Below are 60,948 nucleotides of genomic sequence, written 5' to 3'. Positions count from 1 at the left end.
TACGCCTATCCCTGCTCCCCTGTCTAGTTGTTATGTAACACACACCTGCTCACTGGTTTCTTTACAACAGGTGCGAGTATTCAGGACGCCTCTCCCTGCTCCCCTGTCTAGTTGTTATGTAAACACACACCTGCTCACTGTCTTCTTTACAACAAGTGCGAGTATTCAGGACGTCTCTCCCTGCTCCCCTGTCTAGTTCTTATGTAACACACACCTGCTCACTGTCTTCTTTACAACAAGTGCGAGTATTCAGGACGTCTCTCCCTGCTCCCCTGTCTAGTTGTTATGTAACACACACCTGCTCACTGTCTTCTTTACAACAGGTGCGAGTATTCAGGACGTCTATCCCTGCTCCCCTGTCTAGTTGTTATGTAACACACACCTGTTCACTGTCTTCTTTACATCAGGTGCGAGTATTCAGTACGCCTATCCCTGCTCCCCTGTCTAGTTGTTATGTAACACACACCTGCTCACTGTTTTCTTTACAACAGGTGCGAGTATTCAGGACGCCTCTCTCTGCTCCCCTGTCTAGTTGTTATGTAACACACACCTGCTCACTGTTTTCTTTACAACAGGTGCGAGTATTCAGGACGCCTCTCTCTGCTCCCCTGTCCAGTTGTTATATAACACACACCTGCTCACTGTCTTTATTACAACAGGTGCGAGTATTCAGGACGCCTCTTCTTGCTCCCCTGTCTAGTTGTTATGTAAACCATACCTGTTCACTGTCTTCTTTACAACAGGTGCGAGTATTCAGGCCGCCTCTCCCTGTTCCTCTGTCTAGTTGTTATGTAACACACACCTGCTCACTGTCTTCTTTACAACAGGTGCGAGTATTCAGGACGCCTCTCCCTGCTCCCCTGTCAAGTTGTTATGTAACACACACCTGCTCACTGTCTTCTTTACAACAGGTGCGAGTATTCAGAACGCCTCTTCCTGCTCCCCTGTCTAGTTGTTATGTAACACACACCTGCTCACTGTCTTCTTTACAACAGGTGCCAGCATTCAGGACGTCTATCCCTGCTCCCCTGTCTAGTTGTTATATAACACACACCTGCTCACTCTCTTCTTCACAACAAGTGCGAGTATTCAGGACGCCTATCCCTGCTCCCCTGTCTATTTGTTATGTAAACACACACCTGCTCACTGTCTTCTTTACAACAGGTGCGAGTATTCAGTACGCCTCTCTCTGCTCCCCTGTCCAGTTGTTATATAACACACACCTGCTCACTGTCTTTATTACAACAGGTGCGAGTATTCAGGACGTCTCTTCTTGCTCCCCTGTCTAGTTGTTATGTAAACCATACCTGTTCACTGTCTTCTTTACAACAGGTGCGAGTATTCAGGACACCTCTCCCTGTTCCTCTGTCTAGTTGTTATGGAACACACACCTGCTCACTGTTTTCTTTACAACAGGTGCGAGTATTCAGGACGCCTCTCCCTGCTCCCCTGTCTTGTTGTTATGTAACACACACCTGCTCAGTGTCTTCTTTACAACAGGTGCGAGGATTCAAGACGTCTCTCCCTGCTTCTCTGTCTACTTGTTATGTAACACACACCTGCTCACTGTCTTCTTTACAACAGGTGCGAGTATTCAGGACGTCTCTCCCTGCTAACCCGTCTAATTGTTATGTAACACACACCTGCTCACTGTCTTCTTTACAACAGGTGCGAGCATTCAGGACGCCTCTTCCTGTTCCTCTGTCTAGTTGTTATGTAACACACACCTGCTCACTGTCTTCTTTACAACAGGTGCGAGCATTCAGGACGCCTCTTCCTGTTCCTCTGTCTACTTGTTATGTAACACACACCTGCTCACTGTCTTCTTTACTTCAGATGCAAGTATTCAGAACGCCTCTTCCTGTTCCTCTGTCTAATTGTTATGTAACACACACCTACTGACTGTCTTCTTTACAACAGGTGCCAGCATTCAAGACGCCTCTCCCTGTTCCCCTGTCTAGTTGTTACGTAACACACACCTGCTCACTGTCTTCTTTACAACAGGTGCGAGTATTCATGACGTCTCTCCCTGCTCCAGTGGTGCGGATATTGTCGTGGAGGCAGCCGCAGATGGAGTCAACAAGTATGTATTTGTGAAGTGTACAATAATCAACATTTTAATAAGTGTGTTTTTTAATGCATGTGGATGTTTCTAATCATGTGAGTGTGTGACTTTAACGGGATTGAGTAAATTATTTTTAACACCAGAAAATGTCATCCATTTCAAGTCAGTCACCACATAATTGTTCTTCAGCAATCATGCTTGTTGTGATAGGCGACAGACAGGATCAGGCCAGCTGACTTGGTTGATGACTGTTAATATATCTCAGTTGCATAGACCGATGCTGACCGAACAAACCAATACCTCATCTAAGACTAAAACAAACAGAGAACGTCTGAGTTATGGTTTCATATCTGGTGAATACATCTTTTTCAGCCCTGTAATGTTTCTGTTGGCCAAGGATGACAATAAAGCGGTGTTTTATCTGACTGTTCGGTGGTCGCCCTATACCGTCATCTACAATACTGCTGGGGCGTCCTCCACATGGGGAGCTGTTGTGAAGTATTTCAACCCCGTGCTTACACCAAAAAGTGACGTCAGTCCTCTCAATCAAGATGACTGAGACCAAGTTTTTGGTAGGTTCTGGCAGGATATGTGAAACTACAAACATGCAAATGAGGTGTGCTGCAGCATCTGTTTAGGAACTTAGTCAATGAGGAGGACTGAATCTAAATCACGGTGGTGAACCTCAGAACCTTTATAATGGCGTGACACATAACCACTGTGTTACTACACCACTGTTGATTGAGTGAGTGAGTTTGTGTGTGTGTGTGTGTGTTTTGGGGTTGGGGTGTGGTGTGGTGTGTGAGTCTTGAAAATATACATTGTTCAATAGCCTTCTGATTATAGTAATTGCGCTGAGTGAGTGAGTTAGTCTGCTTTCACGCCGATTTCAAGCAACAGCTTGGGACATTGGAAGTGGGCTTCACACATTGTACTCGTGTGGGGAAACGAACCTAGGTCTTCAGAGTGAAGAATGAACGCTTTCACCACTGTGCTACCCACCTTCACGCTGAGAAAACAATTAAAGATGTAGATGTGCTCAAGGTATACTCAAGGTATACATTTGTGCTGGTAGTGTCAGTGTGATGAGAAAGTATGGCCTCATTTTACAGCTGACCAGTCACTTTAATGAAATTAAATTGTTTTGTGTCTTTTTCAGATATCCGACGATGACGACAGTCTGTTCGATGTTCCCAGAAGGTTACCTCTGCAAGAGGCAGTCTCCCTTTACATTGACTTCACAGTCAGCAAACGAGTGCAGATAAACTATCAATAAGTGAAAGATCTACAATACAACTATTATTTTGAGTTTGATACATTTGGCCATAACATTAAGCCTTCATGAAGGAAAACATTTTTGTGAAATTTTCTGATACCCTAGAGACTGGTACAGACATCATCAAACAAGTGGAGATCAAATATCCATAATCAGGATACAAAAATAATTAATGTCAAATTTCCTGATACGATAGATATTGACTCCGTCATCATGAATTTCAAATTCTGACATGCTGGTAATTAGTGTTCGAAATCTTACAATTGATAATTGTTTTATTACCAACGAGCAGTTATTAAAAAAGTATGGTTAACTTCAGTTTTCCAATGTGTGTTTAGGTTGTTATTGCAGATAAGTATAACATAGTTCTCTGTTGTCTTTTGCTTTATGTAGAAACTGCGCAAATTGCATTTGCAAATTTAACCAGCAATTAGGAGATAAACGTACTGTGTTTGGAAATTAGATGAATGTTAGACCGAATTGATAGTCTCTAAATTTCATTTGAAGCCGAACGCGTAGCATTCATCTAATTTCCCAATACAATATGTTTATCTCCATTCTATCATAACCGAGTTAACATCAAACTTCCTCGTCCTACGGAAGACACTGCGTAACCCGGCATGGGACGAGAGACGAATTGAACTTGTCTGTGAAGGGAGTGGTAGGTTCCGTTCGTATATTTTTTAACATTGCAACATAAAAACTATTCCGTCCAAAGGAAACAAGCTACTGTTTATTCAATGCAATAATGTAACACGTAAGAGCTTGGTTTTTATAATCATAACTCCACACGACCGAAACCAGCCTATTGTTTTGTGTGCCGTGTTACTGTACCCCCCTGGCCACACTATAATGGAATCGTCTGACCTACTTATTTTCTTGGAAATAGACAGTTACGCAACAGTTTGAAATGGCGGACGAGCCAGTCTTTCCATTTTGCGAAAGGTTGAAATTCGAAGTGACAGTGGTAAATACTTGACTGACTGTCGAACCTGAACCCAGCAGAATCGAATAATAGATCCTTTTCTGATCGATCTATGACCTGTAACTCACCAAAGACTGTTGATTTTTATGACCAGCGAGTGTCGATCATGATTTTACGTGCGTGCCTCCACCCCGGCATACTAGAGATAGACAGTGCTGCTTTATGTACATGCGACTAGCTTGGGATTCCTTGGAACATTGTTCTCATCATTTGGGACTGGATTGTGGCCAAGCTTTTCAAAGTGTACGAACATAGCAGTGACAGCCTTGCGGGGAAGGTGGCAGAGAGCGAAATTCTCATGGTTCAATTTGATATTTTGAACGATGCAACAGGACATGATGGAGTATGAGTGGCAAATTTTGTGTTAATTCGGAAAACCACTGAACACCCATGGAAATCATTTTTGTCAAATTTCTGACATCCTTATAATTGTCCAGAACGACATCAAATATCCTTAATAAAAAAGTTGTGATATTTGATAAATTCACGACAAACATTAAGTTAGCTTAAACATGGAAGTAAACCAAATTCCAAATTGATGGTACAGGTATATTATGAAGGTTATGTTCGGGAATGTTAGCCCTTCGCAAACATCTCCTCACCAGAACAAGAATTGAGTGAGTCTTCACAGATTCATTACTTTGTCATTAACGTCCAATGGATTATGTTTCAGCAAATAATCGACACTGAATTTCATTGTTCTGCATCAGCACTGTTCAAGCTGTACCATGGCGACTTTCTATACGTCCATCTAGCTTTATTTGTACATACAAAATAACATAAGAAGAACACGAGTTTCCAAAGCATGTTTCATTTGTTTCTCCATTGCGCTGTGTTTCCTTTCTCTCTATTACATGAAGTGAACAAGTGTCAGGCGTCCCCGCGTATGGATAGCAAATAGAGTGATAAAAACAGTCAGTGAGATATTTATGTTAAAAAGTCTAGATTCTAAATTTAACAAATAAAATAGTGAAACCAAACACGATAAAAATGAGACATCACAGTATCAGGAAAAACACACCGACGACGGACTGTAATAGTTTGCAAACAGTCAGGAATATATGTTGCAATGGTTGTTAAATTTGGAATAGACAGTAAAAGCGGAAAAACCCTGAGGTTCACCTGAAGAGAATCAGGTGTTAAAGAGAAGATTACGTGTCCTGCCCTACCTGTGGTGGTGCACTGGTCGTCACCTATACACACTCTAGTCAATTGTTCACCTGAAGAGAATCAGGTGTCAAACAGAAGATTACGTGTCCTGCCCTACCTGTTGTGGTGCACTGGTCGTCACACATACAAACTCTAGTCAATTGTTTACCTGAAGAGCACCAGGTGTTAAACAGAAGATTACGTGTCCTGCCCTACCTGTAGTGGTACACTGGTCGTCACACATACAAACTCTAGTCAATTGTTCACCTGAAGAGCACCAGGTGTTAAAGAGAAGATATGTATGTCCTGCCCTACCTGTGGTGGTGCACTGGTCGTCACATATACACACTCTAGTCAATTGTTTACCTGAAGAGCACCAGGTGTTAAACAGAAGATTACGTGTCCTGCCCTACCTGTAGTGGTGCACTGGTCGTCACATATACACACTCTAGTCAATTGTTCACCTGAAGATAATCAGGTGTTAAACAGAAGATTACGTGTCCTGCCCTACCTGTGGTGGTGCACTGGTCGTCACATATACACACTCTAGTCAATTGTTCACCTGAAGAGAATCAGGTGTTAAAGAGAAGATTACGTGTCTTGCCCTACCTGTTGTGGTGCACTGGTCGTCACACATACACACTCTAGTCAATTGTTCACCTGAAGAGAATCAGGTGTTAAAGAGAAGATATGCATGTCCTGCCCTACCTGTGGTGGTGCACTGGTCGTCACATATACAAACTCTAGTCAATTGTTTACCTGAAGAGCACCAGGTGTTAAACAGAAGATTACGTGTCCTGCCCTACCTGTAGTGGTGCACTGGTCGTCACATATACAAACTCTAGTCAATTGTTTACCTGAAGAGCACCAGGTGTTAAAGAGAAGATATGCATGTCCTGCCCTACCTGTAGTGGTGCACTGGTCGTCACACATACACACTCTAGTCAATTGTTTACCTGAAGAGCACCAGGTGTTAAACAGAAAATTACGTGTCCTGCCCTACCTGTGGTGGTGCACTGGTTGTCACACATACAAACTCTAGTCAATTGTTTACCTGAAGAGCACCAGGTGTTAAAGAGAAGATTACGTGTCTTGCCCTACCTGTAGTGGTGCACTGGTCGTCACACATACACACTCTAGTCAATTGTTTACCTGAAGAGCACCAGGTGTTAAACAGAAGATTACGTGTCCTGCCCTACCTGTAGTGGTGCACTGGTCGTCACACATACACACTCTAGTCAATTGTTCACCTGAAGAGCACCAGGTGTTAAACAGAAAATTACGTGTCCTGCCCTACCTGTGGTGGTGCACTGGTCGTCACACATACAAACTCTAGTCAATTGTTCACCTGAAGAGAATCATGAACGTCTATTGAAAATCGAAATTTGGAATTGTATCATAACTATTTGATCATGTCATTAACACACGATCATTATATAGTCCGAGTCGTACAGTCGACTCCTATTTCTTTTACATACTTGTGCATACCCTTCAAAGTGCGTAATACATTTCAAATAGATTGTTTGATGATGAGATTCAAATGACATGAAATCATTGTATTGGTCTACCTATTGAAACTGACGACTGCTATAATCAGGAATACGATGTTAAACCTTCAGGTTATAACGTTTGGGGATAAACATTCTTTCTCTTCTGAATGCCAGTGGAATAGTTCTACAACCATTCCTACAACCATAATAATCTTTATAACGATGGAGGTGGTCTGTGATCACAATGGGGACCAGAATTGGTAATCTAAACATAGAGATTATTACACGTGCAAGTGGAACATAGACTTTTTCGAAACGAGTGTGAAATTTTGTACTGCGAGATCGAGAGCGAGTCGTGTGGCCCACTTGCGCGTGTAACAATTTCTTTATTCCCGATTTTATTCATGTACATTTGTGCAGTAAAACTGTAAGCAGGTGTGACTGCCCTGCTCATTGACGTCAAGTGTTTTATAACGTCACAGACGATGAAATACAGAAACAATGGTTACTTGGCAAAAGTGATATGTGCACATATGATATATATGACACTGGGTATGTTTCACCATATGGATAATAATAAATTATATGCAACAAGCTATAAGGAGTACAGAGACACAAGTGCATTGGCTGCAACATGGATAAAACACTTGACATAAGACACCATGTAGATGGGATTAAGTGGGTGGGACGTATATGTTGAATGTGTATCACTGTATCTCTTTAACCACTCGTTAATTTTACTCGTTAACCATTACTCCATGATTTATCTGGAACTCTGCAGATTGTTGAATAATATAACAAACAAGAAATATTTTTGTCAAAGGATGACATGACTTTTACCAATACTACAGACTTGTGTAATGTACAAAACCGCATTGGTTTCCATCGAGATTTCAAAACGTAGTGCAGGTAGACTCCAGTCTTCCATCAACGTCGTAATATATATGTGTGCCCAACATATAACACATGTACACAGCTTCTCCGCTTGTTTCGTACACAGTTCCCAGTGTACAGACGGGATGGTGAGGCCAGATTCTTGTCAGGCAATGTATGTTGACGTTCCAGTAGTTTACAGCTTGTGAGATTCAAAACCTTGGTGAAATAAAAGTGATCATGAGTCCCTTCCTTCCTCATCAGTAGATGCATCATGTTATAATGGATTGTACTTGTTGTCATGGAGATGAACTTGTGGGGTTCTTTTTTGTCCTTAACTTTTCCTGTTCCTTTAGTCTCAGGACCTGCTTCAAGAGACCAGTGGATTGATTATTCATGAAGACATTTTATGTTTGAAGATATGAAATGTCAACGCCAGAAAATATTCTGTCTGGAACATCTATGGAAATGATTTGGGCGTCTAAGTTAAATGACTGTGAGATATACTGTACTTGTCTCCAAGGCGTCTAGTTCTACAACCATTCCTCCTATAATTATTTCAACATTCAGTGCTCACTTAGCAAAGTTACAGACCCTAAAGAAGTGCCTAATGTAGCCTAGTGACAGATGGCTATTAGACATTTATCCTTGAAATGGATTGATAGTTCTGAATTGCAATTAATGTTAATTCATAATACTCTTTAAGATCTACCTGATTTAAAATGAGAAGTTATATTACGGGTTAAATGGGAGCTTTGACTGAGCAGTTCGTCTGTCAGTACCGTACCTTCTTCAAACGGCAAAATATTTAAAATGGCGGATAAGTGTATAGTTGCCCTCGCTGTACTTGTCAGGGCAAACAGGGGAACTCTCAACACTGACTCTAGGCAGCCTTACGGTGTGAAGATGTGTGAAGAGTTCTGCGCCAGTCTGATGTCTTGCGTGAGACCAGCTTATGTTGAGAGATATTTGCTGTGTGACCTGACATGTGAGACAAGTAAGCAGGTAAGCATCTTGTGTTCCTCTTGAAAGTTTGCTTTATTTAAGTATTGGTCTCCGTCTACAATGGTGTTTGGCTAGTGAGTTGGGAGGGTGTTCCACCGCTTATAGCAATGCCCGAGTCACGCTGAGGTGGTCAACTTCAGAAATGGACTTCACAAACTGTTTCCATATGAGCAATCTATTATGGAGTCAACACTCTGATCGTAAGCTGTCCCACCGTGAAACAAAAATACTCATGGAAACGCATAAGGGAACACATGAAGGTACAAGTGTTCTTGTATTTATTTCAGAATTTCACCCACAGTGCAATGCATACCTTGTGAAGAATCCTGGAAAAGAGTAAGAAACACGTGTAGTTCAATGTGTTCCCTTATTCGTTTCCATGAGTATATACCAGTTTGTGTTTTTGTGCGTCGATTGAATTTTACTATAAATATAAATAGATTACATGAATTGTTTCCAGATGTTGAATCTAACCTGGAATCAACACTCTAAAACCAAGATACCACCTTTCTGCAATCACAACAAATATCAGCTTAAACCACTGTACAACTGTATAAGAAGTATGTGTTTGTGAATCACCGAAAGCTAGTGATTACGAGCGTTCGCAGCATGGTGTGCAACTGTCACACACACTGTCACCTATTCACCTGACACAACACGTGGAGATATGGTACAAGTCAAAACATGACGCGACACGACACCAATACGTCATAATTGGAAATGTCTGCATGTGATGTAGCCCTAATGATGACCTTGACCTTAGCATGTAACAAGATGAAACAATTACGACATCTCCTTACAACGTACAATATTCACGAATAATCACTTTATCAACCAGTTTATATTCTGTCCTTTTCAGATCCAGGGATACTGTAAGCTAGGAGATGAGTCTCTAAACTTGAGTCAGCGTGTAATCATTTCGAGGAGGCACCTCCGAATGCTTGTGACACTTGGATTGAAGAAACAAACCCATCCAACGGGTAATGACAAACTGTTCTTCCAGTTATTGGCAGCAAAATACTTAAAATCGTTCATCGAGTGTATTTCACAATTTTGCAAGTGCAATCAATAAATGCACTTTCTTCGACGATTTCAAATACTGTCATGTTAATTTTTAAACTTGAGGAAACAAAATTACGTAATCAAATACAGTTGTATTGTTCTAAATTTGACGCCTTGGAGACAAGTACAGTATATCTCACAGTCATTTAACTTAGACGCCCAAATCATTTCCATAGATGTTCCAGACAGAATATTTTCTGGCGTTGACATTTCATATCTTCAAACATAAAATGTCTTCATGAATAATCAATCCACTGGTCTCTTGAAGCAGGTCCTGAGACTAAAGGAACAGGAAAAGTTAAGGACAAAGAAGAACCCCACAAGTTCATCTCCATGACAACAAGTACAATCCATTATAACATGATGCATCTACTGATGAGGAAGGAAGGGACTCATGATCACTTTTATTTCACCAAGGTTTTGAATCTCACAAGCTGTAAACTACTGGAACGTCAACATACATTGCCTGACAAGAATCTGGCCTCACCATCCCGTCTGTACACTGGGAACTGTGTACGAAACAAGCGGAGAAGCTGTGTACATGTGTTATATGTTGGGCACACATATATATTACGACGTTGATGGAAGACTGGAGTCTACCTGCACTACGTTTTGAAATCTCGATGGAAACCAATGCGGTTTTGTACATTACACAAGTCTGTAGTATTGGTAAAAGTCATGTCATCCTTTGACAAAAATATTTCTTGTTTGTTATATTATTCAACAATCTGCAGAGTTCCAGATAAATCATGGAGTAATGGTTAACGAGTAAAATTAACGAGTGGTTAAAGAGATACAGTGATACACATTCAACATATACGTCCCACCCACTTAATCCCATCTACATGGTGTCTTATGTCAAGTGTTTTATCCATGTTGCAGCCAATGCACTTGTGTCTCTGTACTCCTTATAGCTTGTTGCATATAATTTATTACTATCCATATGGTGAAACATACCCAGTGTCATATATATCATATGTGCACATATCACTTTTGCCAAGTAACCATTGTTTCTGTATTTCATCGTCTGTGACGTTATAAAACACTTGACGTCAATGAGCAGGGCAGTCACACCTGCTTACAGTTTTACTGCACAAATGTACATGAATAAAATCGGGAATAAAGAAATTGTTACACGCGCAAGTGGGCCACACGACTCGCTCTCGATCTCGCAGTACAAAATTTCACACTCGTTTCGAAAAAGTCTATGTTCCACTTGCACGTGTAATAATCTCTATGTTTAGATTACCAATTCTGGTCCCCATTGTGATCACAGACCACCTCCATCGTTATAAAGATTATTATGTAGTGGAACTTCTTCCTTATTTTTTTCTGAAGGATTATTTTCTCACAGGCTAATGGACATTATAAAACTTTCAGACTCCCTGGATCGCCAGTCTCCTGCTTTCCCTTCAAGGATGATTCAGTCTATTGCTTGACGCACAACTGGATCTACAAACTTAAGATTTTTTAGGCACTTGCTCTTGCTGAGAAAACCTCAATTCAGCTCAATGTTCCCCAGGGGACTCAGGATGTAATTATTGATTCTGATAATTGGAGTCATGTTTTCATGACCACCAACAGCTCAGTCGTAATGAAACCGTTTGGTATGTCTACTGGCAGTGGCGAAAATGTTATCGAAATTCAACTGAAATGCCAGCTTGTTGCCTGGTATAAAGGTTTGATCTGTTTTCACGATTCGAGGCTTCCTTGTCGTGTGGAAAGATGTCCTTTTCCTGTGGTTATCTCTGGGAAATGCAGGGAAACTAACAAGGTGTAAACGTAAGTGCTACCGTCATATATCTTTATCTAGCCACTGTAAACAGTCTGTAATGTACATGTGTTGAATTTTAATCTGACAAAATGAATCTCTGAAAATGGCAGGAGTGAATGTCAAGAGTATTCAGTTGTGGATGGTAGCATATGCGGCTTCAGTTTCAATCTTCGTCATGATATACTCTCATGGATGAGTATATGATGAGAAATGTGGATCAGTATAAATATTTCATGGGCATCTGGAACTGACCATCCGTGTTCTGAGAGACTGAAAAACTTTTACACGTCAAATCAGCCTAGACAAGACGTTCCTGACGTCTCATAACAGTTGTCAGAATTATCAAACTTGTGCTACAGCTTGTGTTTTATGTTGCAAATAATATTGTTGTAGCCCATGTTGTAAATGCTAAATATTTCTGTTGATTTGTAGATGATATTGTAATGCAAGAGGGTTCGAGGATAACATTGTGTGTGTTTGTGTGCGTGTGTCTGCGCGTGCATGCAGAGAGGGTTTTAAACAAAGTTCCCAGTATAGGACTTTGTTTAAAAATAACAAATCTACGTTTCCAACAAAGAATTGGTGGATAAAGTGCATTCATTTGGAATAAGCACAACATCGGGAAACAACAGTGTGGAATCGGTATACACATGGTACTGAGACAAGGCAGGAATGTATGATATTCTTGATGATCTGAAGGTGGTCCAGAGACAACATCTTCACACATTCTGAGCCTAAGCAAGCGGTCTTACTGTTAGAGCAGAATAGTCGAGGAAAGTGATGTACAAAAGAGCACACCCAAAGGCTGTGACGTCTTATTAAATGGCGAAACGGGCAGATTTTACGACGCATCACTTTTAATTTTCACAGACAACACAGATGCTGATATCACTTTCCCGGGGGAATTACAAGGCATGCATGAGTACTGATCATGTCATGTTGATACTTGTGATGATACGGAGTGAATTTGTCTTCGGGAACCAATGCTTTTCTTCACCAACCCATGCTTGTCGTAAGAGGCGACTAAAGGAATGACGTGACCAGGCTCGCTGTCTTGGTTGACACACGTCATCGTATTTCAGTTGTGTAGATCGATTATAATTATGTCGATCACTGGATTCTCTGGTCCAGATGCGATTATTACACAGACCGATGTCATATAGTTGAAATATTGCTGAGTGACAAGACTCACCACATCCCCGTCACATACACAGCATTAGTCAGACGGGACAAGACTCACCACATCCCCTAACATCCCCAACATACACGGCATTAGTCAGACAGGTCAACACTCACCACATCCACGTCACATCCCCAACATACACAACATTAGTCAGATCGGACAAGACTCACCACATCCCCAACATACACAGCATTAGTCAGACGGGACAAGACTCACCACATCCCCCTCACATCCCCAACATACACAGCAGTAGTCAGACGGGACAAGACTCACCACATCCCCGTCACAACCCCAACATACACAGCATTAGTTAGACGGGACAAGACTCACCACATACCCTAACACCCCCAACATACACAACATTAATCCGACGGGACAAGACTCACCACGTCCCCTAACATTCCCAACATACACAGCATTAGTCAGACGGGACAAGACTTACCGCATCCCCTCAGATCCCCAACATACACAGCATTAGTCAGACGGGACAAGACTCAACACATCCCCTAACATCCCCAACATTAGTCAGACGGGACAAGACTCAACACATCCCCTCACATCCCCAATATACACAGCATTAGTCAGACGGGACAAGACTCACCACATCCCCCTCACATTCCCAACATACACATCATTAGTCAGACGGGACAAGACTCACCTGCTCCAACGGATTCTCCTATCTACCGACCACATCAGGCTATGTTTCCATGACAACGTACCATTAGACATAGGACGGTGCGACTGCCTGACAAAAGCCCCGCAGGAATGAAGTCCCACAAACAAAAGCCCCATACATATCAGACAAAAGCCCCATATGATAATATATACGAAAACAATTCAGGTTTAACAAGATTTATTTACATTCTAATATCAAAAATCAACATAGTCCTATCCAATGAGAGCATTTGAACACATATTTTCTTAGCAGCACTAATTGTCACATCAAATCACAAACAATACCCAAACTCAGAGAATTTCCTTAATTCAGCACTTGTCCCATCTTATCCCAATCTTACAGTGTGTCCAACATTCTCAAGAAACTCTGGAACAGTTTTTACATTGAGATTTTAAGTCTATACACAGGTTTTGCAGCCTCTTTGCTTGTTGGTCACGGAGTTTCTTTGATCTTTTGGTGGGTCTGTAACTCCAGGCAAACTGGAGAAGCCGGGCGTCAGAGCCAGAGCCTGGTCTCGTTGAAGTCCTTGTATTGCACGCCACAGGATGATTGTGACCAATCAACTTCTTGAATCCACTCTTCCAGGATTCACAAATGTTATTTGTCTTGCTTCCCCTGTTAATAGGTGTCTGGTGCACATTCCACACTGGTGGTGGAAACAGGGAAGGGGCTCTTCTAATCTTCATGGATGGTGGGGGAGCATCCTGGTTAAGTGCTGGCTGTTGGATCTTCTATAAGTCCCAACGACATATGTACAGCGTGATGACAAAAGTATTCGCGACAATTCAAAATGGCGGAAGTAAACACATGACCGTATGAAAACATTAAACAGCGATATTTCAAAAAAAGAATTATGTCTCACCTCAGTACTTGGTTAAATTCCCCTTGGAGTGTATGCAGGCCATAATCCGTCGTGGAATTGATTCATATAAGTTTCTAACATAGTGTAGAGTGATATTTGTCCAGACATCGTCGATGGCATCATACAGTTCGTCAGTGGTCAGGATAGTTTGTGATCGTCGCTGTAGTGTTCTTTTTCAATAATATTGTAGTGTTCATTTTCAATAATATTGATATCGGGAGACTGTGCAGGCCAGGTCATGCAATTTACAGCATTGTCACGCTTGTATTCCTGAATAATTCGTGCCCGATGCACCGGAGCATTGTAATCTTGAAACCGATATGGTTTGTTGTTGAAGTGCCGAGCTATAACGGGCCAGAGGTTGCCTTCAAGTATTTCACGATACTTGACAGCATTAATATTACCATTAACCCGACACAAGGTGCCAACACCGTACCAAGTTAAAGAACCCCAGATCATAACTGATAACCTGGCCTGTTTCGAGTGAATCATGCATTCGGGACGATAGGCTTCATGCGCACTTCTCCAAACGAAAACTCTTCCATTCTGACCAATAACTACCTGCGATTCATCACTGAATATCACCTGTTTCCACTGATTTTGTACTATCCAAATTCTCCTTTCCAAACACCAGGGAAACTAACAAGGTGTAAACGTAAGTGCTACCGTCATATATCTTTATCTAGCCACTGTAAACAGTCTGTAATGTACATGTGTTGAATTTTAATCTGACAAAATGAATCTCTGAAAATGGCAGGAGTGAATGTCAAGAGTATTCAGTTGTGGATGGTAGCATATGCGGCTTCAGTTTCAATCTTCGTCATGATATACTCTCATGGATGAGTATATGATGAGAAATGTGGATCAGTATAAATATTTCATGGGCATCTGGAACTGACCATCCGTGTTCTGAGAGACTGAAAAACTTTTACACGTCAAATCAGCCTAGACAAGACGTTCCTGACGTCTCATAACAGTTGTCAGAATTATCAAACTTGTGCTACAGCTTGTGTTTTATGTTGCAAATAATATTGTTGTAGCCCATGTTGTAAATGCTAAATATTTCTGTTGATTTGTAGATGATATTGTAATGCAAGAGGGTTCGAGGATAACATTGTGTGTGTTTGTGTGTGCGTGCGTCTGCGCGTGCATGCAGAGAGGGTTTTTTAAACAAAGTTCCCAGTATAGGACTTTGTTTAAAAATAACAAATCTACGTTTCCAACAAAGAATTGGTGGATAAAGTGCATTCATTTGGAATAAGCACAACATCGGGAAACAACAGTGTGGAATCGGTATACACATGGTACTGAGACAAGGCAGGAATGTATGATATTCTTGATGATCTGAAGGTGGTCCAGAGACAACATATTCACACATTCTGAGCCTAAGCAAGCGGTCTTACTGTTAGAGCAGAATAGTCGAGGAAAGTGATGTACAAAAGAGCACACCCAAAGGCTGTGACGTCTTATTAAATGGCGAAACGGGCAGATTTTACGACGCATCACTTTTAATTTTCACAGACAACACAGATGCTGATATCACTTTCCCGGGGGAATTACAAGGCATGCATGAGTACTGATCATGTCATGTTGATACTTGTGATGATACGGAGTGAATTTGTCTTCGGGAACCAATGCTTTTCTTCACCAACCCATGCTTGTCGTAAGAGGCGACTAAAGGAATGACGTGACCAGGCTCGCTGTCTTGGTTGACACACGTCATCGTATTTCAGTTGTGTAGATCGATTATAATTATGTCGATCACTGGATTCTCTGGTCCAGATGCGATTATTACACAGACCGATGTCATATAGTTGAAATATTGCTGAGTGACAAGACTCACCACATCCCCGTCACATACACAGCATTAGTCAGACGGGACAAGACTCACCACATCCCCTAACATCCCCAACATACACGGCATTAGTCAGACAGGTCAACACTCACCACATCCACGTCACATCCCCAACATACACAACATTAGTCAGATCGGACAAGACTCACCACAACCCCAACATACACAGCATTAGTCAGACGGGACAAGACTCACCACATCCCCCTCACATCCCCAACAACCACAGCATTAGTCAGACGGGACAAGACTTACCGCATCCCCTCAGATCCCCAACATACACAGCATTAGTCAGACGGGACAAGACTCAACACATCCCCTAACATCCCCAACATTAGTCAGACGGGACAAGACTCAACACATCCCCTCACATCCCCAATATACACAGCATTAGTCAGACGGGACAAGACTCACCACATCCCCCTCACATTCCCAACATACACATCATTAGTCAGACGGGACAAGACTCACCTGCTCCAACGGATTCTCCTATCTACCGACCACATCAGGCTATGTTTCCATGACAACGTACCATTAGACATAGGACGGTGCGACTGCCTGACAAAAGCCCCGCAGGAATGAAGTCCCACAAACAAAAGCCCCATACATATCAGACAAAAGCCCCATATGATAATATATACGAAAACAATTCAGGTTTAACAAGATTTATTTACATTCTAATATCAAAATCAACATAGTCCTATCCAATGAGAGCATTTGAACACATATTTTCTTAGCAGCACTAATTGTCACATCAAATCACAAACAATACCCAAACTCAGAGAATTTCCTTAATTCAGCACTTGTCCCATCTTATCCCAATCTTACAGTGTGTCCAACATTCTCAAGAAACTCTGGAACAGTTTTACATTGAGATTTTAAGTCTATACACAGGTTTTGCAGCCTCTTTGCTTGTTGGTCACGGAGTTTCTTTGATCTTTTGGTGGGTCTGTAACTCCAGGCAAACTGGAGAAGCCGGGCGTCAGAGCCAGAGCCTGGTCTCGTTGAAGTCCTTGTATTGCACGCCACAGGATGATTGTGACCAATCAACTTCTTGAATCCACTCTTCCAGGATTCACAAATGTTATTTGTCTTGCTTCCCCTGTTAATAGGTGTCTGGTGCACATTCCACACTGGTGGTGGAAACAGGGAAGGGGCTCTTCTAATCTTCATGGATGGTGGGGGAGCATCCTGGTTAAGTGCTGGCTGTTGGATCTTCTATAAGTCCCAACGACATATGTACAGCGTGATGACAAAAGTATTCGCGACAATTCAAAATGGCGGAAGTAAACACATGACCGTATGAAAACATTAAACAGCGATATTTCAAAAAAAGAATTATGTCTCACCTCAGTACTTGGTTAAATTCCTTGGAGTGTATGCAGGCCATAATCCGTCGTGGAATTGATTCATATAAGTTTCTAACATAGTGTAGAGTGATATTTGTCCAGACATCGTCGATGGCATCATACAGTTCGTCAGTGGTCAGGATAGTTTGTGATCGTCGCTGTAGTGTTCTTTTTCAATAATATTGTAGTGTTCATTTTCAATAATATTGATATCGGGAGACTGTGCAGGCCAGGTCATGCAATTTACAGCATTGTCACGCTTGTATTCCTGAATAATTCGTGCCCGATGCACCGGAGCATTGTAATCTTGAAACCGATATGGTTTGTTGTTGAAGTGCCGAGCTATAACGGGCCAGAGGTTGCCTTCAAGTATTTCACGATACTTGACAGCATTAATATTACCATTAACCCGACACAAGGTGCCAACACCGTACCAAGTTAAAGAACCCCAGATCATAACTGATAACCTGGCCTGTTTCGAGTGAATCATGCATTCGGGACGATAGGCTTCATGCGCACTTCTCCAAACGAAAACTCTTCCATTCTGACCAATAACTACCTGCGATTCATCACTGAATATCACCTGTTTCCACTGATTTTGTACTATCCAAATTCTCCTTTCCAAACACCAGGGAAACTAACAAGGTGTAAACGTAAGTGCTACCGTCATATATCTTTATCTAGCCACTGTAAACAGTCTGTAATGTACATGTGTTGAATTTTAATCTGACAAAATGAATCTCTGAAAATGGCAGGAGTGAATGTCAAGAGTATTCAGTTGTGGATGGTAGCATATGCGGCTTCAGTTTCAATCTTCGTCATGATATACTCTCATGGATGAGTATATGATGAGAAATGTGGATCAGTATAAATATTTCATGGGCATCTGGAACTGACCATCCGTGTTCTGAGAGACTGAAAAACTTTTACACGTCAAATCAGCCTAGACAAGACGTTCCTGACGTCTCATAACAGTTGTCAGAATTATCAAACTTGTGCTACAGCTTGTGTTTTATGTTGCAAATAATATTGTTGTAGCCCATGTTGTAAATGCTAAATATTTCTGTTGATTTGTAGATGATATTGTAATGCAAGAGGGTTCGAGGATAACATTGTGTGTGTTTGTGTGTGCGTGCGTCTGCGCGTGCATGCAGAGAGGGTTTTTTAAACAAAGTTCCCAGTATAGGACTTTGTTTAAAAATAACAAATCTACGTTTCCAACAAAGAATTGGTGGATAAAGTGCATTCATTTGGAATAAGCACAACATCGGGAAACAACAGTGTGGAATCGGTATACACATGGTACTGAGACAAGGCAGGAATGTATGATATTCTTGATGATCTGAAGGTGGTCCAGAGACAACATATTCACACATTCTGAGCCTAAGCAAGCGGTCTTACTGTAAGAGCAGAATAGTCGAGGAAAGTGATGTACAAAAGAGCACACCCAAAGGCTGTGACATCTTATTAAATGGCGAAACGGGCAGATTTTACGACGCATCACTTTAAATTTTCACAGACAACACAGATGCTGATATCACTTTCCCGGGGGAATTACAAGGCATGCATGAGTACTGATCATGTCATGTTGATACTTGTGATGATACGGAGTGAAATTTGTCTTCAGGAACCAATGGCTTTACTTAGAGGCGAGAACCAGGACCGGGTGGCTTGTGAGTGAGCGAGATAAGTTAGATCGGCAGTATTTCAGCCAAATCGTCAGGCTCACTGGTTTGGTTGATGCATGTGGTCGTATCCTAATTACATAGATCAATTAACATGATGTCTAGATTGTCTCGTGAATTAGATGGATTCCGTTTGTCTACGCACTGAGAATGAATGGTTCGTGAAGATCCGGGTTAGAAGTGATCTTCAGCAACCCATGCTTGTCGTAAGAGGCGACTAAAGGAATGGCGTGGCCAGACACACGTCATCGTATTTCAGTTGTGTAGATCGATTATAATTATGTCGATCACTGGATTGTCTGGTCCAGATGCGAGTATACACAGACCGATGTCATATAGTTGAAATATTGCTGAGTGCGGCGTTTAACAACAGACAAACACACAACAATTAATTTGGCATGAATAAGCTACTAGATACAAAAGGGTTGCTATACATGGCGAGGAAATGGTTAGTGTAAATAACCATTTCGCAAATTGCTCTCCTACAGGTTTCTTCCTTGAGAACTAAATTCATTTACTAACCCTGAATAAACTAATTATTCTCATTATAGGATATTTATATAACGTACGTATCCACGCAAGCAGTACATGCCCAAGGCGCTGGAGGATGTCTTTTTTTCTGGCAGTCTTTTAACAAGCTCAACTCCCTGGGGAGTATTCAACTCGTGCAGCTTGTTAACACACAGCCTCCCACGTTACACATTTGCAGCTGGGTGAACTGGGACACATAGTCACAGTACTTTGTCCATTGATACTGCACGGTACTATACCTGTAACTATCTGCACATCTGGTCACCTACCATCGGATGGGTGGGTTCTTTTAAGTGCGCAGGGTTGTGTACTGCACACTAGGGGTTGTGACAACACTGAAAGAGCCTGCTAGTAATGTTAGCTCCAAGGTTTTTACACCCGATCACAAGTGGGGATCGGTCAAGGCACCTTTCGCTTACTAGCGCAGCGCCTCAGACAGCTCGCCCACAACGCCCCCGAATCCACCAAATATATCAGGCAAAATTGCATGTTTCACATTTAAATGAGGAAGCAAAATAAGATATTCAATATGATATCTGATACCGCTAATTCAACAAAGTGTCCCATAATAAATAATACAAACACGACAGTGATGATTGTATAAAGGTTCCATCTGTCAAAGTAGCATAAATTATGCTACTTTTAACGAAATACTGAGAGTGTGGTAAAATCCTAACTCTAATATCACATGCAGTACATTTATATCGCAGAATATTACCAGGATAAGCAGATCACGACATGCCTTTCCTTTCACAATGTATATAGCACAATGGGATTTTAACGGCCCTGTAGCCATTTTTATCTGTCACAGTATAAGTCTCTATAAAGATTGTGGGCAACTCAACAATGTTCTAAATATACATGAACTAAAGTAAAAAGGAATTTTATAAGTTAGATAGAATGTACACAAGTTCGTGAGTATCAGTGAGTATCATGCTTGTCGTAAGAGGTGAATACCTGATTGGGGCCTCACGGCTGCTGCCGGCTATCGTGTCAGCTTTGATGATCGATGCTCATGATGTCAATCACATGATTGATTTATCCAAACTTGATTAACTACATTTGTCGTAATAGAGGAAACTGTTGAAGGAGACTAGACAGAGATATAATCGATCAGGGATATTTGAGCTGCAATCGTTTGATGAGGGTGAAGTCCACGTCAATGGCGTCGGCCTGCTGTACTGGAACCCTTATTGGACCAGTGAACAGATTGTTGTCATCAACAGATATCTGAAATGATCATGAACCAATATGTTTATTACACAGGCTGCCGCATCGTAAGACCCATGCGCGCACGCACGCACAAACACACACACACACACACACACACCCTCCCTCCTCCCCTCCTTGGTCTTCAGTCTTCATGTTTGTCGTAAGAGGAAGCTAACGGGGTCGGATGGTTAGGCTCACTGACTTGGTTGACACATGTCATCGTATTCCAACTGCTTAGATTGATGTTGATGATTTTGATCACTGGACTCTCTGGTCCAGACTCAGTTATTGAGAGACCGCCACAATATAGCTTGACCATCCAACCATCCAACCGGTCTAACACCGTTATCAAGCAAGTGATAAACAAAATGACGATTCAGAGGCTTACAACTCACCCTACTTGTATATGTGTCCCTCTGTCGTCATTCTGTTCATCACTTTCTTGATAACGGTTTAGAACCTACGCCGAAACGTCACTCTCACTGTAATAGAGACGGCGTTCATCCCTATATTATTATAACCTACGTACCAGGAACTGGGTGTCTGTGATCTTGATGGAGAGGTTCGAGATGACGTTGGGCGTGAAGACTACATCTGGATGGCTCAGTGCCGTCGACCACACGCCAGATGACCGTGTATTGAAGCCTATGTCCATTGTGTCCCATCGTACAACCAAAGACAGAGCCAGTGTGCTGTCACCATTTACATGAAGGCGCACCCAGTTTCGACTGAAAACAAGGTGTCACCCATTTATAAATACCAGAACTCTCACACTGTCAGTTAGACTTTGTGCAAACCTCTATTTCAAGGTCATCGAATATAACAACGCCAAGTTACGGGCTCAATTCCTCACACAGGTACAATGTATTGAACCTTTTGTCTGATGTGGAATATTGCTGAAAGCGACATGTGACCATACTGACTCATTTACATTGCTCATCTGATTGTATCCCCACACACGCATGTCTACAGTAGTCATCCCATTGTATCATTACACACGCATGTCTACAGTAGTCATCTCATTGTATCCCCACACACGCATGTCTACAGTAGTCATCTCATTGTATCCCCACACACGCATGTCTACAGTAGTCATCTCATTGTATCCCCACACACGCATGTCTACAGTAGTCATCTCATTGTATCCCCACACACGCATGTCTACAGTAGTCATCTCATTGTATCCCAACACACGCATGTCTACAGTAGTCATCTCATTGTATCCCCACACACGCATGTCTACAGTAGTCATCTCATTGTATCCCCACACACGCATGTCTACAGTAGTCATCTCATTGTATCCCAACACGCATGTCTACAGTAGTCATCTCATTGTATCCCCACACACGCATGTCTACAGTAGTCATCTCATTGTATCCCCACACACGCATGTCTACAGTAGTCATCTCATTGTATCCCAACACACGCATGTCTACAGTAGTCATCCCATTGTATCCCAACACACGCATGTCTACAGTAGTCATCTCATTGTATCCCCACACACGCATGTCTACAGTAGTCATCTCATTGTATCCAAATACACGCATGTGTACAGTAGTCATCTCATTGTATCCCCACACACGCATGTCTACAGTAGTCATCTCATTGTATCCCCACACACGCATGTCTACAGTAGTCATCTCATTGTATCCCAACACACGCATGTCTACAGTAGTCATCTTATTGTATCCCCACACAAGCATGTCTACAGTAGTCATCTCATTGTATCCCCACACACGCATGTCTACAGTAGTCATCTCATTGTATCCAAATACACGCATGTGTACAGTAGTCATCTCATTGTATCCCCACACACGCAAGTCTACAGTAGTCATCTCATTGTATCCCCACACACGCATGTCTACAGTAGTCATCTCATTGTATCCCCACAGACATAACATTTACACCATGAACCATTTCCTGTTAACGTCTTGCCTGACCATTACAATTGCTCTGGTCATGTTCACTGACATCAGATCGAAGGCTTGTTCCAATGGTACAGAATGTATTACTTCAATATTTAATTCTCTTTTGTCTTATTTATACACTCTTAAAAAAAAGTAGGGAAACCTTAACTTTCTATTTGAATAGGAAGAACACACTTTTCAAAGTGTGAAACATCTTATGAACGCACAACCATTTCTCTTTATCACCACCCCTAAACACAAAGCATGGAATGCACGTGCACAACGCAGTAACCCCATACACATTCATGGTTGTCATTCTGGATTTTGACTTCGATATTAAGAAGGTCGATAAATCATTGTTGACCATAACTTAATCATTAATTAATCATCTTGCATAACACTGTTGTTAGTGTTTGTTCTAAGCATGCAAACTACACGTCATTCATCAGCCATCTTTCAAGAGCATTTACCTAACAAACAATGGTCATAAGGAAGTGCAAGGAAGTGCACTCTCAAAACATTCATTATAATATCAACATTTACACTAATATGTCTCCCATTGTTTTCAATCGTAAATTAAAAATTGAAGTAGCTCTCTTCATTTTTATAGAGTATACTGAAGCAGTATCCAAAATTATTACAACGACATGTAATACAATATGTTGATTGTTGTAAACTTTACAAACACCTACTTGTTGACTCCATCTGCGGCTGCCTCCACGATAATCTCAGTTCCACTGGACAGAGGAGCAGGGAGAGACGTCCTGAATACTCGCACCTGTTGTAAAGAAGACAGTGAGCAGGTGTGTGTTACATAACAACTAGACAAGGGAGCAGGGAGAGACATCCTGAATACTCGTACCTGTTGTAAAGAAGACAGTGATCAGGTGTGTGTTACATAACAACTAGACAGGGGACGTCAGGTTGTAAAGAGACGTCCTGAATACGTCCTGAATACCTCGCACCTGTTGTAAAGAAGACAGTGAGCAGGTGTGTGTTACATAACAACTAGACAGGGGAGCAGGGAGAGACGTCCTGAATACCCGCACCTGTTGTAAAGAAGACAGTAGCAGGTGTGTGTTACATAACAAGTAGACAGGGGTGCAGGGAGAGACGTCCTGAATACTCGCACCTGTTGTAAAGAAGACAGTGAGCAGGTGTGTGTTACATAACAACAAGACAGGGGAGCAGGGAGAGACGTCCTGAATACTCGCACCTGTTGTAAAGAAGACAGTAGCAGGTGTGTGTTACATAACAACTAGACAGGGGAGCAGGAAGAGGCGTCCTGAATGCTGGCACCTGTTGTAAAGAAGACAGTAGCAGATGTGTGTTACATAACAACTAGACAGGGGAGCAGGAAGAGACGTCCTGAATGCTGGCACCTGTTGTAAAGAAGACAGTAGCAGGTGTGTGTTACATAACAACTAGACAGGGGTGCAGGAAGAGGCGTCCTGAATACTCGCACCTGTTGTAAAGAAGACAGTAGCAGGTGTTGTTACATAACAACTAGACAGGGGAGCAGGGAGAGACGTCCTGAATACTCGCACCTGTTGTAAAGAAGACAGTAGCAGGTGTTGTTACATAACAACTAGACAGGGGAGCAGGGAGAGACGTCCTGAACACTGGTACCTGTTGTAAAGAAGACAGTGAGCAGGTGTGTGTTGAAGTAAAGTAAACTTTTATGTCTCTTGTTTATCAGAATCTCGTTGGTGTTTTAGAAAATGATTCTTTCAAAACTCGCACCTTTTATCTTGGTGAACTAATTTACGCTTTTTCCACCTTTTTCGGTCAAAGAAAACTTTATCATTTCATAAATGAAACAGCAGAAATCTTAAAATCTGGAGCAATGAAAAACAAATCCAAGAGGAATTGCAACGAGTCTCATGTGGCACTGAGACTAACATTTTCTATGCGGCGGTGAGTTTGTAACGTTTCTTGTAGCAGGGAGCTATTAATGTGTCATTGAATGATTTGAGATATGTGTGTCCATTGGCTATTACGCTATAGTCATCAGGAACCCATGCTTGTCGTAATAGGCGACTAACGGGATCGGGTGATCAGGCTCGCTGACTTGGTTGACGCATGCCATCGTACCTTAAATGACTAGATAGATTCCCATGCTGTTGATCACTAGATTGTCTGGTCCAGACTCGATTATTTGGAGTCCGCCGCCCTATAACTGGAATATTGCAGAGTGCGACGTTAAAACAACAAAACAACCAACTACCCCCTGGGTTTTACTGCCCCGTCCCAATACTGGCAACTGTCAGGAGAGTATCGTTGCTGTATGGCTCTCAATGTTGATTAAGATGTTTATCTATTTAAGAGATGTTTCTTCATTCATTGTAATTTAAATGTGTTTTAGGTTTAATTAAAACTATGCCAAAGTCTCCTCCTACCGTTAGTTTGCTTATGAGCGTAACATTATGATCATGAAGTGATGTATGTATTGAAGGACGTGGACATAATTGTTTCAAAATATGTGTCACCCGTACTGGGTCAATCCAGAGGGTCTGCATGCACCGTCCTATGTCTAGGGGTACGTTGTCATGGAAACATTTGCCTGACGTGGTCGGTAGATAGGAGAAGCCGTTGGAGCAGGTGACATCCTCGTGGGTCTGGTTCCTCATCACCGAGAGTGCATTCAGGATCCGGAAGTCGCTGCAGGCAACTAAACACAACACAGATTTCACATCAGTTTCATCATGAACTACTTGTTGACAATTCCGACCTCACAATACAACATACCATGCTGAGACAGTTATTTGTGTAATAAGTTTTGTTTTGCTCCTTTGAGTGAGTGAGTGACAACGCCACTTTCAGACATTTTCCAGCAATATCAATATAGGGACACCATAAAAGGGCTTCACTCATTGTGTGGTAAAGAATCCGTGAGGAGCAAATGCTTTAACCACTTGGCTGTCCTACCTCCCTGCTCCTTTGACATCTGACATAAGGTAACACCGGTTGCCGATTTGGCAAATACGTCATCAACTTTCAATGCTTGTTTTATGGGACGACTTTTGTTCAGGTTTGTTAGATGTTTATCTATGTGTATTCCAGCTATGTGGCAGCGGTCTGGAAATAATCGAGTCTGGACGAGACAACTGATAAACAACTGGGGCGTTGATGTAGGATAAGATGACTTACATCAGCGAGTCTGACTAGCCGATCCTATTTGTCGCCTTTTACAACAAGCATAGGTTGTTGAAGATCAATTCTAGCCTGGATCTTCATGGGTCCTCAGTTCTGAGTGGATGTTTAACTTGGATTAAAACATATGTCATCATGTCAGACTTCCGTAACAGCGAGCACGTGCAATGTACCAGTGAGTGACAATACATCTGATAATATTCCACTATCAAACATCCACAAATCTAACGCGTTATCGACAATCAAAAATAATGTACTGGCGCTGTCTATTGATCGTTGTTTTCTATGCCAGAATGAGAAGAAATCTGGATTCTTGACAATATTCATTTACTGATAAAAACATTGGGTTATTTTCACATACCAAGATCAAGTAGATGACTTTGTTCATGTCATGAATGGTTCTCTGTTTGAGTGAGTTAAAATTACCTTGTCGCATCGTCATTGTTTCAGCCATATAGCACAAGGCCGATTCTGTGCACATAGAGAAGACCAGTCTCAACACAAATTACAAGGGAGTGTCTTAAAATACATATTTCTTCAAATTGTACAGACCAATCTCCTCAATGAGTTTACAATGAGATGCCAGCTCACATGGGAAAACAGATCTTTCAGATTTACTGCGTGATAGTGTGAATTCAATGCATTTGAAAACCCAACAAAGTCAAGCAGAATATGCCTGATGATACATACTCCATCATAAGAGATGCGCTTAGGAGGTCCATCTTCATCTGTTTTAATCACATAGTAATAAGTAAACCGACTGTGGCCAATACGAAATCATCGTAAAACTACCACATCACATCTTGACCTACTGATGTTGATGTCTAGGTTATATGGTACCAACTAGTTTATTTACATACTGGTATTTACTGGGATTAATTTTATTAGATAACACTGACGGGTGTATAAAGAACGTATTTAGTTAAATATCTCATGAATGATATCGTGAAGCATCTTGAAGTACTGTGGGAAATATTTGAAGTTGCACTCATCCATGATACTTTTGATATGGTACAGGGGAAACTGAGCTAATGTCTCGATATGAGATTAGAGAACATTTGCCAACACATAACTTATGAGCAACAAAGAATTTGGGAATTTCATGAATCACCAAATCTGAAGCTGCAAACTCAAAGGTTGTTCATCAATGCATCCATCTTACACTCCGAGGTTCATGTTATTTAATTGTTTTAGCAGAAGAGATCGAAGATGGGTACTTTGTGCTGGTTTTGATGAAATTCAAATTGTGATCCCTGAAGAAACCTGTACCCATTGTAGACAAACTTTATGGATAACAAATTCTTTATTTTGTGAGTGAGACGTTTGATACATGTTCTTGTACCGTTGTTCATGTCTGCGCTTCTCAACTTCTAACAGGCCACTCAAAGACGTAAACCTGGATTGTACTAACAAACAACAATTCAGAATGTGGATTCCCACAAGTCATTCGGAAGCGCAGAAACTGAATGGCCAGGATTAAACAAACAAACACAGATCATGTATTACTATATAACAGAGTACCACCAGAATGACATACGGCATTCGTTACCTGTATAATACTGCCAGCCTGCCTCTTGTTCACCCCCAGTGATGACGGATGAATAATACAACCGGCAACGTTGAGACGCTGGATTGTGCAGTACCATGTTGCACTGCAGATTACGGAAACACCTCCAAAAACATGCTGCTTTGTCAGAAAAGCTTTGTTCAGTGATGAAGGTGTCATTGAACATCTGTCCATCCAAACTTCCATGGTGGCGACATGTCAGAATGCCACATTGTGAAGCTGAGCTGTAAGTCATGGTGATGGTGAGAAAAAGCTGAACAAATCCCCACACAACCATCCTCATGCTGCACGTTTCTGGCAATAGTTCACTATAACTGAAGTATCGATCGCCTAGTGTGACGATTTATGGATAAGATTGGTACGCAAACACTCTACGCTGATTAGTATCTGGTTTTATGTTTCATATTGACATCTTGACAATATTTAAACGGGTAACATATTGATTAATGGATTATCGATGAACAGTCTTTCCGATGAAGCTAATCTATGCGGAACTATTAACATATGTTATTATGTTATACTACATGGACTCATCGCAATCACGGTGGAAAGTTTCGATTATAACTCTTTAAACTGGAATTCTTCCGATCGAATTAAACGTCTCCATAGACACAAAAACAAATAACAAATAGAAGGTCATAACGACCAAAGAAGGCCAAGAAGTTAATGTTTAAACAATAGGAAGCATATTAGAAACAAAGAACAACATCTATGTCATGATTTGCAAATATACTACCGACAAGGTAAGGGAACTGATGACAGTTGTTGGTTGGTTTAATGTTTAATATTATCAGCAGTATTCCAGCTCTATGTCTGCGATCTATAAATAACCGAGTCTGCACTGTACGGTCCAGTGATCAATAGGATGAGCATCGATTTAAGCAGTGTGGATACGATGACATGTGTCAAGTAAGTCAGTGACCCTGACCACAGATAATAATGTTGAAATTGATTCCTAGTGAATTATCAATTCTACTTGACAGCGATTATTTCATCAAAAGTCATACAAAATGGAGGATCCTCATCTTTTGAATAATATTCTTGAGTGTAATTGTCGTGGACAGTATGCCTTCGTCTTGAAATGACCTCTTAAATCTGGACTGACAGAGAAGTAAGTGTGTTGTATGTAATATTTTACACCAAATTTAGGTGTCTTGTTTTGCATTAGATCCCTGATGTAACATCTTATGACAAGCTTATTATTATTATCATTGTGAGGTGTCGGATCTGGTGTCCAACATTTGTTGAGTTGTGTTTTAGTAGAAGAAGCTGTCATTGTGTAACGAGTGATTCCAACATGACCGGGCAACCAACAAAAGACAATGTTATATTGGCCAGTGGCAAGATCATTTGCAATTCGAGAATTTCGGCTTACATTGGATGACTATTGGGACTGTATGACCCAAAGCACAAAGGAGAGAGAGTGTGAAATTAGTATGTATTGTTTGTATTTAGACAGTCTATTGATATATTTAAGAGCAGCTGTGAAAATAGAGCTTTTATACGGAAATGTAAACAATATCGTTTTGGATCCAATGACCGGCGCACCCATCACCTATAAATGTTTTGTAAGTGTTCAATGGCATTTTAGAAGTGGTTGAGTGAAAAATGAAGCATACAACGTAACTCTTAGCTTGATAACGGTGTAAGTAACTATATCGATACGTCGCTCTATGCAATAAACAAGAAGTTGTTATCCATAAAGTTGCATGCTTCATAGATTTCGTAGCTGTTTCTTAATTGAAGTTTTGTTATATGCCGATTAGCCGTTTGTTTTCAAATTTCAAGTTTGGTTAATTTAAGTTCCACAAGTGGTTCCATTAATTGCCTAGGAGGAGATGAAGAAAGTAGGCGGAAATGAGATATATTTCAAGGTCGACATTAGCAGCAGAAATCGCATGTTCAGTCCTTCTGCCTAGAAGCGGGATAAGACTTCTTATTGTACGTATCTTTATAACGGGGATTGAAAGAGCAGCTGTACGCTGGATATGACACATAACAATATACTAATATTCTGTAAGGAACATTTTATCCAGCAGATTCTGTAGCCTCCACATACAGGAACATTTTATGACACCAGTGATATTCTGAGTTTAAGCAGAGTTTAAGAGATGACTCGTCAGCCTCCACATACAGACTGTCAATCGTTGATATATTCAAAGATCCAAAAACAAAGTCTAAGAGCTTGACGATCGAAAGGATCTAAATGATGCAGGTTCCACAATGATGTATCCATAATCGACCTTAGATATGTCCTCTATAGACATGAAGGAGCGTTGATTGGGCTTCTTTATAGATCGAGCAGAGATAAACACATATCACTGTTTGATGGATGATTCTAAACGCACTAAATGATCGATGGTACTTCTGAGTTTACTTCAGTCATTAGTATCCAAATCCCAAGCTGAACGGTTATTGATTATAGATTTTCGTCAAATGGTTTTGCAAACGCAACTTGTTAGTGAAATTGTTAGTGACAATTAGAAGATCGGCATTGATTCAACATGTAAGTTTAAATTACCAATCATAAAACATGTATCCATTCAGTACTCAGTGAGATGCCCATTCACGTGGAAAAACAGATGTTTTAGCTATATAGTTAGATAGTGTGAATCCCTTGCATTTGAAAAGTCCACACAGTCAAGCAGAAAATGTTTGAATGTGAGCACTTCGTCACAAAGGTTGACTGGTGACGTCAGACCTCGCGCGGTCTGGTTGTTGACCCTCAGGAGCGGCCGGACTGTTCTGTAAGTCACCAAGACGCCGCTATCAGTGGTCGTGGCGTTTCAAAGCATCAGCAATCTTAAAACACAGTTCAGCAATTACCGAAACGTTGTTTGGTTCTCTTCCGACATTTGGCGTCTGCTCGCGGGAATGTACTGAGCATGACTGACACACTAGCGATACCTATCACGAGATGTCACATGGCTGGTCACGCGATTACAGAGAGGGTTTATGTTTTGCCACCAAAGGACCAGTCACGCACCACTCGAGAATGTTATCAGGTTATGAATGGTAAAACAATATAATGAGACTGTCCAACACCTTACCAGTCGATAACCATATTATACAGTTATGATTCTAGGGGGTCGAAAAAGGTGAGCATGTGCTGCCATAACCGTGACAAACGTTAAATACACATCTGACAAAGAGATAACAGCTGAACATATGATTTCATTTTTTGCAAATCTTCTAGAAATAGTATACTTCAATGTGTTGTGCTGACTAATATCTCGTTAACCACATTACCCACTTATGTGAAAGGTTGGATATGGCTTTACTAATGATTCCTTCAAAATAAAATGGAAGCTTTCAAACACTAGACATCGAGAATATAGTAAGGGACTACTATTTGACCGACGCTCATATGACAACAGAATTGCTGTAAAGAATTGCCATTGCAGACGGATAGACCTTTCTGCGTCTGATTTTTTTGGACATTGATCTCGTATAGAGCAAATAAGACAAAGGCTATAAAATGTATCAGAAACATCTAAATATATCCATAAAAAGAACATCTAATCTACTTCCAAAAGAACAAATGGCTGCTGAAATATACTCGTGATGAGCAGAATGGAATATTTTATGACCAACAAAATATTAAATGGGAAAATCTTCTGAAATACATCGAAATGGTCTGTTAGGTTTGTTCTTTGTCAACATTGCAAGTAGCAAACTTGACAAGTTAAACATCTCTTTGACACGACTATTGGTGTTCTTATAGAGATGAAGAACTGGTTGCCAGCAGCTCATGCTTATCGAAAGAATCGACTAACGGGAACGGCTGGTCTTGTGTATCAAGTTGAAAAACGTTAGTTCACATTAATATTACACTTATGAAATGTACACCCCAACATGCTTGAGGCCTTGGATGCACGTGAGCATGTGGATATATGATTTGAGAAATTGTTTACAGCACTTACTTTACATGTGTATTGCAGTATGATTGGACATGATTGACTGTTTTCACCAAAATCTTGAAACTTGACATTTGATTCAAGTGGTGCTCTATTAATGCTCATGTGTAGAGTTAGTATTCAGGCGCGGACATATACTTCTAGACAAGAATTTAATCTGCCTTTGTTGATTTATTTTCATGTGATCAAGTTTGAATGTCAAGTTGTACTTACAGAGAGCATATCAGGTGAAACTGACGTGACATTTTCCACTCTTAAATTAAAAAAAAATGGCATTATCCAGACCATTGAATTCTAGTCGAGATTGTTAGTGGCTGTATCCTTGAAGGGGGTTAATGTAAAATTATTGTCCTCTTGAGAGGGTATGTAAGTCTCAAAACTTTCAATGTCCATTTTCGTCTGCCGATTTTTTGTGTGTGGAATATTTGTTGTTTTAAATAATCGTTAAATCTCACTACAATCGCCAGCGGCTGAAGGGATGGTGTAAATCCAGCTAGGGTCCATGCAGGTAGCAAATGTACTGTAAGTCCCCATGGTCCTTAGTAAGATGATCTACCTTCAGTTGCTGGTGATCTATGGTCCATTTTTATATTGTAATGCCTTAAATAGTATATAATGTGAAGTAACATGCAAATTTTAAATCTCTAATTATGATAAGAAAGTAAGAATATTTATGGATAACAACTTCTTTATTATATATGATGCGACGTTTCGGTATGGATTCTTATACCGTTGTCAAGCAAGAGTGAAGTACTACAGCACAGAACAGGCTTATATACATGAACAGGGATTAAGTAATAACAACATGTAGGACTGAATGAGGGGGATATTATAGTTGTTTTACCCTCCTTCGGCGATAGAATTTATAATATAACGTTATAAAAGATTTAAGTATGACCTGTTTTAGTCACGATACGACTGAAATACAGCCAATGTGATTGTAAACGTACTAACTCACACTCATTCAATATTTTGGGGCGGTTGGGTAGCCTAGTGGTTAAAGCTTTCGTTCATCACGCCGAAGACCCAGGTTCGATTCCCCAAATGGGGACAATGTGTGAAACGTATCTCTGATTTTCCCGCCGTGAAATATATGCCGCTGGTATATTCCTGAAAGCAGCGTAAAACTTAACTCACTCACGCACTCATTACATTTATTCTCATTCAGATACTTGTTTAGGATGCATGATGGTGGTGTACACCCTCAACATCGAATATGTAGACATAACATATGTATATAGGATGACAGATTCTTGTACTTTTGTTAGTTAGAGTCCCATCCAGGATTCGAACCCACGCTCTTAGAGACAGGCACCTAATCGCCAGCGCACAATGTCAGCCTTCCAACCCACTCAACCGGCGCTGCTTCCACTAAATGACATTGTCTATTCCTAGTTTTCGACGATGAGAACCGTACCAAGCTACACTTGTCAGAGAGGTACACAAAACACGTGATGTAGACTACCAGCTGTCCGAGTTCCACTCAGCAGTTACTGAGTGGGTTAAATAGCTGACTTTGGGTGCTGGCGATTAGGTGCTTAACTTTACTGTTAAGTGTAATCCCAATTATGTAACATTTGACCACTTTCAAAATGACATTGTTTATTCACAAATATACAGACACCTAATGCCCTCAAGAAATCACAGTCGCCCACTTAAGGCAAAGACCATCGATGTGTGATAAAGGACAAAGCTTGAAGACAATCTGATTCCGTTTTCAAGCCACTATTCAAAATACCGACAAATATATACCAAATTTCAAACATTTCTCGTTATACTTGTAAACATGTTACTTTCTTTCTCAACTATACTGAGAGAGTAACAATGTTTAGTTTACTTATACCTCTAACTCCTTGGAACTATTAACAAGTGTACTGAGGCATTAATGTATTTAAGACAAACGCATTATAGAACTTGAAATGACCATTTACAGTGTATTTCATTTTGATATATGACCCGTGAAGATCCGGGTTAAACTTGGTCTTTAGTAACCCATGTTTGTCGCAAGATACGACCAATTAGATAGGGTGGTCAGGCTCGCTAACCTGGTTCCATTGTTCTCCAACTGCGTAGATTCAAGTTTCTGTTGTTGATTGTCTGGTCTAGACTCAGTTAGTAACAGGCCTATATTAAGTAGAGCTGGAATATTGCTGCTGAGTCCAGCGTTAAACTACAAACAAACCAAACAACCAGTGAAATATATTAATCTATGTGAATTTCTGTGACTTTCACATATCCGTCAAAACGGAGGGAGTCCACAGTCTTCGGTTGGAATTCCTAGGGGATCTTCTGAATGAACACCCATTTGTCATCAACAGATACCTGAAATTATTGATTGAATTTAATTGTGGTTTCATTTAAATTAGGGTTGATATATATTTAAAGCTACATATGGGCTCATTCGTGAATGTTGGACCAGTCAAATGAATATTTACAGTACGATATATTTCATTTTGAGATATGACCCGTGAAAATGCGGGTTAGAATTGGTCTTCAGCAATCCATGCTTGTCGTAAGAGGCGCCTAACAGGATCGGATGGTCATGCAAGCTGACTTGGATCACACATGTCATCGTATCCCAAGTGTGTAGATCGATGCTCAGACTGTTGATCACTGGATTGTCTGGTCCAGACTCGATTATTTACAGACCACCGCCAAAGAGCTGTAATATTGCCGAGTGCGGCGTTATACAACCAACCAACCAACGTGAATGTAGAATTATCTATAACAATGTGTCAACAGTATTAATCCAAACCCATTAATCAACATGGATCAATGATATGTTGTCTTCAAAGATTACAAATGCTCCATACATTCATTCTTTTCACAAAACTAGAGGTATTCGTGATGAGCAACCTCCTCGTGGTGAGTGCAACAAGCAACAGAAGCTAGATCACCTTCATGGGATCATGATTCCAAGGAGGATTTACATCACTTTGGCCACCAGTGGTTGTATGTAAAAACTGTCGTAACAAAGAAACTGACGAGCATATGATGCTTACCGACATAGCAACATTGGATACAATAATCATATTCCTGTTGCGCCCAAGGTACGCAACTCCCAGTGAATTAGAAGACTTGGACAACCGTGCTTCAGTTATACATAGTGGATTCGTTCGGTCCAATACATATTGACAAAGCAGTTTATGTGATGTGGGGGGTAATTAATGATAAATAAATCCATAATGGTTATAAATAATAAACAATAACAACAGAGATGTGTAGTCTATAACTGTTTTTATTGATAATTAGGTTGGGTCTGTTGGGTCTTGACTTAATATAATTGTAGATGTTATAGCATTATAATAATACAGTCAACAACGGCCCTAACGAACTCAAAGGGTTAATTTCGTTATAACCACGGTTCGTTTTACGCCTTTATTATATCTGTCACTTTCTTGTTAGGGCGTTTGTTATATATGTCAGTTCCTGGTAAGAGCGTTTGTTATATCTGCCAGTTTCTTGTAAGAGAGTGTGTTATATCTGTCAGTTCCTTGTAAGAGCGTTTATTATATCTGTCAGTTTCTTGTAAAAGAGTGTGTTATATCTGTCAGTTCCTTGTAAAAGCGTTTGTTATATCTGCCAGTTTCTTGTAAGAGCGTTTGTTATATCTGCCAGTTTCTTGTAAGAGCGAGTGTTATATCTATCAGTTCCTTGTAAGAGCGTTTATTATATCTGTCACTTTCTTGTAAGAGAGTGTATTATGTCTGTCAATTCCTTGCAAGAGCGTTTGTTATATCTGTCAGTTCCTTGTAAGAGCGTTTGTTATATCTGCCTGTGTCTTGTTAGAGCGTTTGTTTTATCTGTCAGTTTCTTGTAAGAGCGTTTGTTATATCTGTCAGTTTCTTGTAAGAGCGTTTGTTATATCTATCAGTTTCTTGTAAGAGCGTTTGTTATATCTGTCAGTTCCTCGTAAGAGCGTTTGTTATATGTGCCAGTTTCTGGTAAGAGCGTTTGTTATATCTATCATTTTCTTGTAAGAGCGTGTGTTATATCTGTCAGTTTCTTGTAAGAGCGTTTGTTATATCTGCCAGTTTCTTGTAAGAACGTTTGTTATATCTGTCAGTTCCTTGTAAGAGCGTTTGCCCTATCTGTCAGTTTCTTGTAAGAGCGTTTGCCCTATCTGTCAGTTCCTTGTAAGAGCGTTTGTTATATATGTCGGTTTCCTTGTACGAGTGTTTGTTATATCTACCTGTTTCTTGTAAGAGCGTTTGTTATATTTGCCAGTTTCTTGTAAGGGCGTTTGTTATATTTGCCAGTTTCTTGTAAGAGCGTTTGTTATGTCTGTCAGTTTCTTGTAAGCGCGTGTGTTATATCTGTCAGTTCCTTGTAAGAGCGTTTGTGATATCTGCCAGTTTCTTGTAAGACCGTCTGTTATATCTGTCAGTTTCTTGAAACAGCGTGTTTTATCTCTGTCAGTTTCCCGTAAGAGCGTTTGTTATATCTGTGCGTTCCTTGTAAGAGCGTTTGTTATATTTGCCAGTTTCTTGTAAGGGCGTTTGTTATATATGTCAGTTTCTTGTAATAACGTTTGTTATATCTGCCAGTTTCTTGTAAGAGCGTGTGTTGTATCTGTAAGTTTCTTGTAAGAGCGTTTGTTATATCTGCCAGTGTCTTGTAAGGGCGTGTGTTATAGAAGCATTTGGAAATGATCACTATGTTGAGTTGTCGTTAGCCATCATTTCAAAAGATTGCAAAATTTGCATTTCGTGAAGCTTGTATCATTTCTGTTAATATCACATAGACCTTTTAGACATATTGATATTGACCCTAAACTGCAACACAATTTTCGCCTCAATAGACCGATCCAGTCTGTCAATCAAAACTGGCGCATGAGTCAAGTTTGGCCAATCAGCAGGCCGGGGGCGCTTTTTGGATTTGTCAGACTTATTTCCGGGGTCAAACGATGCCTCCGAAGCGATGTGCTTCAAATTATGCCATTCACACTCGCTATATCTATTACATATTGCTGTGATTTGATGTGTACCTTTAACACAACCATTATGGTCGAGACAAAAGATTTGAAGCGGATCAAGGAGCGAGATATGCCTCACGGTCAATGAAATGCCTGCACCATCGCTCACGAAACCTACGTCTGCTTGAGGGTGAGAATTTGCACGAACTTACACACTTTCGCACATGTGCAAAATCATTACCAATAGATGACAACAAATAGCACTTGAAGACTTTGCAAGTGTTATAAACACGGGCAATTCTTGTAACTACAAAATTGTTTTTGCTTAACGTGTTTTGTCAATACTGGGCATTGAGTTGGTACACCATAAAGCTGAAAATGAGACAGGCGAGAAAGCCATGACACAATGTAAACAAATCTGACAGCGATCTGATTTCGGTTACGGTCGATCGAAACAGCAGAACTTGTTGCATTAAAGAACAATGTGGTGGATGTTGTTACCATCGCCCTTAGATATTCTTAAATTTGTCACACATTATAGGATGTTTTAAAGTTTCAAAAACACAATCTGAAAGCCTACAGTACAGTTTCTGTTATTAGTGCAAAATATTCCAGAAATAATATTTTTTTAATTCAAACTGAAACATAGTCAGTGTCAGCAGTTGCCCATCAGGCAACATCCAAATAACAAAATTAATTCAAATGAGTGTCTATAAAACCATGCCATAAATATTTCAGATTTTTTATAAAGAGATGGGACCTTGAATTTAATTAAGTTACTCCGTGTAGATCAGAGACGAACACTATGTGAGAAGAATAGTGACTTTCTGGAATATTGGACGGAGTGAAATAAAAGTGTATTTCTTAACTATGAGAACATTATTTCTTAGAGAACATGTAGGGGAGGCGGACTGGTACATTGTAGGAGTCATAACATAACTGTCATTTTAATTATAATTCACTGGAAATGATAGCAAGGTATGTTTTTAAAATCTTGCGTCCTTAAGTAAACGTGGAAAGGTAATAAAATAAATAATAACATAATTAATTATAAATAACTACTTAATTGACTGACATATCAGTTTCATGTGATTTTAAGGCAGAGCTAGGCAAACAAACACTAAATAGTAAATACGTACCCTGGCAGAACTATCACTTGCTACTAATTAACTTAGTTTGTTGGCTTCTGCTGTAAGATATCTTTGGATTTTTTAAATAATATATTTACTGAAAGGATCATTCTGAAAATGATTACTAGTATCAAGCTCATGAAAATAAATTTCAACATCCAGAAAATTTGAAAAGAAATAGATCACACCCTGGTCAGGAATTATTCAGTCTTGGAACAGAATTACTTACAAAATTTTCAGTTGACTAGTCATGTAACTGGAATGAATATTGAAACATATATTTATCCCAGGTTTAATGTAAAACTTCTTAGAATTCATCAGCTTTTGAGGAGGTTACCATTATTTGAAGACATTTGAGCCAAAGTAGTGTTTATTAAGATGTTGGTTTTGGACAAATTGTTCAAGGTTTGTGGATGGTTATTTGGAAAATGAGCATCATATTAAATTGCTCACTGGTTTGAAGGAGGTGAACGCTTCAGGACATTTTCATGTGTGTTTTCTTAAACTTTTATTTTGCTACCAATTTAGAAACAACTTAAATATATTTTTGATGACACTAGTAAGTATCTCAGAAAAGGAAATATATCAAAATTAGTGTTATGTCCCTTAGGGATATGGTCTCAGATCTAATAAAACAAAGATTATCATTGTTTAAGAAGCAATAATGACAATATGTAATTTTATTGACGAAAAGCTTTGAACTTAGGATATATTCTTTACACCTTATTTACATTAGTAGTTAGCAGTTAAATATCTATGAAGAAAAAGCAGTATATTTGTATTTTGTGTAACATTCTTTTTCAATGCTAGTTAATTGTTTGGATAACTGTGGATCCCCTGTTCAAAGAGTTTGCATCACAGGTTTCCTATGTCTGGAAGATGGGTAAGTGTACAGGTGAAGACTTGGATCTTCTTTGTGTTATTGTGGTGTGACATAACTGTACGTAAATGCTGGCAGTTCATGAAGCCCGGTATTGTAGAAGTTTGTAAATTATGATACCACAACAAAGTACACATAGGAAAATATATTGGAAAGGATGATTTAAAAATGGATTTCCTTATATTCAGTGTCATTTTAGGATGGTGTACAGATTTTGAAGAGAGAAATTATACTGAGAATTAGCAGATTAGCTGCTGAATATTTGCTTCTGGGTATGTCCAGATACATCCATGCAAAGATACTGTTTACAAGCCCAATAACCTTCTTCCAGATTCCCAAATAAGATCAAATAGGATATCCAGTGATTTATTTGTTTACAAATATAGACAAATAGTTCATTAAAAGGTAGAAACCCATGTTTTCACATTATTGATGTAACTAAATTTGAACAACGTATAAATAAATAAAGGCGCCACGCGCAGTTTTGACAATCTATTTATAGAAACCGAAACGATCTCCAACTTGAACATGTGGCTGTGTTCGCGGTTTTTGTCATATTACGATGGGAATTTTGGAAAAAAACAAAACAACATAATTCTGTTACCCTTTCCCTGCTAATATCGTAGACGGATGTGAATTGCCAGATATGTTATTTGCTTCGAAAGGAAACACGTTCCACACTCAGCAGCTGGCCGAGACGATTTTTCATCGAGCATGCAACTCATTTTCACTCAATTACAATCTGTCAACTAAAATATATTAAAAATATAGAACGTATAACTTTCCTCTTTAAATATCATTCACAAACGACGGATACCAACGTACTACAAGCAGAATTCATCAACAACGTTCACAATCACGTACGTTTCGCCGTCGGTGACGCCATTGTGATTAGTCCGTGGTTTATCGGCCGGGACTGGATCGGTCTATTTTGTGCTCGCTCCTCAAAGTATGGTAACGTAGATTGCAATGAATGAAGTAATACCTTCATAACTATCACATGTTCCAGTCGATGTTATGAATATTTTATTTAAAACTAATCAAGTAGCAATAATGACTTTCATATATGGTAAGTTGTTGTAAAATCAATCTATTTGAGGCCGATTATTACGTCCAATGAATTAGTTTGTAAGATAAATTACAGTTTGATATCGTAGATTTCAAAAAGGCGGAACGAACCGTTTGGACATTTAAGCATCCCAGTTTCGTCGGTTCCTACAATATTGGAATATCAGATTTGTGACTCGAAGAAAAAACAAGTAAACTTAACATAAGGGAGGGAGTTTTATGGATTTTAACTTCTTTATTATGAGGAACACAACGGGCTCGGAGAATATACTGACTTCTTCATCAGGTTAATGAATGTCATGAGGCAGAGAGCATATATGTGTACATGTAAGAACAACAAGTTGGATCGCACAAAAAAAATGAAGACTGAGCAAGGGTGAGTGAGTGAGTTGGGTTTTTACGCCGCTTTTAGCAATATTCCAACAACATAACGGCAGTGAACGCCAGAAATGGGTTTCACACATTGTACTCATGTGAAGAATCGAACCCGGGTCTTAGGCGTAACGAGCGAACTCTTTAACCACTATGCTTCCCAGCCGCCTCTGCGTGTTGTAAGAGGCGACAGTTCAGGATTGGGTGGTCAGGTTAGCTGACTTGGTTGACTTATGCCATCGTATCCTAAATTCGTAGATCGAAGCTGAAGATGCTGGTACAGACTGGATTATCTACAGACCGCCGTCATGCAGGTGGAAACAACGCTGAGTGCAGCGTTGAACAAAAACTAAACACACACAAAAATGGTTGTACATCACTAATTGCACAAGATTTGGTGCTACAGGTGGTTATCTCTTTGTAACTATATTTGTATTATTGATTAGATCATAATGATATGTGATATTAGCAGTTTCATATTAGCAGTTTCAAACAGAGATATTGCTGGAATATTGTTAATAGCGGCGTAAAACCATGCTCACTCCCAATTTGTCCATTGCCTGTAATTTAACTCCCGGCGTCGAGCTGTCAATGTCATGATCAATCAATGCTAATTAACTGCTAATGGCTTCCAATTGCCCTTTAATAGCAACACAGACAGCTAATTGCTAATATATTTGGTTGGAATAAGTAAACTTAAGACTGAAGCTAATTCAGCCTCGGAATCAGTCAGTCCTGTATGTCAACTTTACCTTTTGTAATATGACAGCTGCACATTCCAATCCCCATATGATTCAACTGCTTGTTACACTGAAGGATTTCCCTGCATTTGCCATCACCGCAGTGTTGTACAAATGAAGGAATCGGCACGTTGGAGCAGAGGAAAATGTGGAACAGTTGATGAAGCAACATCTCCCTGGCTACAGATACGATCAAACCAGTAAATGGATGGTCTTAGGATTCACTTTGAAACAAAACAAGAGCCATTAAACGCGTTCAATTTCAATTCTCTCGATAAAATATCTTAAAACATAACAAAACGTTTTCACATTTCACTAACTTTCCATGAATTCTAGATGATTACATTTTTACTTGATCAGTTTCAAATATACCTTTCAAATAACCCGAACTCAAATACTGGTATCTCATAAAAGTATTAAAAAGTACTTGAAAAAACAACATCTATAGGCATGGATCAGGAAGAGTATAATCAATTAAGAAACACTGCTTATAATGTTTAAAGATTAATCCAAGACAATTGACAGTGCCACTGTCGTGGGATTTAGGAATGTCATTACCAGACTTGTACCAGATAACTCTCCATTTTGTACATCCGAACCAAAATCATATTAAAAACACAGGAATATATCAGTAAACAAGCAAAACAAACAATTTCATATCTTTTCAGACGCTTTCTCCTGTCTCCAGGCAATCCAACATCAATCAATCAGACATCTACTTTTTGTCAAAGTTCTTGAATTATATAACCTTCTTGTTACAGGCCGAATTACTGACACTGTTTCTAAGCACCCAGCAAATTGGTAACAACATTTAATTCCAAATAGCTTGAATTTAGATGTTGCATTCGTATATGACGTAAAAGCAGTGGGACAGCCCAGTAGGTATATAGAAATGAATTACAAGAGCGTAAACAAGACGTTGGTTGTAAATACTTGGGCTGTCAGTCCAGATTTGAGGATGTCATCGTGCGACGATGTCGTATTGGTCTTGCACGATATACACATGGATTCTTATTAAAATGCGAGGATCCCCCATTCTGTATCCCAGTCATGAAAGCATGTCTTTACTGACGATTGTTATTTTTCCATTACTGGGATCAATGTTTGAAAGTCAAAATGCCAAAGTTGTAGGAAAGTTCATTCTGATTTAATTCTTTGTTTTTAAAAGAAATAAAATTGACTGATAAATATGGATGTAAAATGTTAGAATAAATGCATGACTTTGATTGTTAGTGGCTGTACCTTCAAACGGATTGAGGTAGCGTATTGTCCCCCTGAGAAGGTATGTAAGTATGATATCATTCAAAGTACCATTCATCCACCGAGAAATCCTCTCAGAAAGCCTCAAAAGCTTAATCTGGAACAAATATGAAAAAGTAACAGAGCTCCAAAAGTATTTGATAACAAAATCGAACTTTGGATAAGATTGGATGTATCTGATAACACTCGTCATGGGACACAGAGATTGTCACAGTCAAGGAAGGGAAGGGGTAGATCTCCGATAAGACTCCCCATGAAATAGATTCTTGACACATTATACAGTGGAACTGTAGAGGACAAAACCTGAGTAATGTGGGTGATATGAACACTAAAGGCCATATAATGTGAAGATTTCCTTTCAAATATAATGTTGGTTCAAACCCAAACTGACATCCTGACACAGTAATGTATTCGTTAATTACTATCTCTAACAACCTGAGTGAATGTGACTGCTCTGCGCATGACGACATCTGTGGATGTGATCATTTTCCTTCAATACTAGGGTCTGTAAACCCATGTGATGTAATTTGTATTTGTGTCTATGGAGACGTTTAGTTCGATCGGAAGAATTCCAGTTTTTAAAGAGAGACAAAACAATTTTATAATGGAAACGTGATGACCATTAGTCCATTAATTATAACATAATAACATATGTTTATAGTTCCACATAGATGAGCTTCACCGGAAAGACTGTTCTATAATCAATAATCTAATGAGCAAAATGTTGCCCGTTTAAATATTCTCAATATGTCAATATGAAACATCAAATCATATTTTTATCAGAATGTTTTCTGCAGTGGCGCATACCAATCCTATCCATTAATCGTCATACTAAGTGATCGATACTTCCGTTAATGAGGTGCTCTGTGAATATTCTCCTCTAACTACCTGGAAACTTTGCCAGAAACGTGCAGCATGAGGATGGTTGTGTGGGAATGTGTTCAGATTGTTCTCACCATCACCATGACTTACAGCTTAGCTTCACAGTCATGTGGCATTTTGACATTTAACCATCATGGAAGTTTGGATGGACAAATGTTCAATGACACCTTCATCACTGAACGCGGTGTTTCTGACAAAGCTGCAAGCTTGGGGTGGTGTTTCCATGATCTGCAGTGCAACATGGTTCTGCGCAATCCAGCGTCTCAACTGACATCAAAAAGGACTTCAGAATTATTTAAAAATAAGCAATTTATGATAAATATGTGACTACTAGTTCCCGTCCGTACACATGGCAGGGAAAGGATACAAAAGTTGTCTGCCCTTTGACCATGTGAGCGTATGATGAGAACAAATAAGACGAAATGTGAGAATGGAGTGCAGTGCCCTTGTCGTCCTCGACGCGGGCGGAAGGTGATGGGTGTAATACCGCATACTAATTAGTTAGGCACGTGGCGGTAGCATGAAAGCGAGGTGTCCCATTGGTTGATGACCTACGCACGAACCAATGACCAAGCAACGTCTGCTTAAAATCAATTACTTAGCGCCATTCTGAACTTTCCACCTTCAAGGTAAGTCATGTTTTCATTATATTTTGTTTTATTTGAAACGGTGTGCTCTTTGTGAGATTTGTGTGAGGTGCAATGGTGCAATGGTGAATTGTTTTGCTGGTTATATTAGTAAGCAAGTCACTGATAATACCATAATACTATAAAATTTGAAAATGTTAAAATTTTAACTTTCCGATTTAGATTCTCTAACTTGTGACCCTAAGTAGTGACATAAACGGTGCGTAAAATAAAATGATAAAAGTTGAGTAAGCAAATAATAAATAAATGTTGTATCCATAATTACCCCAGTAACCTGAGGTTTAGAATGGTGTAACTCGTATTTAAACAGTGCACTAGATTGCGAATTATGATGTGGTTAGTGCCACGCGCGTTACCAAGCTTTGGGTAATGTTTGAAGTAGCAGCGATTGGCGGCGAAATGAAATTTTGTGACTCCAAACTTTTCTCGTGTTAATACCACCACTTTGAGAAGGAAATATGACGAGACTGACCCCAATACTGACCCATCCCTCTGTACAGGTATTAGCGTGATACTATGGATGCTTAGTATTAAGTGGAAGTGTGTTGTTAATGTATTGTGCAATTTTTAGACACTAGGTGTAATGGCGGATTGGCCTTCAGTTAACGATGTGAAGAGCGAGGTTTCCAATCATAAAATATGCAACTACTAGTATGTATGTATTTAGTGTAACCTTTGTGAAACTTTTGAAACACGTTTCTACATTTTGCCACGAGCATTATAATGCGCACTGCTTCGTTCCTCGGAATACTGCCTTGCATGGTGCAAGGCGAATTGCGAATTGAACTCGACTGAAAGGGGTGGCAGGTGTGTGTGCTGGTATGTTGTATGTGATTAACTTTGTAACGCAAAATCATTCGTGAAATAACTAAAAAACGTTGTTTTTTCATTAAATACGTTGTGAAAAGGTATGAATTTTTTATATAAAGCCTTAAACACCACGGACACCAGCTTAATGTTTGATGTGCCTTAGAACTCTGTCCCCCTTGCAAGCAGTAGGTGGGATGGCCTACTGAAACTTACTTACTTGGGAAGGAGTGTTGGCAGTAACGCAACAGCATTTGGAAAGAGACGGAAGTGGCAGTGTTTATTGCAAGACAGATAATTTCAAGTGACAGCGGAATATACTTGACTGAATGTTAAATATGAACCCTTCAGAATAGAAACATAATATTTTGTAAATTATCGGGGACAATTCTGTGTTACAAGTCGTCAAGGACAGTTGGGTTTTTTCTACCAGCAAGTTCGAAGGTTTGACTGCCCGTCCCGGCAGGCGACAAAGGAATTACGGTGGCGGAGGTGCCTTGTGGAATCTCGCTGTTCAAGTGTGACTTTTCTTTTGACGATTTAAGCTTTGTACTTAAAATGTTCATGTATGCAGACTTGGTGTCGTCGGTATATACGAAGAAAGGGCAAGAACTAGCCCAGACACGTCGTTATCGATTTACTATCCATTGCAAGGTATAGGTGGTAGGATGATTCAATAAAAGAAAAGCAAGAAGATTCGAGCTGGGTCAAGTTTATTAACCCCCAAACATACATAAGTAAGAATCTGTCCAGGTTAATAAACTACACAGTGACAGGAGAGACCCCCCACAAAGAGGGGTAATCCTCTGCTATGAACATAAAACTTAATTGGTACATGACAATACAAAATTGGTTAAATTGCTAAAGTATAAGAGAAGTGCTTATTAACTTGCTTGATGTCGATTAAGTGAGCGTAGGAGATAATGCAAAGCATAGCGAGCCAACAGCAACTGACCAGTAAAACTACTGGGTGTGGTGGGAGGGTACGAAACTTTGCTGCACAACACGGCTGCGGCCATGATAAAAAACATGTAAAATGCGGAATGCAACAAAAAAGGTGGATTGTGCAATAAGTGGAAAAGTTGCTGACACAAACGAACTACGTAAAATATAATTTATCACAAAATTAAAATTTTACTATCCATTGCAAGGTATAGGTGGTAGGATGATTCAATAAAAGAAAAGCAAGAAGATTCGAGCTGGGTCAAGTTTATTAACCCCCAAACATACATAAGTAAGAATCTGTCCAGGTTAATAAACTACACAGTGACAGGAGAGACCCCCCCCAACCCCATTAGGGAAGGCCCGATGAGAAAAGATGGAGAGACTGGAATCTCTGTGAAACTGTGGGGTCCAGATAACGCAAATAGGCATTACTGCGCCAAAAAACCCAACTCCTGAATGTTGGCATGAGAAAGGCCCATATGGGCTGCCCACTGGGCCCCGCCCCTGCGAAAAGAATGTCCAGTTAACTTGACAGAGGCATGGCCAGCTCTATGTAAACAAGAGTTCACAAAGTCAAGAAACACAGAATATAACAAAGGTCTGTCATATTCATCTCTCAGCAAAGCACTCTTCTGTTGCGATTTCAGCTGTAAATGAAAATAAAACAGTTTGGTCAGAGCTGTGACTGGGCACAGAACAGACTTCTCCAGTGACGGAAGCGTAACATACACTTTCTTCTGACGGAACTGAATAGTCTTTGTCCAGTGTAACGTTATAACCGCTCCTTGCGGGTGACACGACACATCCCCTACACACAACAGCTTCCCTTTGCCTGCCTCTGAAAGGGATCTGCACAGGAAATTAGCCGAACGCAATAAACCGTAAAAGGCAATCATACATCCTGCCCAAACTGAGCAGTGAAACATATTGTCCCAAGACAATGTACTATGTAGGGCCAATAACAATTCTGGGGTAACAGGCGTAGCACCATGTTGCTCCTCACCAAGCTCCCTTCTCATACCCTGCAGAACATGGTGGGGTGTCCACAATGCAAAAGGATCCCCTAAATTATGTTGCTTGTGAAGGGTTCTAACAATACATATATAACTCCGTATAGAGGCAAAACACAACCCCCTGAAATCGGCTAAATATGCAAGGTAGAGACTGGAGTGTTCACTCGACAATGGCACAGGTTCAATGTTCAATAAGTGGCAGAAATCTAGGTAGCATTGCAAATGCTGTCTGTATGTCCGTTTGGTAGATTCAGCCCATCCCTTGCTTCGGTAAGTGATCACCGACTGTTCCAACATCTCCCGCATCTCTTGTCGCCGACCACCTGGAAACGATAAACTGCATTGACATATGCTGTGAAAGCTCGGAAATACTAAAAGGCACATAACCCAAAGCATATACCGAAAGCAGATGGTAAAACTGACATAATCTTTCCGGTTCATGCAGACGAGACAAAGTATCTGCCACTACATTGTTCCTACCGGGAATATATACAGCCTTAACTAAGAAGTTGTAGCAGGCACTAAGCCAAAACAGATGACGTAAGCCTGGCATGACACCATGAATACGTGAAGAGCCCTTATTAATTGCAAACTTCGCCGCCATATTGTCAGTGAAGACTACCACAGTCTTATTTGCAAAGTGGGGGGCCCAACGATCAACCGCAGCAATAATAGACAAAGTCTCTTTCAAGTTTATGTGCGAATCTCTAACATCAGGTCTATCTTCCTGCCAGTTGATGTAGAAATAGTCCCCACAGTAATAGCCTGCACCCCCTTGGTCACAGGCATCAGTCTGCAGGGATGTGATGGGCCTATTGTCAATGAATGGTACACAACCATTGAAAACAGACATAAATGAAATCCACCAATCTATGTCCTTCTGAAAATCACATGATAGTTTGATTTTGTGTCCAGGCTTTTTCAGGGCAGTACTACAATCAATTATACGACGCAAGAAAGTTCGCCCTCCTTTAACAACTCTACATGCCCAATTCAGTTTCCCTATCAATTGCTGTAGTTCCCGCTTAGAGGCTCTTGATTTTGTGCTAAAGTTTTTGATCACATTCATGAAGTCTTGTAGTTTTGCTGTTGGTAGCGACAGGGTAAGAGCACAGGTGTCTACCAAAATGCCAAGGTAAATCAATTTTTGGGAAGGTCCAACCACTTTTTTCCAATTAATGTAAAATCCAAGCTCTCTGAGAACCCTCAATAACACATTGAGTCCTTTCAAACACATGTCAAAACTCTTTTCAATCACCAAAAAATCATCAAGGTATGATATCACAGTGAATCCATATCTACAGTGCATGATGCGGCACACTGCACTAGACAATCTTTGAAACATTTGAGGGGCCTTGGCACTGCCAAAAGGTAGACGTTTGTCATACAGGAATGTATTGTTCTTGTCACCTGAAAATTTCCAAGAGAGACCAGTCAACTTGTAGTTTGATTTATGAAGCTTAATTGATCTATACGCACTCTTCAAATCAACTTTTGCCAGATAATCACCTGGCTTTATATATTTGCAGGCATCGTCCAAATCCATGTATGAGCATGTAGTATCCTCCACATACGAGTTCAAACCTCCATTCACCGGCAGACTTGCATCGTGAATTAGACGCACAGAACCATCCTCTTTTGGTATCGCACCAAGAGCTGAAACAATTAGAGGTTTCTCAGCACAAACTCCATAATGTCCCTGTTGAATTCCAAGGATAAGCTGCTCCTCAACTTTGTCTCTGTGCTCGAAAGCCGAGCGGTGGTTATGTTGATACACAGATTTTACACTGGAAATATCCTTGTCCACTAAATTAAAACCATTACTCACACCATTCAAAATATAACACCTGTCCACATCACTCTCAGGTAGGAGCCTAAACCATGCTTCTGGCTGAAGGCACCCATGGAGATGTGCATCACTATCTACTCGTGTCTGTCTACTTTCATTCCCTCGTTTTTTGCAAACTGAGTGCTACGCTGTTGAAAGGAGTGATCTGATAGAGATCCAGTGACAGACGGTGCTGCTGAGCGATGACGTGCAGCACCATGAGAGAAAGAATAGCACAGAGCACAACTATGGACAAGCTTGCATTTCGTCTCCATACGGTTACAGTTATCCGCGTTATAACGCCGGCAGATTTCCCTTCCATCTGGCATGAATGGACCTTTGTTAGATGCATAACGTTTGTTACCAACATTCGAGTTCTGGCCTACCTCTTTCATCATGTGCATTGCAGCGCCAGTGGCACTAGTGGCTTTAGGAATCAGGTAGAAATTGCGCACGTCCGGTTGGGGAGATCCCCAAGGGAATCCCTCGGCTGCCTGCCGCTCACGATATTCTTTGTCGAATAGTAGTACACTGTGCCAGACATTATTAGAAGCCAGACGCATAATTGTTTGCATATATTTTATGTACCCGGGATGCTCTGATGAAGGCAATTCCTTCATAATTCCTAGACTGGCGAATGTCCATTGTTCCATAGAAATCTTGCCCAACGACAATTTTCGTGGTCCACCCAATCGCACTATAGCTCCACCTCCAATGTCAATTATGCTCCCTTCTTCCAAAATATCTAGGGGGTTTGTCCATATATAATCTGTTATAGTCTTAGCTTTTTTACCTCTTCCCATTAGACCGTCCACTGAGTCCTGGTGTACTGCATCCTCGTGTGCATGTTGACCGCCCTCCTGTTCAGTTCCTGATGATTTCTCTGACTCAATCTGTTTTAGTAGGTCATCTCTTTTCTTTTTCAGTTGTAGAGCCTTTAATTCCCTCTCGAGGTCATTCACCGACAATTCTAACTCCTCCAAATCCTCCCGGCCGCAAGCCGGTGATACTTTACGGTTTTTCCCGCCCAATAACTTCGGGGTCGACACCCCCGCAGCTCCACGTGGCTCGTCATCCATGTCGAAGTCATCCTCCTCCTTTAGAGCGGCCAACATGTCCCCAAGCTTACTACCCGCGTTTTGACGTCTCTCCCGCGACATCATGTAACTGTAGAGTTACAACACACCAAACACGCCGGGAATTAGTGTTACTTCCTTACGAAACTTTGCTGCACAACACGGCTGCGGCCATGATAAAAAACATGTAAAATGCGGAATGCAACAAAAAAGGTGGATTGTGCAATAAGTGGAAAAGTTGCTGACACAAACGAACTACGTAAAATATAATTTATCACAAAATTAAAATTATATTTGTCTTATTTTACTACACCAACTTCTAAATGCCTTTGAAGAATGTCGTTGCTGTATGGCTGAAATAATGCCAATATGACGTGAAACTCAACTCAACTCTTTTCATATAGCAATGGAAACAAGATATTCATTTTTAAAGTTTTGTCGACCAAGGACAACAAGACAGTGGTGCATGTCATATAACTCAAAATCGGTGACAATTTTAGTAAACCTAGGTCCAGCCAATAATTTAGTTAATAAAGATCGATAATTCACAGGTCTCCAATTATAATGGTTCTTGGGGAAGCATAAGATAAAAGGACAAACTGTGTTCCTTCGTGCAAAGGAATGATTTAACTTCCATGAAGTCATACTTCCCTTCAACCTGTCTCTGCATTTTATTTTGAAGGTTGAACTGACCTACTAGTGAGTTGAAAAGTAAATTGTCAGCCATGTAGAGACATTGGTATGTAAGACCTTCACAGATCAAATACTGTTTTCTGTATGTTTTTTTTTTCTAAGAACAACATTTCAAACAAAAAATAGAATGAATGACTCTGAAGTTGCAGGTTCGAAGAGATGGGACTCAACCCAACAAAACTACTAGAATCAGTACTTTGCTGAGAAAGTGTTATCCAAACATAACACAATTAACATGAATAATATAGTTCGCATTAATGAAAGAACCGAAGACAGCTCTTGACAATGTTTGGCGTCAATGTCAGGAAGTTCGATTATCATATCGATTCATTACAGTCTTACGTAAGCAAGTATGGTAAACAACTTGCAAGCTTCCACTCAGTAGCAGCCAGCCTGCTGGAAGAAGATGACACAAAATGCAGAACATGATTACTATTTTTATTCCTGACTCCCTGTTACAGAAACAGAGCAGACGCTCAGGGTGGTGTCTGGCCACCTACGTCGAGAAATACATCAACTCAGACTTTCTTTGAATAGACGATACAAATACTAGGACACACACACACACACACACACACACACACACACACACACACACACACACACACACACACACACACACACACACACACACACACAAAAAAAATTATACAGACACACACACACACACACACAATTTATACAGGTGGGATTACAACGAGTACACAATTTCTTTCTCATAAAATAGATCCTTAAACATTGAAAAGAAATTATAGTTTGTAGACAACAGGACACCATAAAGAACAATTCACAATTATTACCAATAATGTAGATATATATTTAAGCGTCTGGCCCCCGTTCCTCAAAGCGATCGTAGCGCTACGACAGTCGTAAGTCTATGTTAAAGTGTGGGAGTTACGACAGCCGTAAGTCTATGTTTAAGTGTGGGAGTTACGACAGTCGTAAGTCTATGTTAAAGTGTGGGAGTTACGACAGTCGTAAGTCTACAGTCGTAAGTCTATGTTAAAGTGTGGGAGTTACGGCAGTCGTAAGTCTATGTTCAAGTGTGGGAGTTACGACAGTCGTAAGTCTATGTTAAAGTGTGGGAGTTACGACAGTCGTGAGTCTATATTAAAGTGTGGGGGTTACGACAGTCGTAAGTCTATGTTAAAGTGTGGGAGTTACGACAGTCGTAAGTATATGTTAAAGTGTGGAAGTTACGACTGTCGTAGCGCTACGATGCTGAGTATTTCTTGGGTAAAAAGAAGCACATATATACAATGCAACATCTAAATAAGTCTATGTACAATATCAAATCTGTAACTGTACAATGAGTGTATTAACAATCTGTACGATCGTCGACAAGTCTAATTGTCCATCAAAGTTAACTCACAACTTCTTTAATGCCATTACAAAAAAGGAAGAAAGAAAATATTTTTCTCCGACTCCCAAGAACACATCGACATGTACACAGGCAAAGTTATGAATGGAATTCGACAGGCGGACGGACGGGCGGACGGATAGACAAACGTAGGGTTGTATCTTTCTCCGATTCCCAAGAACATATCGATATGTACACACATGCCTTTCCCACACATTCGTTTGAGAACGTGAAAAGAATGAGAAAAGTTATTAATGGAATTCTACGGACACACGGACAGACAGACCAGCAAAGAGACAGACACCGAGTTGTGAGCCGTGTTAACACGTCAGTTACATCTACGTGCTTAACTGAAAATCAATGGACCTATTACCATTTGCAATATATTATATCACATGTATATATTCCTTGATCAACATAGCAAGTAAAGACGCATGTCTTAAAATGAGCATGTAATAAATACGATGTGAATAATTTACAACATTTCCACAGACAGACAGGCAGGCAAGCAGACATACACACAGACAGACACACAGACAGACGTCGGGTTGTGTCTTTCTCCGACTCCCTAGAACACATCGATATGTACAGATATGCCTTTTGACAACGTTGAAAGAGTGAGAGAAGTTATGAATGGAATTCAACAGACAGGCAGACAGACAGACCTTGGGTTGGCAGGCGTCTTAACACGTCAGTTACATCTACGTGCGTAACTGAAAACCAATGATCAACATATGGAAGTGAGTGAGTGAGTGAGTGCGCGAATTAAGATTTTAAGTCACATCGGCAATATTTCAGCCATATCGTGACTAAATCAAGTTAAAATATATTAACAATTAAATGTAAATTATAAAATTCTGTCAATGTAGGACAGTAAAACAAGTAGATTATAACATATAAATATACAACTAGTAGTTACATCTAAAATATTTTAACTATACATGACAATACAATATAAAAACAGGCCATAGATTGCCAACAACTGAAGGTAGATCACCATACTAAGGATGATCAACATCGGATAACAAGAAAAGACGCATGTCTTAAAATGAACATGTAATACATAAAATGTGAATTATTTACAATATTTCCGATTTAAAACCAGAAAGTATAGTCTATGCATTATGTCAAATATTTAGTGAACAACTGAAATACGAGTCCCTCAGTTCATCGTATTTCTCCAGGAATGAACAAACTATGTCAAACAATTTATATAGACATCTATGGACATATCTACAGCATCTGATTATAGGCCGAGAGCTGCTACCTACAGCCGCCAAACAAAACATGCGTTGGCGTGAAAAAACTCCAGCAATTACAGAATGTGAATTGTTTTCGTTGTAAACCATTTGCAAACAGCAAATATCGCCAATGCATGATGTCAAATATTTGGTGAACGTCAGAAATGTCTGAAATCAGAATTTCTCCAGGAATGAACAAACTGTGTCAAACAATTACATAGACGAATATTTACATATCTACAACATGTTTTACACGGCAATAGTTGGTATCCATAGCTGCCGAAGGAATCATGTCTTGACATAAAATAAATATCTAGTAATTGCTGAATGTACATCATTATCAATTTCTCCCATTTGCAACCATTAAAGCTAGGCATATTTAAATAGCAAAGAGTAAAAGCAACACCTATGTACTGCAGCAGTATGTACAGTCTCAAAACGATATAGACATTTATTTACATATCTACAACATCTGATTACAATTGGTACCAATAGCTGTGGAACACCGATAAGTCAAGTGTCAAATACTTGACAATACAGTACAAGAAGGTATTTTCTTCCAAACATTCACTTAAGACAATGGGCATATTCCAGTTGCATACTGAGACGCTTTGAAAATACATACTAGATTCTTTGTATTTATTTGACAGATTGGACCTCACAAACATCAGATTGTTCAGCTTATTGAGGCATAAGATCAACAAAATCAACAATGTCGTATTACAGGTTTCATTTGAAGTGTTATCTACTGTGTACAAAATTCCTTTGCTGTTTTCTTGTTCATACTCATTGTGCAGTTTCAATATGTGTATCAGTATATTTAAGAACCTATGATGTCCAGAATGATCCTTGACATTCTTAAGTTATTAGGAAAGTCCATCGGCTGCCCACTTTTTTTTACAAATCTTTCTCATTCATTAATTTCCTGACATATTCCTCAGACATTCCACAATTGCATTACTCTGTCCTCTCTGAGCCAGAGTAAGGATGCATTCACTTGTATCTGAGAGCAAGGCAAGATCTGCATTGTGGTCCACCAACAGCTGGAAGACATCCTCATGTCCACACACAGCCGCCATCATCACCGGTGTCCAGTTATACCGACCTCGGACATTGATGTCATAGGACGGGAGCAGATACTCTGCACATTTCCTGTTGCCTCCACGACAAGCCAGATGAAGCAGACTGTCTCCAAACTGGTCTGTCTTAACAAGCTCAGGACTGTTGTCATGGCAAACTGTCAACATTTTAAAAGATCCTGTCACTACGGATCTCATCAGTGTAGTCCAGGGATTCTGCTTCTTCACATATTGTCCACCAGGTGATAATCGTTCTATGATTTGTCTACATCCTCCCTGAAGGGCGAGAGTGAACAAATTATCTCCAGTCTTATCAACCAGTGTCAGATCTGCACCTTGTAGTCTGAGGTAGTCAAACACTTCAGACTTTCCAAAGACAGCTGCTACCATTGCAGGTGTCCACCCATATACATCTCTGTCATCAATATTAAACCATGGACACACATGTTTCACCATACCAAGATGTCCACCCATACAAGCAACGTGTAGCAGACTATTCTCCATATTGTCCACCTTCTTCACGTCAGCGTTTCGGTTCTTAAGGAAGTCAACTACGGGAATTTGATCACCTCTAGCTGCCTCCAGAAGCGGTGTGCGACCGTACAAACCTCTTGTGTCAATGTCAAAATCACCAATGACATCTTCAATAATCAACATGTTACCACCTCTACAAGCTGTGTGTAGTGTTGTGTGATTATCATCACCTACACAAACACGGTTACCTCCACGTTTCAGAAGAAGTTCCCAAACATTGTGATTTCCACGGAAAGCTGCATACATCAAAGGTGTCCAACCCAGTGATCCCCGACAATTAATGTCAAACAGTGGAAGCAGATCTACTACAATGGGACTATTTCCGGTTTCACATGCCACATGAAGGATGGTGCCTTTGTTGTCATTTGTTATTGTGAGATCAGCTCCCTTTGACATGAGCAGGTCGAAAACATCCTTCTTCCCATACAAAGCTGATGTCATCACTGGTGTAAGTCCCACCTGTCCACGACAATTAATGTCGAACCGTGGAAGCAGATCTTCTACAATAGGACTATTTCCACCTTGACATGCCAGATGAAGGACGGTGTCATTGTTGTCGTCTCTTAGTTTGAGGTCAGCTCTCTTTGACACGAGCAGGTCGAAAACATCCTTCTTCCCATACAAAGCTGCTATCATCACTGGTGTAAGACCATCCGGACAATTAATGTGAAAGGGTGGCAGTGTTTTGTCCATAGCATATCTTGCATTAATGTCAGCAACTGGAAGGAAGAATTGTGAAAGTCTTACATCCCCTACCGTACAGCTGTAACACAAGGCTAAATAGGCTGCTCTCTCAAAGTCGAAGTCTCCAGTCAGAGGTTTGATACTTAGCCCTTTGGTAATGAATCCAAATATTGCCCCTCCAACTAGACTGAACCCCTTCATCCTTGCAGTTTGAAAGACATTTTCTCCAACATCATTTTTGGATTCAAAGACATCAGCTCCAATGTTAAGTAAAGCTAATGCAACGCCTTTGTAATTATTGTCTGTGGCAGTCACTAGAGCTTTGTTGAACACACTTTGATGTAGCAGTGACTTATATTTGGAAGATAACAACAACAACAACACTGCTTCGTTCCCACAGGAAGCACAGGCCTGGAAGGCTTCCTTGATCTCTTCGTCTGAAAAACGGTATCCAACATCGAGGATTTTCTCAACCAAGTACAGACTATGTGCATGAACTGCCCAGTACAGTAAGTGCTTCTCTTCTTCCTTTGCATGCAACATGGCAAGACGCTGGGTGCCTTTTGGATTCAGCAGTCTTTTTAATGCATTTGTTTTCTTCAGTTTAAGCATCTGGAAGACTTTGTCCACTATTTGCTTGTTTTTCAGAATAGGGTGTGTAACAGACATACTGTAGTTTCCTTCGGCAACAGCATCAGCGAGTCTGGAGGCAATTTTGTCATAGTGAGCTTCTGACACGTAGATGATGTGGAGGTGATTATCTATTGCAGTGGTCTGGACTTGTTGGGCCTGTACACGCTCATAAAGGAATCTGATACTGCAGTGGTTCAGAACGAAGGATGGATTCATTTTGAATAGGGCACACGCACAGGCGTCATAGATGGTGGGATGTGAAAATCCAAGGATATCCCCATCCGTAAAAAATGTACCCCTGTAAGATCTGACAGCTTTGGCAACTGTAGTCCGTGAGGTAACTGGCACCACGCTTTTTACGGCCTGCAGATGAGCTTCTAAAACATGATTTTTCGATTCCATTTCTACCTGGCTCAAGTTCAAAAGATCTTCACACACCAACATCAGGATGAGCGCAGCAGACTGGTCATTCCTACGTTCCATGATCATGTCAATTTCTTGCCGTAGATAAAATAGAGGTTCTCGGAAAAACTGTGCAGGTTCTTTCTGAAAACTCAGAAATTCACAAAACAGAGTACATATCAGGGGAAAACCAAACAAAGATTCTCTTGTGTCACAAAGCTCATCAATATCGAGGTCCAGGTCGATGTTATGGTGTTTTAGTTGTTTCTGGAGTATCTTCCTTCTTTCCTGGGGGCTGTATTGACATGATTTACTTTTTGTCAAATCGAGAAGCGATGGTCCTGTGAAAAAATAATATTCTTGGCCTTCCAGCTTTGCGACTCCACATTCCAGGTTGTAAGATTTGGTGGTGAAGATAACACGAATCGCTGATTCAGCGCCTGGATGTGTTTCCCGTTGGTTTTTCTTGCTAGATTTAGCATCTTCTAAATAATGTTTGAGGTTTTGTAGAATGGACCTAAGGTGGGGAACGTCAGTTGATAAGCCGACTGTTCCAAATATATCGTCCAGTATCAGACAAACTTTCTTTCCACGCAGGTCACAATTCCTCAGCTCGAATTTATCCACATCATCAACAACCACAAGTTCATACCCCTGGTTCCTGAGATCTGCTCCTATCATCAAGGCAATGGACGTTTTTCCTTCACCAGAAGCACCACTTATTGTTACATGACCATACTTCTCCAAGCGCCCCTTCACTGTCCTATAGTTAGCAGTTTTCACACAGACGTCTTTGACTCGCTTCAGGTTCATTTGCAGCATATCTACAAGAACAATAGCCATCATTTTTAAACTATACAACCTGCTTCATGTATTTTTTTCTAGCAAGATCTTCTTTTGCCAATAACTAAATCTGATAGATAATAAAATCCGATGTATCTTCTGGGAAGCATACACCAAGAAGACCTAGGGCATCTATCATATCAATAATGTATGCCTGACATCTCGCAGCAACAGCCCACCTGCCAACTGATCAAGTCAACTACCTGAGTTGCCCTGTCCTTTTACAGGAAAACAAGAGCATCGCGAAACTAACAGACGCCATTTTAATCTGACCGTCAACCAAGATGAGAGTTGCATAACTCAGTTATCCTACCACCACACTACAAACTAGATTTATATACAACATTGTTTTCTGCATAAAGCCTCCCTCGTTATCATCTGCCTATTATTTTTTCTGTTTAGGTATATCACCATGTGCTATGCTGTTGTAAAAGAAATGTTACATTTCGAGAACAGATAGGTTTAAATCCTTAAGTCAGCCCTTTGAGTCAGACATCTGCTAGATGCCTCAGTTTGGCTCCATAACAATTAAATGTTTCTCCAATAGAACACCATTATTACCTGACTTCATTATTCCATCATTCTGACCTCCAACAGATAAGCTGACATCAGAAGAGTCCTGTACTATGATGCCTTTGAAGTCAGACCCTGGAATAAGAGTAGAAACAGCATGTGAGTAGATTGCAATGAAACTTTCCCTAGCTTTGTCGTTGCCTTATTGAAAGTGTATAACCCTTGTAAGATAATTATGTCATTTTGGGAAGGAGACAACAATAAGAGGAACCAACGGTGCCTACTCCCTCTCACGTTTTAAATAATAAAATGTGTTTCGTAAACACATGCATTTGATATAGGTGTTTATTAAATATGGTGAACAAAACGGAGTGTTGGACTCTGATAACTCGATATCTCAGTTGTCTCGATTTTGTTTGTGATAAACATTCCACTTGCCTGCAGTGATTTTAGTAGACACCGCTTGCCTTTCTCGTCTCTCAGAAACAGCCATGGAACCACTCCCCGCACTAGCCTGACGCTCAACCACTTCTGATGATGCTACCATGTCCATGGAGAATGTCCTCTCACCTTGTGTTCCTTGGGGAACGACATCAACATCATTGTCATTACCAGGTTGTGCTCCTTCTGATGATGCCAGGTTGTTCTTTGTGAAAGTTTCATCACCATCTGTCTCACTTTCCCTGTCAGGACGTTCAGATTCTGTCTCCCTCTGATTCCTCGACATGTCTGAAAACCAATGTTAGAAACATTAACCTAATCATCAAGTGAAACTAAAATTGATAAACCAACTGTTTCATCAAGTTATGACGGACACCGTTTGGGCTGGAAGTTTGATCATAACATGTTTTGGTATCTTAGCCACAGACAGACAAACAGACAGACAGACAGACATACAGACAAATTTACACACATACATACACACAATCATACATACACATACATACATACGCACAATCATACATACACACACGCACATACATACATTATACTCGTATAGATATGCATATACAGAGATAGACAAAGAGCACGCATGATAAATATCCCCATATACATATATATCGCGTACGCTTCCATGTTACAGACCGGTGAAGATCCGGGGTAGAATAGGTCTTCAGCAACCCATGCTTGCTGTAAAAGGCGACTATGCTTGTCATAAGAGGCGACTAACGGGATCGGGTGGTCAGGCTCGCTGAATTGGTTGACACATGTCATCGGTTCCTAATGTCAAATTTTCAAGGGTTCTAAATGAATCAATAGATGGGTCCATTTTGTTGTTGATTTTAAAAGGGGGAATGTTTAATCAAAGTCCCTATGAATGTTTGCTTCTTCAAAGAAAGAGAACCACTAGATAAATTTTGAATAGCTTGCATGTGTTGTAAAGTAAGTAAAATATTATGATCTGTGGTTATTGATGGAGGTTCCATTCTGGGAGCTACAACTGTGTTAAGGTTTGGTCCCATGACAGTCTCTAGTAAGTTCATCATTGATCAACGTGAGGGTCGGTCTAAATGCTGCTGGGAAGTGACACAGGAAGGAAGGGCTCTGTAAGTCCTCATGATCCCCAGTAAGGTGGTCTCAGTTTGGTTACTGGTCTTTCATTGGTATTAATTAAGGGGGGTAATATAATTGTCACCTATTTTGAGTTATTCTAATCTATGACATACACCACAGTCTAGTTGTCCTTGGTCGACACACCTTTAAAAATGAATACCTTGTTTTCATTGCTATATGAAATGAGTTCAGTTGAGTTTTATGTCGCATCGGCATTATTGCAGCCATACAGCGACTCTTCACATGACAATGATTCTCCAAGAGTTCCTTCACATTCCTATAGGTGGCAGTTTTCACAAAGACATCTTTGACTCGTTTCAGATTCATTTGGAGCATGTCTGCGAGACAAAAGAGGCATTAAATTCCACCACATCATCTAAAAATTATTTATCCTGCTTCATCTGCAATATCGAATCAATCTCTGGTGGCCCCATTGCCACAAAAGATTTTTTCTGGCAACATCGTCTTTTGCCAATAAATAAATCTGTTACATAATAAAATCCGATGCATCTTCTGAGACGTCTACACCAAGAAGATCCAAGGGATCTATCAATAATGTATGTGTGCCATCTCGTAGCCACAGCCCACCTGCCAACTGATCCAGTCGGCGACCTGAGTCGCCCTGTCCTCTTTACAGCAAAACAAGAGCATCGTGAAACTAACAGAAGCCATTCTAATCAAAAGGTTTAAACTGACGTTCAACCAAGATGAGAGTTGCATAAACCAGTTATCCTACCACTACACTACAAGCTAGATCAATATACAACATTGTTGTCTGCATAAAACGTTCCTATTCATTACCTATATATTATTATGTGTTTATAGGTAATTTTAGGTATAAGTCTTGGTTGTAAAAGATAGGTTTAAATCCTTAAGTCAGCCCTTTGAGTCGGACATCTGCTAGATGCATCCGTTGGGCTACATAACAATTAAATGTTTCTCCAATAAAACACCATTATTACCTGACTTCATTATTCCATCATTCTGGCCTCCCACGGATAAGCTGACATCAGAACAGCCTTGTACTATGATGTCTTTAAAGTCAGATCCTGGAAAGAGAGTTGAAACAGCATGTGAGCAGATTGCAATGGAGCTTTGTAGCAACCCACTATGTAACAACAACGGACTATGTAATACAATTTTCAAAGTCCACAAACATTTTGCACTTAGGCGATTTTGTTACATAACGGGTTATTACAAACTTGGTTACACCAGTAGCAACCCACTATGTAATAACAACTCACTATGTAATAAAATCTTCAAAGTCCAAAAGACATTTCTGACTTAGGCGATTTTATTGAAAAGCGCGTTTATATTTTTGCATAAACCTGCAAAATGACTGAAACTCAAAGTTTAAACCTGTTGCATGATATGGACTGTTAACATTTCTGATAGTTAATTACAAAACGCGTTGGTATTACATACCGGGTTGAGTAGCGAAATGTAATAAGATTTTGCACATGTAATAAAACTCACAAAGTGTCAAACGTCACCCGTAAGAAGATATTCCTTCAGGTGTTTTCTGATAGTTAATTGATGGAAGCGGTTTCACTTGCCGCCCCGCCACTAAAAAATACATAGTGTTCATGTGCACACAAGTGGTGTTTATTTTTCTTTGTGGGCGTTGTTACGCCGCATAGAGCTTACGCCGTACAGAGCTTACGTGTAACCTGTATACGGTGGTTGACAACATGTAGAGCTTACGGTGATCTATATTCGTTGGTTGAAAATGCATACCAGAACGTCATACAGGGTTTACGTAACATCTAATGACGTCGTAAATGACGTCAAAGTGTATGTCATTTCAGCATAATCAGCCCTTTTCAAGTAAAGAAACATACCATATAATGTGATAGATGACGTCATAAGACGTTACGATAACGTCACATCACCTTTTGACATACTTTACACAAAACCTTAACCTTTCAGCTTCAAACTTATGTACAGGACATGATACATTTAATTCCTAACTATTACAATATTTTTCTTTATTAGTGGGACATATATTTTTGGATACACTGTACAGCTTACGTAAGCTCTATACGTTGGATATATACATACATTTTTTTAAATATGTCTTTTGTCTTAACGTATAGAGCTCACAACGTGGGTGAACAGTATCGTAGCAATAGTTAAAGAATATATAATGGTAGTTTAGTTGAGTTGTTGAGTTGAGCTTTAAGTCACATCGGCTTTTTTCCAGCCATATAGTGACGAGAACAAGTTTACATTAGTAAATGTTGTAAGTACATACTCGGAGTGAGTTTTATTTCAAA

At 40.1% G+C, this 60,948-nt stretch overlaps 4 protein-coding genes and 1 long non-coding RNA gene across 5 annotated transcripts in view; 1 reads left to right on the top strand and 4 right to left on the bottom strand.

The window, feature by feature from the left end:
* The first annotated feature begins 2,566 nt into the window (after positions 1-2,566).
* Positions 2,567-3,668, top strand: LOC124261879. The gene is made up of 2 exons (XR_006894449.1): positions 2,567-2,637; positions 3,225-3,668. It is a non-coding gene; the product is annotated as an uncharacterized LOC124261879 (long non-coding RNA).
* A 16,765-nt stretch (positions 3,669-20,433) lies between these two features.
* LOC124261878 lies at positions 20,434-27,944 on the bottom strand. The gene is made up of 5 exons (XM_046696247.1): positions 27,639-27,944; positions 25,432-25,607; positions 23,629-23,714; positions 21,559-21,757; positions 20,434-21,047 (listed from the first exon to the last, which is right to left on the bottom strand). Exons 1-5 carry the CDS (start codon positions 27,937-27,939, stop codon positions 20,931-20,933), a joined length of 879 nt encoding a protein of 292 aa, XP_046552203.1. The 5' UTR covers positions 27,940-27,944; the 3' UTR covers positions 20,434-20,930.
* Positions 27,945-45,467: 17,523 nt separating this feature from the next.
* On the bottom strand, positions 45,468-46,660 carry LOC124261877. The gene has a single exon (XM_046696245.1). It carries the CDS (start codon positions 46,626-46,628, stop codon positions 45,648-45,650), a length of 981 nt encoding a protein of 326 aa, XP_046552201.1. The 5' UTR covers positions 46,629-46,660; the 3' UTR covers positions 45,468-45,647.
* A 265-nt stretch (positions 46,661-46,925) lies between these two features.
* LOC124261870 lies at positions 46,926-49,220 on the bottom strand. The gene is made up of 3 exons (XM_046696239.1): positions 48,425-49,220; positions 47,807-47,888; positions 46,926-47,025 (listed from the first exon to the last, which is right to left on the bottom strand). The coding sequence occupies exons 1-3, from the start codon at positions 49,218-49,220 to the stop codon at positions 46,926-46,928; spliced, it is 978 nt and encodes a 325-aa protein (XP_046552195.1).
* A 4,127-nt stretch (positions 49,221-53,347) lies between these two features.
* Positions 53,348-60,948, bottom strand: part of LOC124261869 — a 15,884-nt gene continuing 8,283 nt past the window's right edge. The window contains exons 3-6 of the mRNA XM_046696238.1: positions 57,557-57,847; positions 57,167-57,253; positions 54,805-56,586; positions 53,348-54,183 (exon numbers count right to left, since the gene is read on the bottom strand). Of these exons, the coding sequence (XP_046552194.1) occupies positions 53,348-54,183; positions 54,805-56,586; positions 57,167-57,253; positions 57,557-57,847 (2,996 nt within the window). The remainder of the gene's footprint in view (positions 54,184-54,804; positions 56,587-57,166; positions 57,254-57,556; positions 57,848-60,948) is intronic.

This window comes from Haliotis rubra, unplaced genomic scaffold, assembly GCF_003918875.1.
Source record: "Haliotis rubra isolate DU_JTF1 unplaced genomic scaffold, ASM391887v1 Scf813, whole genome shotgun sequence".
NCBI classification, from domain to species: Eukaryota; Metazoa; Mollusca; class Gastropoda; order Lepetellida; family Haliotidae; genus Haliotis; species Haliotis rubra.
The sequence above is the reverse complement of the archived record's forward strand: the minus strand, read 5'-3'. Positions and strand labels throughout refer to the sequence as shown.

Coding starts and splice junctions, on each gene's coding strand:
- LOC124261870 (XM_046696239.1), bottom strand. CDS start 49,220: ATGTCGCGGGAGAGACGTCAAAACGCGGGTAGTAAGCTTGGGGACATG. Junction 47,889..48,424: donor AGGCCAGAACTCGAATGTTG/GTAACAAACGTT, acceptor TAATTGTTTCAG/CTCTTGGTGCGATACCAAAA. Junction 47,026..47,806: donor GTGAATGGAGGTTTGAACTC/GTATGTGGAGGA, acceptor ACATCCCTGCAG/ACTGATGCCTGTGACCAAGG.
- LOC124261878 (XM_046696247.1), bottom strand. CDS start 27,939: ATGAGGATGGTTGTGTGGGGATTTGTTCAGCTTTTTCTCACCATCACC. Junction 23,715..25,431: donor AGACCCTCTGGATTGACCCA/GTACGGGTGACA, acceptor TCTTTACAACAG/GTGCGAGTATTCAGGACGTC. Junction 21,758..23,628: donor GCCGCAGATGGAGTCAACAA/GTAGGTGTTTGT, acceptor CCTTGTTTTCAG/TCGAAACTGGGTGCGCCTTC.
- LOC124261877 (XM_046696245.1), bottom strand. CDS start 46,628: ATGCTTTGGGTTATGTGCCTTTTAGTATTTCCGAGCTTTCACAGCATA.